A 71,483-nucleotide genomic window follows, 5' to 3' on the forward strand; every position below is an offset into this window, starting at 1 on the left:
CTGATGCATGGCTATACAGTATATCGTTCATTTAAAAGTCCAAAAATGTATGTACCAAGCGAACAATGCCATTTTAAGCAGAAAAGTTGTGGAATTTATTAGAGACACAGCACATTTTCAGAATAACAGCTAACCTCTTAACTTCGAAGGTCCATGCTCTCTGATGCTGGCTAAACATTAAATGCAGAAATGTTCAGCTCAGTTCAACTCAGGACAGGCTTTTCAGTGTATTTAGCCAGAGACAATGGTGAATGAGGGCTGTCATTTTGACTGTAGTGCCGCAATTAGAGAGCAAAGCTGCTATAGCTGTGCTGCACAATTTACATATTTTTTGGGAGAGTCCCAAGATTTCTGGGGACCTAATTTAGCCCAGCTGGGTGTTGTTTACGGGCCCTGTCAGGACATTTGATGAACACAGCAATATGCCTGCCAGTTGTGTTTCCGCTTCTGTCATGAGCTTTTCAAATCAAATGTCAGGCTTTGGTTTGCATGGGTAGCCTACATTATTACAGTAGCATTAAATGCAAGCATATTAAAGAAGTTACCTTTATTTGAACCAAATCTCTATTTTGATGTATGTGGCATGTTATAGAAGTGTCCAGACACTTTTTTTGTGATCTCACTTGTTTTTGAGAAACCCCACCAATGATATACTTCCTCACGCTCGTTCAGCAGTTATAAGGGCAGAGATGAACAAAGGCTGCAAACACCCAAATACATCCTTTTGGAAATGGCAATTATCTCAGTATAGTGATGCAGGTCTTTAGATGTTGTACACATACAATTGTGTCATTTCAAACTTTATTCACAACATTATATTCCATTTTGTGTGACTCTAGTGATGTGTCTCTGTTTAGCTCAGGATACTTTTCCGTGTGTGCAGGAGCAGGCTACACGGAGAAGCAGCGCAGCTGGGGAAACTGCTTGAATCACACAAAATGGAATATAACGTTGCGGATAGTGTTTGGAATAACACAATGTGATTGTTTCTTGTGGTACACCATCTGTTAGCTAATGAACTTCAAAACAAGATCACTGCAGGGGTGAAGCAGCACAAGTAAACTGCCGAAAGACGTCTCAAGTACGCACACTCAGTTCTACACACTCAAGTGTGTCATCGAAAGAGTTATTGATTCTCTGAATGTTTTAACAACAAAGTCTTTGATTCAACCAAAGTGGTTCTCCATTTTGGCTCCACGTTGACCCAAGTCAAGATGTGGAGCTGATGACACGCGCCAGTGAGATGAGCTGCAGTTGTTTAAGTCCCCTTTGAACTCGGCACATTCTGTATCTCGCCCAGGCACATTCTGTATCTCGCCCAGGGGCTTATGATATTAAAGTAAACAAATAAATAAATCACTGAACACATTGACCTCACCCCCACCGACTCTGGCAACACTTGATCGCAACATAATCTCCAGAATTTCACTTAGCCCCACTTTAGATGTGTGGAGCATAGTGCACTTGGCCTATCTGCATGTCAGTGAAGATGTAAACACGAGTTCGCCTGCTCTCTCTCTCTCTCTCTCTCTCTCTCTCTCTCTCTCTCTTTCTCTCTCTCTCTCTCTCTCTCTCTCTCTCTCTCTCTCTCTCTCTCTCTCTCTCTCTCTCTCTCTCTCTCTCTCTCTCTCTCTCTCTCTCTCTCTCTGTCTCTGTCTCTGTCTCTGTCTCTCTCTGTCTCTTTCTCTCTCTCTCTCTCTCTCTCTCTCTCTCTCTCTCTCTCTCTCTCTCTCTCTCTCTCTCTCTCTCTCTCTCTCTCTCTCTCTCTCTTTTTGTTTTCTTTCCAATGGAGTCCATGGAGTATTTTATCATGACTGTGGCCTGTGGTCCATCCCAACCTTCATTTTTCACGAGTAACAACTTGTCTGGAGCCCCTGACCTTTTCAAAGCTAGAGCCTCCAACAATGGTGGCCGACAGTACGGAAAACATCTCACACTGTTAAGGGGTAATCATTCAGTAATCCTTCCTTTATGTGTTTCTTTATTATTATTATTATTATTATTATAAATTTTTTAGGGGATAGATCAGCTTTAATATTTCAGATAGATTGTAACTTCCATCAATGTAATTGTCTGCATCACTTCCAATCCCCCATATGTTTTTTTTTTCTCGCAAATATATATATACACTGCTCAAAAAAATAAAGGGAACACTTAAACAACACAATGTAACTCCAAGTCAATCACACTTCTGTGAAATCAAACTGTCCACTTAGGAAGCAACACTGATTGACAATACATTTCACATGCTGTTGTGCAAATGGAATAGACAACAGATGGAAATTATAGGCAATTAGCAAGACACCCCCAATAAAGGACTGGTTTTGCAGGTGGTGACCACAGACCACTTCTCAGTTCCTATGCTTCCTGGCTGATGTTTTGGTCACTTTTGAATGCTGGCGGTGCTTTCACTCTAGTGGTAGCATGAGACGGAGTCTACAACCCACACAAGTGGCTCAGGTAGTGCAGCTCATCCAGGATGGCACATCAATGCGAGCTGTGGCAAGAAGGTTTGCTGTGTCTGTCAGCGTAGTGTCCAGAGCATGGAGGCGCTACCAGGAGACAGGCCAGTACATCAGGAGACGTGGAGGAGGCCGTAGGAGGGCAACAACCCAGCAGCAGGACTGCTACCTCCGCCTTTGTGCAAGTAGGAGCAGGAGGAGCACTGCCAGAGCCCTGCAAAATGACCTCCAGCAGGTCACAAATGTGCATGTGTCTACTCAAACGGTCAGAAACAGACTCCATGAGGGTGGTATGAGGGCCCGACGTCCACAGATGGGGGTTGTGCTTACAGCCCAACACCGTGCAGGACGTTTGGCATTTGCCAGAGAACACCAAGATTGGCAAATTCGCCACTGGCGCCCTGTGCTCTTCACAGATGAAAGCAGGTTCACACTGAGCACATGTGACAGACGTGACAGAGTCTGGAGACGCCATGGAGAACGTTCTACTGCCTGCAACATCCTCCAGCATGACCGGTTTGGCGGTGGGTCAGTCATGGTGTGGGGTGGCATTTCTTTGGGGGGCCGCACAGCCCTCCATGTGCTCGTCCAGAGGTAGCCTGACTGCCATTAGGTACCGAGATGAGATCCTCAGACCCCTTGTGAGACCATATGCTGGTGCGGTTGGCCCTGGGTTCCTCCTAACGCAAGACAATTTATTCACTAACTGTAAGTCGCTCTGGATAAGAGCGTCTGCTAAATGACTAAAATGTAAAAATGTAAACAATGCTAGACCTCATGTGGCTGGAGTGTGTCAGCAGCTCCTGCAAGAGGAAGGCATTGATGCTATGGACTGGCCCGCCCGTTCCCCAGACCTGAATCCAATTGAGCACATCTGGGACATCATGTCTCGCTCCATCCACCAACGCCACATTGCACCACAGACTGTCCAGGAGTTGGCGGATGCTTTACTCCAGGTCTGGGAGGAGATCCCTCAGGAGACCATCCGCCACCTCATCAGGAGCATGCGCAGGCGTTGTAGGGAGGTCATACAAGCATGTGGAGGCCACACACACTACTGAGCCTCATTTTGACTTGTTTTAAGGACATTACATCAAAGTTGGATCAGCCTGTAGTGTGGTTTTCCACTTTAATTTTGAGGGTGACTCCAAATCCAGACCTCCATGGGTTGATACATTTGATTTCCATTGATAATTTTTGTGTGATTTTGTTGTCAGCACATTCAACTATGTAAAGAAAAAAGTATTTAATAAGATTATTTCATTCATTCAGATCTAGGATGTGTTATTTCAGTGTTCCCTTTATTTTTTTTAGCAGGGTGTATATATATATATATATATATATATATATATATATATATATATATATACACACACACACATATATATCTATATCTATACACATACACATACACATACACATATACACATACATACACACACACATATACATACATACATACATACATACATATATACATACATCCATACACACATATCCTTTTTTAAATTATATTTCCCTTCATTACTTTCCAACACCACCACCCCTTCCCCAATAGGAGTAAACTAGTGACCAACAACGCTTAGTCCTCTACTTCCAGCCCATACATACTATATACATTTTATGGACACAGTCAAATTCTACAATAATTATATTTTGTTTGTTTTTACTCCTGAACTTCCTCCGATAATTTTCATGATGTCGATCTGGTTTGCTTCTATATGCCATATTTTTCTAACTGTGCTCTTTCACAAAAGCTATCAACCTATAACCTATATACTTATTATGGACACAGTATGCTTTACATTAGTTATCTTGTTGTTATTAGTTGTTGTTATTAGTCCCATCCTTCAGCTCCATTCAACACCTCCCATCTATCTCTTAACACCATCCATATTGGATTTCTATTTGCCATATATTTTTCAACTGTACTGTGATGTTTTACAAAAGTTCTGAACCTTTCTATTCTCATTGTTTCTACAGATCGTAAATTGAAAATAAACATTTTTGCTAAGAGTATTATTATATTATTGGTCGATTGACGAATGACTTTTCAAATCACCCAGTAGTGCTCTCTGCAGGGTTAGCTCCAGGTAAATATTGCAATCCTTTAGCCATTCCTGGACCTGTGTCCAAAAACAATCTACAAATGGACAGTACCAAAACAAATTATCTAATGATTCTGTTTCTTCGCAGCAAAATCTGCAGAGCTGGGAAGATTGTATCCCCCATATAAATAACATTCTATTGGTAGCAAGAATTGTATATAATCATTTAAATTGAAAAATTCTAAGTTTTGAATACGGCGTCGTTTTGCGTATCAATTCATAAACACTATGCCATGGAATCGGTACATCAAAAATCTCTTCCCAGCTATTTTGCAATCTATATGGGACGGCTATCAATCCTTTGGTCCTTAAATGAAACTGGTATACTTTTTTATTTATCCCAATTTTCTTTAACCAATTATATATTATATCATGTGTTTCTTTTAGCCTGTGATTTCTACCACTGTGTTTTAGCTTATTGCCTTCGCTAGTCTCCTTACCCAAACAGAATGAATCAGTTTGAATCCCACGTGTCTGTGATCGAGGCATGTCTTCCAAACAAAGGAGCACCAACAGAAGCTGCATGTGTACACAGAATGCACACAGTCATTTTTCACACAGACGCCCTTTCTGGGGCTGTTTTTCATGCTCTGCTTTTGAACGGCACAGTGGTCCGACCATTGGAATTCCATTGGTTTTTGGCGGACTGGTGGGCTGCCCTGAAGGTTTAGGTCAGAGGCTAGTGTCGGTGGCTATAGTTTGACTTGATTCAGGCTGCAGAACAGGTTTTCAGTAGTGAGGCCTAGTGCAAGGACAAGTTTAGAAAATGCAGTAACACTTTACATTAAGTTGCCGCTATTACTATGTAACTACACAGTAATAACTGTAGTAGCAACATAGTAGTTACATAGGTATTACTATGTAATTAAGTGGTAATACGGTTGTAGCGCTATCAGTTAATATGAATATTTTTCAAATCCATTTAAGAAAAGTCAAACTGAAAAATGTTCTCATGTGTCCTTATTTCTCCTGGTTAGCCTATTGTCTGCAAAAGTTGTTGCATTGTAACTACAAAGTAATAAAAAATGTAACTTCACTTTACAGTAAGTTGCTTGCTCCTGGGAAAGTACATTGTAAATTCATGTATATCACTTGTAACAACATTGTAATTGCGGAGCTGATTGTTAAATTGTAAGTAAAATGTAACTAAAAGGGTTATACCAATGCTCACCTTTCTCCTAATTTATCCTGGTTAGCCTATTGTCTTTAAAGGTTGTTACATAGTGATTATAATGGTTATACCCTACTGGGTTTCACATTACATTAAGTTGATTGCTCCTGGGTAGGTACATGATAATTACAAGTATATCCTATGTAACTACATTGTTCTTACACTTGATTTGGTATAGCATTTGAGCCAGGTCATAACATAGAAATAAACAAACTGAAAATGACCGGTAGTTAATGACAGGGTGTACCTTGTTACAATTGTTCTTACCAGGTCCTAGCCTATTTATCAACCATGGTAGTGGCACCTTGTAGTTACATGTAACAAGATCAGATTTTGGTTTGAGTTATTAACATGGTAATTCACAGGTGACTTTCAAACGTGTAATTACAAAACATTAGTTACATAGTGGAAGAAGAAAATGTGTAATAACATCAGTAATTACACATATGGAATAACCTTCAGCAAGTGGATGTGTAATTGTGACTAGTTTCAGGAAACTTGGCGTATGTCGCACGTCACTACTTCACAGGAGAGGCATTTGAAGTTTTTTTGTAATAATTTTTATCAAAATGCGTTTTTTGGCAGAAATGCTTTTTGGAACATGTGAACTTTCATGTGCCTTAATAACAAATGTGTATGCCATGTGTAAATACGAATACAATTGTTAAATTACGAGCCTAGTTGGTTTACCACGGAAAAAGAGAGGAACCTTCCCGCTAGCCATGATTGGCTGAGATAATGAATGGACTGGACATGCCGAGAGATGAGTTCGGATTGGTCTGCCATGTAGCACCAATCTATAACATGAGCAGGTCAGTATGTGTAGGTAATCCTTTCTAATGCAGATTTTTTTGACAGATATCACGTAGTACAACTGCAAAAGAGAACACACGGAAGGCTGTTATATAAAACACCTGTCTCCGGATTACATCTTCAAACTAAGGGCAACCATGGCATCTGTGACAGAGAGGGAGAAGCGTCCATCCATGTATAAGGGTAAGAGAGTCTAGCTAGCAACATTTTCAGATATTATACGTTTCTAATTTTGTCAGAAAGTTGTTTTCATTTCAAATTAAAGCGTACTGTTAGCCATCTAGCTAACGTTAGCTGGCTGGCTCGCTAGCTAACGTTACGTGTATGATCTGTGTAGTAATATTATTCGTATCTTTTATATTATTCGTATCTCAGAGCCATTTGCATTGCTAGTTATAGCCAAATGTTAGCTACCTGGTTGGTTAGCTACCTGCAGATTCATGCATGGTAGTAATGTTGTGAGTTGGGATTATGGTTCATTGTTTAGCTAGCTAGCTAGCTGATTACATGTCTAAACAAAAGACTCCACTATGCAAGCAACCATTTCACTACACCTTCTGTATCCTGTGCATGTGACAAATACACTTAGATTTTATTTAATATAGTATGTGTTTACCAGAGACTGTAATGTGAAGAACATGACCTGCACCAAAGTCAAATTAGGATATAACGTTAGGCCAATGAGAAAGTGTCCAAGTTCTAAAATTCAGCGGTAGAATGCCCTGCTTTTATTTCGTCATACTCACAGCCGTAAGCTATTTTCTGTAATTCGCTTGCCATTACCTTGTAAATAATGATCTTGTTGTGAGTTTATTTTCCTGTAATAATGAAGACAAGTGAAGACGTTGTCAGTTATATGATATGGTCATTATTTGAACTGGCTAGCCAGCTAACTTAACATTAGCTAGCTAGCTAACAAGCTAGAAATGAACCAAAACATTGTTTAGAAAGTTGCTTTTAGTTGCCTGGTTTGCTAGATTTACATATACTAAATAAATGTTTTAAAGGGTGGGTTTGTTGGTGTTAAAATACACTAGTTATGCTATTTTGGACCACCAGGCTGCTGATGTCATGCAGCCTGTGGTTTTTGTGTTTATACTTTTTCATAACGACAACGACAAGTTTGATGTCGGACGACAATAGAATGTTCATGATGTCACTGCGACAACTGTCGATAGACGTAGTATAAACCAGCCTTTAGTCTTGAAATCTTTGGTTGTTTAGTACATGGCCTCACATGTGAATTCTTAAAGAGATGGGTGGGGCTAAGGCTTAAGAGGGTTTGAACGATGCTGAATGGGTGTAGACAAAGAAGAGCTCTCCAGTAGATTTACCAAAACATTCAAGGGCCATTTACCCAAAAGTGAGGTTACAAGTTGATAAACTTTCAAAGCAGAATTACTTTCCCATTGTTCCTTAACTGTAGTGTATGATATACAATTTTTCTAGCTCTGAGTCTTGTCTCAATGTAAAAAACACAATTTCAAATGTTGCTACATAAGACCAAATCGAGCCGGTTGGTCACAATTACACATTCCTTGTTCTAATAGTGTAAAAACTGATCGCGCTACACCCTTGTTCCCATGTAATTACATAGTAGCACCTATAACTACTATGTTATTACTACAGCTATTACGGTGTAGTTACATAGTAATAGGAGCAACAATGTGTTACCTAAAATACATCAAACCCGTTTTTCCTACACCTATGAGCTGAAAGGACATCTCTTCAAACTTAAATACATTCTTAGATTTGTTAATCTGTCTGTTGTGCATGGCCTTCTAAATGCATTTAATTCTGCAACGCTGGTCATATTGATTTCCAAGGTTATCTAAGTGGCTTAGCCATTGTAAAGGCCAACTTAATAAGGGCTCAATGGTTCCAAAGGACCGGAAAATATTAACCCTTTGAGGTTGTTTGCCCCATGAGAAGAGAATGAAGGGGCACACAGCCATCCACGTAGAGAAAAGGGGGAAATGAGAAGGGAAGTCTTTTCTGCAACTTGTTGTGTCCATGTGTCATCCATTGCACCGTTATGTCAAGCGCATAATGGTTTTTCTGGACAGAAATTATCCTCACACATTATGCGGTAGTACTGGGGGTAATGCTCTTTCAGCTGAACTCAAAGACGGATTTATGTGAACTTAAATAAATAATAAATAGAAAACTGAACTGGTGGCATGTCTAGATAAGTCAACCTGTGCAACAAGCACCAAAAACATCCCAATACATCAAACTTACTTCAACAGGTTTCTGTGGAGGATGGAAAAGGTCATTTCTTTGAGAGCCACTTGTCTTGTTTTGATTTACTATGAATATTTCAAAGCAAAGAAACAGTTTATGCATAGCTCGGTGACTGTGGGCTGCTACTCACCATGTCATTCTGGGTAGGGGAGATTTTATTAGTTCAACTTTTATTGAAATGGAAACAATTAGCCCACCACCGTGGCTCAACCTTGACTTTTAAACCCACATGAAGGAGGAAAATGGACAAGAGCCAGGAGAGATCTGAGTCCAATTTATTTTGTATATGCTGTGAAAGACAGTATGTATATTCTTCTTAAAGGCTCATTATCCTCTATAGGACCTGTTTTAGTATTCCACAAATGCAAACTTTGATAACGTCATAAAAGATCACAGAGCTGGCCAGCTTGGGCGATGGAAACGAGAGGGCAATACTTCATAGGAATTACCCTCTTACCAACTGAGATGGAAATATATGCAAACTATACCATATATTTGTGTCTTTTTCACATGTACGGGCGAGAAGACCTTTTGCAATTCTACAACCAGCCTTTCTATCCGTTTTTCAGTAACAAACTATGATGTGGTAGTAATAATTAAACAAATAGTTCAGAGATTCTACATATTCAAATATGGATTGCAGTCACTCCTTGACCATAGACTGCATTCAATGTAAAAAAACAAATATCTAAATATGTAAAATCGCTTAACTATGACTTTAATAGTAAGGCAGAGTAAATATAACATTTTTTTTTATTTTTTATATAATGACATTTGAACGTCGGAGAAGCAGGTGTGGTGCACTGAAGAACCGCTCCTGGCCTGTTTGTCAGACTCTTTGTTTCTCCCTGGCCATCAATGTACCATCAATGTCCCCTCCACTCAAGCTATACTGCCTTTCCAGCCCACTGCCTCAACTCCCTTTCCATCATCCAGAACCAACTACTAGAGAGACTTTTCAATCTTCATCAAATACTTTTCTATTGCCATTTTTTTGGGGGGGCACAATAAATGTCTCTGACTTTTTTGTGATATCCCTGTCATGTTTTTAAATGTATGTATGTGTATGTGTTTTTTTAACTGGCAAATAAAATCCATTAAAAAAATGACATAATCAAGTGATGTCCGAGAAGCCGTGGTTAGGGTTTCTGTATTGTCAAGGCTAGGGGGAGTTGTAAGTGTTGATGTGTTAGCCAGGACCAGAACTATCCGTTGAATAATGACAACCAAATGCATATGATAACATGTAATTGTGAAAGTTACTCGGTTAGTGTTTTTGGGTATCGAGAGTGGTCAGCACCCGTTGTCGGAAGTGCTCTCAAAATACCCATTGGCCCTGATGCTCAGTGAGACAAAATGAATGTGGGAGACTGCCTAGCACTCTCCAACAATAGACGTGGATTATGCGGCATGATGTAGTGGGTCTGTGACTGTTATTCCAGGGAAGCCAGAACACTTGAATCAGCAAATTCCAGTGACTGAATGAGGTGGATGTGTTGGAGATAGGCTGTGGTGATGAGCCTCTTTGGCTGCATCATCACTTGGGGATCTAGACTGAAAAGCAAAGCAGTTTGCGCCTCATCATGTTTATCTTTGGCATTCTAAAAAGTTTAGTTAAATAGTTCAGATAGTTCAGTGATTTTTTATGTATTTAGATATGTGTTTCCTTGTCCACAGACTGCTTTCAACGTAGGGAAACAAATATCTAAATGTGTAAAATTACCGAAGTATCCCTTTAAGATGGTGGTCATATGAGTATTTTTTATTTTATTTATTTAACCTGTATTTAACTAGGCAAGTCAGTTAAGAACAAATTCTTATTTACAACACATACATTAGTATGTGTTATTACAGTTAAAGAGCCTAGCCATCAACTTCCACACATCAACTTCCACACTTTTGGCAAATCTAAGATAGGTTGCAGGCCTACATACAGTAGCTAGCCAGCAAACACACAACTACCACACAACATTGTTTCAATGTTGATTCAAAGTTGTGGGCCTCAAGATTCCGTTACTACTTTATAATGACCATTGGACAACTTTTGAGTTGTGCTGCATGAAAATTGGTCATTGGTTGCTACTGCTCCCTACTGTATGGGGGAATCATCTGACTACTTGTCTCCACATCATTGACATTAAACACACATGACGAAAACACAAAGAACACAATAGTCACGTGTTATTTATTTGTGCAAATGAATGTATACATAGTATACAAATGCAGCTGATGAAAGAACAAGTCTTTTGCAGTACATAATGCAAAAGAAAATGAAATAGCTACAATTCCAAAGAATACAGGAACCATCTAAAAGATGGAGACAAGACTGAACCAAGACTGTCAAAATAGACAACAGAATTGTATCATGGGAGTGGATTCTCTATGTTAGGTAGGTACACTTTATTTACAGTGGGTCTCAATGTAATGTAGAGCAAAACAAAATGCCTTTTGTCACTTTCCTATGCATTGTAATAAAACAATTATTATTACATATTAATGTCATAACACAGGCTTTCTTAGAAAAGTCAGTAGAGAGGACAAAGTATCAGAAATTGCATCACTAATGATGTGACATGGTCATGTAGAGTTCCTATGATAATTTACCAGCATTGCATTGAAATAGCTGAACTGAACACACTGTCACTAATAGTATTTAATGGAAACTCAAATTCTCAAATGACCATCATGCAAAAGGGGACATGGAAGAATAGCAGTATCCACTCTACTGCTGGAGGTAAGAAAGCTATGCTATGTCAAGTTCATGTAGTGAATCTGAGATGTGTCTCTTGCAGTACTAAGGCTTTCCTCAAATTCAGCATCCTCATCTCTTTGGCGAGAACATGAATAAAATCTGAGCTTTGTGAAATTTGCACTGTTCAAGACACAACATTAAGAGGAAAATGATGCATTGCACAATACAATACATTAATTCTTGAAACTAATCATTAGTTATACAGTCCATACAGTACGTTTGATTCTCTCTGTCTGTATACAGTGAGGGAAAAAAGTATTTGATCCCCTGCTGATTTTGTACGTTTGCCAACTGACAAAGACATGATCAGTCTATAATTTTAATGGTAGGTTTATTTGAACAGTGAGAGACAGAATAACAACAAAAAAATCCAGAAAAACGCATGTCAAAAATGTTATAAATTGATTTGCATTTTAATGAGGGAAATAAGTATTTGACCCCTTTGCAAAACATGACTTAGTACTTGGTGGTAAAACCCTTGTTGGCAATCACAGAGGTCAGACGTTTCTTGTAGTTGGCCACCAGGTTTGCACACATCTCAGGAGGGGTTTTGTTCCACTCCTCTTTGCAGATCTTCTCCAAGTCATTAAGGTTTCGAGGCTGACGTTTGGCAACTCGAACCTTCAGCTCCCTCCACAGATTTTCTATGGGATTAAGGTCTGGAGACTGGCTAGGCCACTCCAGGACCTTAATGTGCTTCTTCTTGAGCCACTCCTTTGTTGCCTTGGCCGTGTGTTTTGGGTCATTGTCATGCTGGAATACCCATCCACGACCCATTTTCAATGCCCTGGCTGAGGGAAGGAGGTTCTCACCCAAGATTTGACGGTACATGGCCCCGTCCATCGTCCCTTTGATGCGGTGAAGTTGTCCTGTCCCCTTAGCAGAAAAACACCCCCAAAGCATAATGTTTCCAACTCCATGTTTGACGGTGGGGATGGTGTTCTTGGGGTCTTAGGCAGCATTCCTCCTCCTCCAAACACGGCGAGTTGAGTTGATGCCAAAGAGCTCGATTTTGGTCTCATCTGACCACAACACTTTCACCCAGTTCTCCTCTGAATCATTCAGATGTTCATTCGCAAACTTCAGACGGCCCTGTATATGTGCTTTCTTGAGCAGGGGGACCTTGCGGGCGCTGCAGGATTTCAGTCCTTCACGGCGTAGTGTGTTACCAATTGTTTTCTTGGTGACTATGGTCCCAGCTGCCTTGAGATCATTGACAAGATCCTCCCGTGTAGTTCTGGGCTGATTCCTCACCGTTCTCATGATCATTGCAACTCCACGAGGTGAGATCTTGCATGTTTCCCAGGCCGAGGGAGATTGACAGTTCTTTTGTGTTTCTTCCATTTGCGAATAATCGCATCAACTGTTGTCACCTTCTCACCAAGCTGCTTGGCGATGGTCTTGTAGCCCATTCCAGCCTTGTGTAGGTCTACAATCTTGTCCCTGACATCCTTGGAGAGCTCTTTGGTCTTGGCCACGGTGGAGAGTTTGGAATCTGATTGATTGATTGCTTCTGTGGACAGGTGTCTTTTATACAGGTAACAAACTGAGATTAGCAGCACTCCCTTTAAGAGTGTGCTCCTAATCTCAGCTCGTTACCTGTATAAAAGACACCTGGGAGCCAGAAATCTTTCTGATTGAGAGGGGGTCAAATACTTATTTCCCTCATTAAAATGCAAATCAATTTATAAAATTTTTGACATGCGTTTTTCTGGATTTTGTTGTTGTTATTCTGTCTCTCACTGTTCAAATTAACCTACCATTAAAATTATAGACTGATCATGTCTTTGTCAGTGGGCAAACGTACAAAATCAGCAGGGGATCAAATACTTTTTTCCCTCACTGTATATGGTTTCTTACTCTCAAAATATTTAATTGTTTGGCCAAATTTAAACTGCTTTATTGTATCACTGGATTGATTAAAATCCAATTAATAATTGCCAATTGCTGATAATCTTCTCAAGTGTATACGATATTTAATTAACCATTTTTCATTATCATCATATGAGAAATATGACTATCAACTGCTTAACCGATAAAGGTATATTGTAGGATTTTTAACAAGACTTTTTCAAATTGTTTAGATTACAATTGTAATTTTTGACCAAAATGTTTAAAAAAATGTATATTGAATTAATGTCAATGTATCTAATACATAAAAAATGAAAAATATTAATAAAATTCCATTGTAAATACAAAAATATAATTTGAAACTATTGCATGGATGAAACAGGTCTTATATTTTGCAGATACAGTACTGCACTTCACACTTCATTAAGATTATTACTGAAAAGATGGGGATAGTGAATCACAGATGAAAGATGTTCACTGTTTCAGATGTCAGTAAATCAAGATAACAAACATCCTGCTCCAATGATAATCCAGTGACTGATTTGAAGTTGATTGAGTCTCTTGTGTCAAATACAGTAAATAGTCTATAGACCTATGTAGACTGTACCTAGACCAGCACTGTGTGTGCATGTGTGTTTTACTCTTTGTCTCACTAGAGGTAGACTGACTGTGGCCGTGTCCAAAATCGTTGTTGCCTACTAAAATAATAAACTATGTACTACATACGATTTAGAACATACTCTTTAGTAAAAATGTCTGCAGTAACAAACAAATATCAACATACTAGGCTCATCCATACCGAGAGGGTGTCATCTAATGCGTAAGAGGGTTGTCCCCCGCCTTTCATTCATTTTGGTACAGCCCTTCCCCTTTTCTGATTTTCAGCTGTTGTCAAACACACATGTATCTAATAAACACGATAATCTTCATCAATAGTGTGCAGCGAATTGAATTCATATTAGATTAAAAGCTGAAAGAAGTATGGCATCCTCACATTAAAAACACTCATTATTTGACATTTCACATACAATAAAATGTTATATTTTCGCATACTCAAAAATATACTACTTAGGACACAAGTACGAGTATTCGGACACTGCCAGTAACTCCAACTCAACTGAAATGGTCCCACAGTTTGTACCTCTACCACTTTCTTTCCCTTAGCTGTTTCAAATACAATTTCGTCATCACAGTCCTCCACAACAATGCCGTGCACTACGGGAGTCCGTAAGAACCTTACAGGACAGGGAATGGGTTTTAATTTCAAAAGCATCACTGGAACAACACAAAGAGTCAGCAGACATAGAACTTCTCTAACATGGCTGCACTGTGCAGAAATCTAGTTCCTGTGGCTTCTTCATGCCAGCGCAGTGCTCTCTGGGTAGTTGCATGCCAGTCTGAGTGGTGCAACGCAGCGGCCGCCGTTTGAAGCCCCTCCCGCATGTCTTGGAGCACGACGACCACTGGCCTATGTCCCACATGGGACAGGGGTCCCCACATACCCTGGTGGCAGCCGGCCTCTGTAAGCTGTCACAGTCCGTGGCTGTTTTGCCCTCTGGGTCCGTACACTGAACCAGTCTACTCTGGAGCCCGTTCCCACAGGTCACGGTGCACTCTTCCCAGGCCCCCGCCGACCACATGTTCGGGGGCATGGACTTGTGCGACGGCCCCTTCAGCTCCACCTTGTTGCTGTCCATCAGGACGCTGTTCTGCGAGTGGCTCCTCTCCACTTTCTTCAGGATCTTCTCCGCCTTGTGGTGCTCCCGGGCCAGGTAGAAGGAGTAGCGGACCCGGGGCGGGGTCATCTTCCCCACCGAGAGGACCTCCACGGTCAGCACTTCCTGGAGAGGCCTGGTGGCCTGGAGGATCTCCACAGCACTAGTGGTGCCGCTGTAGCGCAGCAAGCTGCCCTTCACAATGATATCCCGCTCCACCGCTGACACCACGTAGTTCCCGTTCAGAAGGTATTTTCCGTGTCGGTTCTTCACCGCTAGGTAGTTGTCGTCGTTAACCAAGGCCCTGTAGCCACGCTGTCGGATGTCGATGTTGGACGCTCCCACAGGCAACATCACCACAAAGTTGTAGCCATGTCTGAAAAAAATATGATAACATAAAGTATGGTGACAAAGTATGATGACATAAAGTATGGTGAAATAAAGTATGGTGACATAAAGTGTTGTGACAAAGTATGGTGACATAAAGTAAAGTAGTAGATTCTTGTATGCACTGAGAACAGCATTCTGTGTGCTGGTCACTTACATGGGTTTGGTGAACAATCCAGACACTTTCTTGCAGCTTTGGTTGTCCCCTCCACACACACCACACTTGTCATACTTCTTATTGGAGCTGAGCTTGCCGTCGCAGCCCGCCTTAATACATTTCCCTTGGACACACACTGCAGAGGTGTCGGGAGAACAGGGTGTTCCATCAACAACCTGTAGGTGTGAGTAGATTTACAGAAATATATTAGTGAGAGTGAGAGGAATCAAGATAAAGAGTGCTTGTGTGTGTGTATGAGGGTGTGCGTGTGTGTGCAGGGCTTGACATGAACTTGTCCTTCGGAAAAGTAGGACTGATTTTTTACTTGTCTGAAAGCTCAAGTCAAAAAATGGTCTGTAACACAATGGACCAAAACGGTAACTGGAAATAGTGTTGTATGATGCAAGGAACCACTTCACAAAATAAAATGTATTATTATCATTATTATGCCTATTCCTATACAGAAAATCAGACAAAAATGTAGGCTACCTTCTGCCTATATTTGTCAATTCTAAGAATATATTTTAAAGTTGTTAGAATGACATGGCCAATGTTGAATAGAGGGGAATCCCAGCTTTCCAACAGTGTCAGATTTTTTTTCTCCAGCTCCCAAAACTCAGCACTGGAGAGACAGTTTTACAACCGGAGTATGTACAGTGGGGGAAAAAAGTATTTAGTCAGCCACCAATTGCGCAAGTTCTCCCACTTAAAAAGATGACAGACGCCTGTAATTTTCATCATAGGTACACGTCAACTATGACAGACAAATTGAGGAAAAAAATTCCAGAAAATCACATTGTAGGATTTTTAATGAATTTATTTGCAAATTATGGTGGAAAATAAGTATTTGGTCACCTACAAACAAGCAAGATTTCTGGCTCTCACAGACCTGTAACTTCCTCTTTAAGAGGCTCCTCTGTCCTCCACTCGTTACCTGTATTAATGGCACCTGTTTGAACTTGTTATCAGTATAAAATACACCTGTCCACAACCTCAAACAGTCACACTCCAAACTCCACTATGGCCAAGACCAACGAGCTGTCAAAGGACACCAGAAACAAAATTGTAGACCTGCACCAGGCTAGGAAGACTGAATCTGCAATAGGTAAGCAGCTTGGTTTGAAGAAATCAACTGTGGGAGCAATTATCAGGAAATGGAAGACATACAAGACCACTGATAATCTCCCTCGATCTGGGGCTCCACGCAAGATCTCACCCCGTGGGGTCAAAATGATCACAAGAACGGTGCGCAAAAATCCCAGAACCACACGGGGGGACCTAGTGAATGACCTGCAGAGAGCTGGGACCAAAGTAACAAAGCCTACCATCAGTAACACACTACGCCGCCAGGGACTCAAATCCTGCAGTGCCAGACGTGTCCCCCTGCTTAAGCCAGTACATGTCCAGGCCCGTCTGAAGTTTGCTAGAGTGCATTTGGATAATCCAGAAGAGGATTGGGAGAATGTCATATGGTCAGATGAAACCAAAATAGAACTTTTTGGTAAAAACTCAACTCGTCGTGTTTGGAGGACATAGAATGCTGAGTTGCATCCAAAGAACACCATACCTACTGTGAAGCATGGGGGTGGAAACATCATGCTTTGGGGCTGTTTTTCTGCAAAGGGACCAGGACGACTGATCCGTGTAAAGGAAAGAATGAATGGGGCCATGTATCGTGAGATTTTGAGTGAAAACCTCCTTCCATCAGCAAGGGCATTGAAGATGAAACGTGGCTGGGTCTTTCAGCATGACAATGATCCCAAACACACCGCCCGGGCAACGAAGGAGTGGCTTCGTAAGAAGCATTTCAAGGTCCTGGAGTGGCCTAGCCAGTCTCCAGATCTCAACCCCATAGAAAATCTTTGGAGGGAGTTGAAAGTCTGTGTTGCCCAGCGACAGCCCCAAAACATCACTGCTCTAGAGGAGATCTGCATGGAGGAATGGGCCAAAATACCAGCAACAGTGTGTGAAAACCTTGTGAAGACTTACAGAAAACGTTTGACCTGTGTCATTGCCAACAAAGGGTATATAACAAAGTATTGAGAAACTTTTGTTATTGACCAAATACTTATTTTCCACCATAATATGCAAATAAATTCATAAAAAATCCTACAATGTGATTTTCTGGAATTTTTTTTCTCATTTTGTCAGTCATAGTTGACGTGTACCTATGATGAAAATTACAGGCCTCTCTCATCTTTTTAAGTGGGAGAACTTGCACAATTGGTGGCTGACTAAATACTTTTTTTCCCCACTGTAGCATTGGTTTATTAAGGCACCCATTCATCAACTGCACGTTGGCCATTTGCAGTGTGCCAGTGGAACGTTTTTAGGGACATCGGACTTGACAATGACATTAATACATGCTAATAGCTAAATAGTTAACTATTGACATAACTAGCCAGGTTACACGATATGTGTTGAATTGGCTATCTAGTTAGCCATAGTCTATCATTATTTTATAGGCTAGGGCCTCTCACTGGCACACATGTAGGTGATGCGCACACTATGACTTTTCCAGGACTTCCATGACCGTACGAACTCTGTTTGCTGACCAAAAATGTGTTATAACTGTGCAAATAACTCACTAATTAGTAAGGAATATCAATATGTGCAGACGTGGCTACACTCGGCTCTGCACTTTGATCTCAAAAGCTTGCAACCGGGAATGATAGAAAGACCGCTCCTGTCAATGCAATACAATCCTACTCGATGCGCTCTGCAGAAATTGGGAGAACAGCAATACTTTGCATCCAGAAGATAATTCTGATCCAATTCTGATTGGAGTAATTGTTAGATATTGTGATTTTTGTGTGATATTTTTTTACTTACTCAAATCTACATTACTGTTGACCAACTATTTTTTTTACTTGTCCCGGAAAAGCGTTAATGTCGAGCCTTGGTGTGTGTGCGTGCATGTGTGCATGTGTGAGAGAGAGAGATAGAGTGTAGAGAGAGAGAGGAAACAGAGAGAGATTCCATTCTAAAAGACCACAAATGGATCCAAACTTTTCAATCCAGCAACTATCTGGACCATCTAAGGACAGCACAGCAAACAAGCAAGACTAAATATCAGAGTGCTCAAAGGGAAAGAGAGGTCTGGTATGTATTGATATAAAAGCTTGTTTCAGTGCTTGGTTGGTTGGTTGGTTGGTTGTGTAAATACTTGCCGACATACAACAGCTGTAAACGACACAGTCTCTGCCTGCCTGCCCTCTCTCTCTCTCTCTCTCTCTCTCTCTCTCTCTCTCTCTCTCTCTCTCTCTCTCTCTCTCTCTCTCTCTCTCTCTCTCTCTCTCTCTCTCTCTCTCTGCCGTGACTGGTACCTCTGTTCTCTCTCACTCTATACCTCCCTATATCAGAGATAGATACTGTAATCAAGCTTCTGACTGGCATTCCTCTTCACACTCTTCAGAGAAAACATGACTTATGCCTTAGTTTGGTTACGATGGTTGTAGCCTACAACATTGCGCTTAACTCTTCATTGACAGTGCCACCTGTCATTAGATCACCAAATGTGAGACAGACAGAGTTTGTTGGGTAACACTTTACTTGACACCCACCCAGCGTCATAACACGTTATGACACAGTCATAACAATGTCATAATATGTCGTAACAGCTGATATAACTTGTCATAACCTGTTATAATATGGTCATAACACTGTCATGACACATACAGTATCTCACAAAAGTGAGTACACCCCTCACATTTTTGTAAATATTTGAGTATATATTTTCATGTGACAACACTGAAGAAATGACACTTTGCTACAATGTAAAGTACTGAGTGTACAGCTTGTATAACATTGTACATGTGCTGTCCCCTCAAAATAACACAACACACAGCCATTAATGTCTAAACCGCTGGCAACAAAAGTAAGTACACCCCTAAGTGAAAATGTCCAAATTGGGCCCAAAGTGTCAATATTTTGTGTGGCCACCATCCTTTTCCAGCACTGCCTTAACCCTCTTGGGCATGGAGTTCACCAGAGCTTCACAGGTTGCCACTGGAGTCCTCTTCCACTCCTCCATGACGACATCACGGAGCTGGTGGATGTTAGAGACCTTGCACTCCTCCACCTTCCGTTTGAAGATGCGCCACAGATGCTCAATAGGGTTTAGGTCTGGAGACATGCTTGGCCAGTCCATCACCTTTACCCTCAGCTTCTTTAGCAAGGCAGTGGTCGTCTTGGAGGTGTGTTTGGGGTCGTTATCATGTTGGAATACTGCCCTGCGGCCCAGTCTCCGAAGGGAGGGAATCATGCTCTGCTTCAGTATGTCACAGTATATGTTGGCATTCATGGTTCCCTCAATGAACTGTAGCTCCCCAGTGCCGGCAGCACTCATGCAGCCCCAGACCATGACACTCCCACCACCATGCTTGACTGTAGGCAAGACACACTTGTCTTTGTACTCCTCACCTGGTTGCCGCCACACACGCTTGACACCATCTGAACCAAATAAGTTTATCTTGGTCTCATCAGACCACAGGACATGGTTCCAGTAATCCATGTCCTTAGTCTGCTTGTCTTCAGCAAACTGTTTGCGGGACTTCTTGTGCATCATCTTTAGAAGAGGCTTCCTTCTGGGACGACAGCCATGCAGACCAATTTGATACAGTGTGCGGCGTATGGTCTGAGCACTGACAGGCTGACCCCCAACCCCTTCAACCTCGGCAGCAATGCTGGCAGCACTCATACGTTTATTTCCCAAAGACAACCTCTGGATATGACGCTGAGCACGTGCGCTCAACTTCTTTGGTCAACCATGGTGAGGCCTGTTCTGAGTGGAACCTGTCCTGTTAAACCGCTGTATGGTCTTGGCCACTGTGCTGCAGCTCAGTTTCAGGGTCTTGGCAATCTTCTTATAGCCCAGGCCATCTTTATGTAGAGCAACAATTCTTTTTTTCAGATCCTTAGAGAGTTCTTTGCCATGAGGTGCAATGTTGAACTTCCAGTGACCAGTATGAGGGAGTGTGAGAGCGATGACACCACATTTAACACACCTGCTCCCCATTCACACCTGAGACCTTGTAACACTAACGAGTCACATGACTCCGGGGAGGGAAAATGGCTAATTGGGCCCAATTTGGACATTTTCACTTAGGGGTGTACTCACTTTTGTTGCCAGAGGTTTAGACATGAATGGCTATGTGTTGAGTTATTTTGAGGGGACAGCAAATTTACACTGTTATACAAGCTGTACACTCAGTACTTTACATTGTAGCAAAGTGTCATTTCTTCAGTGTTGTCACATGAAAAGATATACTCAAATATTTACAAAAATGTGAGGGGTGTACTCACTTTTGTGAGATACTGTATATTTAGACCTGTTGTGACATATACAGTGTTATTTTATGGCTAGTTATGACACCTACATAAGAGTGTCAAAACCCACAAAACCTACCATTACATTACACCATAGCCTATGTGTCAACAGTATGTTTATGTTTATATAATATATTTAAAAAATTGACCATGTTACAATATCATTGTAATTGCGCACACATTGATGTCAGACATGCACCGACCCCAATGCTCTGTTGCTGATGACTGTGATGAATGCAGGAGCAGATTTCAGGAGCAGGACAAGACACCCTCTTTGTGACTGATGACTGATGTAAGGGCATGTACGTGATATGCCTATCTGGCTTATATGATTATGATGGTCATAATACTTCTTGACAGTGTCATAAAGTGTATTTTCTTAGTCCAAGTAAAGTGACACAGGATGGTCATAATGCTTCATGACAGTGTCATAAAGTGTATTTTCTTAGTCCAAGTAAAGTGACACAGGATGGTCATAATACTTCTTGACAGTGTCATAAAGTGTATTTTCTTAGTCCAAGTAAAGTGACACAGGATGGTCATAATGCTTCATGACAGTGTCATAAAGTGTATTTTCTTAGTCCAAGTAAAGTGACACAGGATGGTCATAATACTTCTTGACAGTGTCATAAAGTGTATTTTCTTAGTCCAAGTAAAGTGACACAGGATGGTCATAATGCTTCATGACAGTGTCATAAAGTGTATTTTCTACAAGTTCTATAAAATATGATGAAAAAACATGACTGTAAAGAATTCATTACAACAAAGGATTTAACAAACAAACTTTCAACGAAAGGAAACTTCTTGGCAGGGAAACAAACACATTTGAATAAATGTGGGTTTTGACACTCTTATGTAGGTGTCATAACCAGCCATGAAATAACGAAATATATGTCACAACAGGTGTAAATGGCCACTGTCATGACAGTGTTATGGCCATATTATGACAGGTAATGACAAGTTATGTCAGCTGTTATGACATTTTATGACATGGTTATGACCGTGTCATAACATGTTATGACACTGGGTGTCAAGTAAAGTGTTACCGTTTGTTGTTTGTTGGTGCAATCTGTTATTACAGGTCAAGAGAAGTGTATTCTTAACAGCCTTTCTCAACATTATTCAACAGGTTGCCACTGCAGTCTGCAGGTACTCACCTTTGGAGAAAGGACATAGAAGTAGCCTGTTCCGTTGGCCCTGCAGATGAGCTTGCACTTGTCCTTGGGTGACACTCCAGAGTATTTGGGGACCCACACCACAGACGCTGAGAGCCTGTTGGTGTTGAGGCTGAATCCGTTGAACACCTCACACTGCTCCTCACGGAAGCTTTTGCCTATGGATTGTATGCTTATTAGTAACGTGGATCCATACGAGTACACATCTATAAAAAAAAATGTGGGTCATCCTTTAATGAAGCAACTTCTAAAGGCTTTATAGGACATTCATAAAGTATTCATGAGCACTACATACCTGCTTGACATAAAAGTAAAAGAATAGGATGTTTTATTGTCGGATAGGTGCAGTGAAATGTGTTGATTACATCTGGTGCTTTGCCAAATGTGACATTACCTTTTGCCACTATTCATATAAGATGACATTTGCTTATTAATTATTTCTGAAGCTTCTATATAAGCTTTATCAAGGACTTGTGGCTTTCTTTAACACTTTAAAGTGGGACCTTTGTTTCACACTCAGGTTTCATTTAGCATATTTTTACATATTAGCATGTCAGCAAATCTTATTTATTGTGGTAAAGAAGCAAAATGCTTCCAGTTTTCAAAATAATGTAATTAAGGATTATGTAAAACTTCACAATGAGTTTTACCTGATTCTGGGCAGGCGTCCAAATTGCAGGAGCGATACTTCACACGGAGTCCTTGGCAGTATTTCCCCCCATATTCTGGAACAGGGTTGTTACAGTCTCTTTTGGCAAGCTGAATTCCTCCTCCACAGGTTCTGGAACACGACCCATACACACCCCACCCCCCCCATCCACCGTCCACCTTTAGGAGAACCACACACATTTAGAACCTGTACTCTAAATTACATGTAGAACCTATAGTTACATTCTAGTACACATTTAGAAATATAATTTCCAGTACATATTATTATTAAGATATAGATGTTTTATTGTTATTAGATTGTGAAATCATTGTATTCATTGTGAGATCAGTCTCTATCAACATCTATATCAACAGTTCTAACTAAGCAGATCAGAACACTGACAGTGGGTGTGCTCACCTTGGTCTTAGTGGTGTTGTTCTTGTCGGTGCACACCCCTCGGAAGCAGAGCTTACTGTTGCCACAGCTGGTGCCATCGGCCCAGGGGAAATGACGTGTCTGGCAGACCAGCTGGCCTCTGGCCTTGCCCGTGCACCACAGCTTGGAGCAGTGCTGCATGTAGGGACAGGGCTTGGAGCCCGTACCGAAGGCCAGCTCACACTGGCGGTGGAGGCTGTAGTTGGTGCCTGGGAGGCTCTCAGGCAGAGCCAGCAGCTTTTGAGGCTGATCCAGAAGACAGTCCCCTTTTGACGAAAAACAACCACAGAGTCAAGATATCAGCTGTGCAAAGCCAGCCAAGCTGAAGACATTTTTATGGTTTATATCTGCTCAAGAGTGACAGGTGTTGTCGTATGAAGCAATATCTCTGCACTATTATTCAACATTCCTTTGCAGTTGAACAAAGCAGTCTTCACTCCTCTTAATCCATTTTTTCAAGATTAGTAAACCATTACATAATCATATTTTCCAGGCCAAATAAGTGCAAATACCTGTGCAAAAAACAAGTCTTTTTTTAAACTTTAAACAAGCGTTGGAGCTCTATATTCGTCTCACTCAGCTAATGCAGACGTTGAGCAGGGACAGTATTTGGCATGAGAGGCCCATGAACTCCAGTGCTATTACTGCTAATTGCATGGCCCCGTTCAAGAACTCCAATAGTTCGAACTGTTTAGATTTGCTGCAAGGGTGAGAACCAAGTCTGATCCTTTTCAGCTATAATTTACACAGGCAGAATTCACACGCACACGCAAATGCATGCACATTGTGACAGCTGCCAATGACAGCAGCCATTGACAGAGACCGAGCTGAGTGGCTGACTGACCGTGGCCTCTGTCCAGGAAGTCTGTAATGATGGCTGCGCTGCACACAGACCAGGGGTTGGCACGGTCGATCTGGATCAGCGTGGGGGACATCATATGGTTGTCCTTGAGCTTCCCAAACACCTCCTTGCAGGCGTTCACATTGTCATGGGGCATGTTGAAGACATGGCCTGAAGGACAGAAAAAATAGCACAGGAAGGAAATATGACCAGGACGACAAGAAAATCGGAAAAAATAAAATATTGGTTTTAATCGATGTCAATCATCATCAACAAATTCCAATAATGTTCTAATTCACGTGTCACGTTCACTCCACGGAGGGCCGAGTGTCTGCAGGTTTTTGCTCCTCCCTTGTACTTGATTGATGAAATAAGGTCACTAATTAGAAAGGAACTCCCCTCACCTGGTTGTCTATGTGTTAATTGAAAGGAAAAAAGAAAAACCTGCAGACACTAGGCCCTCCATGGAATGAGTTTGACACCCATGTACTAATTAGATTATGATTTAAAAAAGTGGAAAAATCCCATCTCTGCTCAACAAGCCATTGAGACCTTGCTACTGTCGAGCGGTGGCTTGTTTGCATATATTTCCCCCTTTTATTAAGTTTGCAATGTCCATTTGTTTTGCTCAGCCTGCAGTAGCTCACGGCGCTAGCCTGGCCTGGTTCCAGCTGCTTATGTTTGTAATGAAGACCACTGATACTGGAACATAATCACAGATTCATTGGGACGAGGATAAGGAGACTCAAGGTGGTTCACTAGTCTTCTAGTGTTAGCATTGAGGCAGTGTGCCCTATTAGGAAGTCCACTGTGTGCAGCTCACCCTGCACTAACATAAATAACATGACAATATCTACTTCTGCTAAGCTTCCCAGTAAAGCAATGGAAACAAGCAAGCATCCCTAGAAAAGTGCTCAAAATAGCCCACGTTAACATACAGTGCATTTGGAAAGTATTCAGACCCGTTGACTTTTTCCACATTTTATTACGTTACAGCCATATTCTAAAATTGATGAAATTGTTTTTTATCCTCATCAATCTACAAATAATACCCCATAATGACAAAGCAAAAACAGGTTTTTATATTTTTTTGTTAAGAAAAAAAGAAAACAAAATCACATTTACATAAGTATTCAGACCCTTTACTCAGTACTTTGTTGAAGCACCTTTGGCAGCGATTACAGACTCGATTCTTCTTGGGTATGACGCTGCAAGCTTGGCACACCTGTGTTTGCTTAGGGTCGTTGTCCTGTTGGAAGGTGAACCTTCGCCCCAGTCTGAGGTCTTGAGCGCTCTGGAGCAGGTTTTCATCAAGGATCTCTCTGTACTTTGCTCCATTCATCTTTCCTTCGATCCTGACTAGTTTCCCAGTTCCTGCCGCCGAAAAACATCCCCACAGCATGATGCTGCCACCACCATGCTTCACCGTAGGGATGGTGCCAGGTTTCCTCCAGACGTGATGCTTGGCATTCAGGCCAAAGAGTTCAATCTTGGTTTCATCAGACCAGAGAATCTTGTTTCTCATGTTCTGAGTTCTTTAGGCGCCTTTTGGCAAACTCCAAGTGGGCTATCATGTGCCTTTTACTGAGGAGTGGCTTCCTTCTGGCCACTCTACCATAAAGGCTTGATTGGTGGAGTGCAGCAGAGATGGTTGTCTTTCTGGAAGGTTCTCCCATCTCCACAGAGGAACTCTGGAGCTCTGTCAGAGTGACAATCGGGTTCTTGGTCACCTCCCTGACCAAGGCCTTTCTTCCACGATTGCTCAGTGTGGCTGGCCGGCAAGCTCTAGGAAGAGTCTTGGTGGTTCCAAACTTCTTCCATTTAAGAATGATTGAGGCCACTGTGTTCTTGGGCACCTTCAATGCTGCAGACATTTTTTGGTACCCTTCCCCAGATCTCTGCCTCGATACAATCCTGTCTCGGAGCTCTACGGTAAAATACTTCGACCTCATGGCTTGGTTTTTGCTCTTTCATGCACTGTCAACTGTGGGACCTTATATAGACAGGTGTGTGCCTTTCCAAATCATGTCCAATCAATTGGATTTAACACAGGTGGACTCCAATCAAGTTGTAGAAACATCTCAAGGATGGTCAATGGAAACAGGATGCACCTGAGCTCAATTTCGAGTCTCATAGCAAAGTGTCTGAATACTTATGTAAATAAGGTATTTCTGTTTCTTATTTTCAATACGTTTGCAAAAATTTCTAAAAACCTGTTTTCACTGTGTCATTATGGGATATTGTGTGTAGATTGATGAGGAAAAAATAGAATTTAATCCATTTTAGAATAATGCAGTTACGTCACAAAATGTGGAAAAAGGGAAGGGGTCTGAATACTTTCTGAATGCACTGTATTTAGCTTAAGAAACAAGGTTCATGAAATGAATATCTAATAACAGATGACATTCATATTCTGACTATCTCTGAAACTGACTTAGATAATACCTTTGATGATACAGTGGTAGCAATACAAGGTTATAACATTTACAGAAAATACAGAAATGCCATATTTATATTTTTTATTTAACCTTTATTTAACTAGGCAAGTCAGTTAAGAACAAATTCTTATTTACAATGACGGCCTACACCGGCCAAACCCGGACGACGCTGGGCCAATTGTGCGCCGCCCTATGGGACTCCCAATCACGGCCGGTTGTGATACAGCCTGGAATCGAATCAGGGAGTCTGTAGTATCTGTATAACGTGTGAAATGCTTGATAATGTATGTGATATCAACAGAAAGGTATATTTTCTGAGTGATTTAAATATTGACTGGCTATCATCAAGGAGCCCACTCAAGAAAAAGCTTCAAACTATAACCAGTGCCTGTAACCTGGTTCAGGTTTTCAGTAAACCTACCAGGGTAGTTAAAAACAGCACAGGAATGAGATTATCAGCATATATTGATCACATCTTTACTAATGCTGCAGAAATGTGCTTGAAAGCAGTATCCAGATCCATCGGATGAAGTGATCACAATATAGTAGCCATATCTAGGAAAACCAATGTTCCAAAGGCTGGGCCTAATATAGTGCATAAGAGGTCATACAATAAGTTTTGTAGTGATTCCTATGTTGTTGAATATTTGTTGGTCCATGGTGTGTAATGAGGAGCAAACAGACGCTGCACTTGACACATTTATGAAATTGCTTATCCCAGTTACTAATAAGCATGCATCCATTAACAAAATGACTGTAAAAACTGTTAAATCCCAGTGAGGCAAAAGGAATGGCAAATAAGTCTGGCTGCACAACCGATTGGCAAACGTACTGCAAATTGAGAAATCATGTGAATAAACTGAATAAAAAGAAGAAGAAACTACACTATGAAACAAAAATAAATGACAAAGAATGACAGTAAAAAGCTTTGGAGCACCTTCAATGAAATTTTGGGAAAAAAGCCAAACTCAGCTCCATCATTCATTGAATCAGATGGCTCATTCATCACAAAACCGACTGATATTGCCAACTACTTTAATGAATTTTTCATTGGCAAGATTAACAAAGTTAGGCATGACATGCCAGCAACAAACGCTGACACTACACATCCAAGTATATCTGACCAAATTATGAAAGACAAGCATTGTCATTTTTAATTCCTTAAAGTGAGTGTGGAAGAGGTGAAAAAAATATTATTGTGTATCAACAATGACAAGCCAATGGGGTCTGACAACTTGGATGGAAAATTACTGAGGATAATAGAGGACGATATTGTCGCTCCTATTTGCCATATCTTCAATTTAAGCCTACTAGACAGTGTGTGCCATCAGGCCTGGAAGGAAGCAAAAGTCATTCCACTACCTAAGAATAGTAAAGCCGCCTTTACTGGCTCAAATAGCCGACCAATCAGCCTGTTACCAACCCTTAGTAAAGTTTTGGGAAAAAAGTTGTTTGACCAGATACAATCCTATTTTACAGTAAATAAATTGACAACAGCCTTTCAGCACGCTTATAGGGAAGGACATTCAACAAGCACAGCACTTACACAAATGACTGATGATTGGCAGAGAGAAAATGATGATAAAAAGATTGTGGGGGTGTTTTGTTAGATTTCAGTGCGGCTTTTGACATTATCGATCATAGTCTGCTGCTGGAAAAACGTATGTGTTATGGCTTTACATCCCCTGATATATTGTGGATAAAGAGTTACCTGTCTAACAGAACACAGAGGGTGTTCCTTAATTGAAGAATCTCCAACATAATCCAGGTAGAATCAGGAATTCCCCAGGGCAGTTGTCTAGGCCCCTTACATTTTTCAATCTTTACTAACGACATGCCACTGGCTTTGAGTAAAGCCAGTGTGTCTATGTATGTGGATGACTAAACACTATACACAGAGCTGCAGTTAGTTTCAGAGTGGGTGGCAAGGAATAAGTTAGCCCTAAATATTTCAGAAACTAAAAGCATTGTATTTGGGACAAATAATTCACTTAACCCTAAACCTCAACTAAATTGTGTAATAAATAATGTGGATATTTAGCAGGTTGAGGTGACTAAACTGCTTGGAGTAACCCTGGATTGTAAACTGTCATGGTCAAATCATGTCGATACAACAGTAGCTAAGATGGGGAGAAGTCTGTCCATAAAAAAGTGCTGCTCTACCTTCTTAACAGCACTATCAACAAGGCAGGTCCTACAGGCTCTAGTTTTGTCGCACCTGGACTACTGTTCAGTCATGTGGTCAGGTGCCACAAAGAGGGACTTGGGAAAATTGCAATTGGCTCAGAACAGGGCAGTATGGCTGGCCCTTGGATGTACACAGAGAGCAAACATTAATAATATACATCTCTCCTGGCTCAAAGTGGAGGAGAGATTGACTTAATCGCTACTTGTATTTGTGAGAGGTATTGACATGTTGAAAGCATGTCTGTATCAATGACTAGCACACAGCTCAGACACCCAAGCATATCCCACAAGACATGCCACCAGAGGTCTCTTCACAAGTCCAGAACAGACTATGGGAGGCGCACAGTACTACATAGAGCCATGACTACATGGAACTCTATTCCACATCAGGTAACTGATGCAAGCAGTAGAATCAGATTTAAAAAACAGATAAAAATACACCTTATGGACTGTGAAGCAACACAACCATAGGCACAGACACATGTATACACACACGATAACATACGCACTTTACACACACGTACACATGGATCTTGTGTTGTAGATATGTGGTAGTGGAGTAGGGGCCTGAGGGCACACACTTAGTGTGTTGTGAAATCTGTTATGAATGTATTGTCATGTTTTTAAGATTGTATAACTGCCTTCATTTTGCCAGACCCCAGGAAGAGTAGCTGCTGCCTTGGCTAATGGGGATCCATAATAAATATAAATTCTTCACTGCAACTGTTCATGGCAGGACACTTGTGACTAAAGTTTGATCACGATAACTTTTCTCTTCAAAATCATATAGCCTAGTATGTATGTTATACACTATGTTGTGAAATGTAATTTATTCACTTGAACTCCATCCATTCCACTCCAAATATCAAACCAACCACTTTTCACAATGCTGTCATAGATTATGATGTATAATATTCAAAGACAGTAGAAGTAAAATAGAAAAACGATTTGATGGAAAAAATAAAATAGTAAGATGGTACTGTGGACTTTGTTTCCAACAACAAGTGAAGTAATCTCATCCTACACGTAACAAATGGATGTAAAATATGAGAGAGTCCTTTTCGAAAGGAAATTGTATAATTAGTTCATAGAAGTGTGCACCGTAAACCAGTGCCTCTCAATGGGGCCTCACATCTGCTAGTACTTCCCCATCTGTTTTCAGGCTTTACTCCCTTTTCACAGCCCCACGTGGATGATTAGAAACACTTCAACGCAACTGTCGCTTGTTGTCTCATTAATAATACCAGCCTAGACAAAAATGGCTTTAGTGGTAACAAGACCGTCGGCCAGAATGACACCCATTTAATTGGATCAAAGGAAGAAGGCAAGAAAAGTTTAAGAGTTTTCAACAGGCCCTAGTCCTTTTCCCCCATCCATGTCTGACAGATTAGAATTGGTAATCAAATTATGCACGTTTACGTGGGGAGTCAAGGACCCCCAGGGCAGTTCACACATGGAGAGATTATGTATGCACTTTGGTCTGACTTACAACATCTAATTTCTACAGAGATTGATCAACTGTACAGTACATCCACAACAACAGACTACGACTGAATTAGTTAACCTTTTCACATGTGAGTTCCAAATATCTCTAATGGTCGCCCCAGCGTGAGTTGTTTTACGCACGTGACGTCAGAATGCACTCACTGTTCCAAAATGTGATTGTTACGCAACAGGACAGTTAACACGCGCTGCCTGCTAATTATCAATAGGCTATGTTCCAACTTGTCAATTTCAAATGATTGTCTAACAAATTGTATTTTCAAACAACAGTTTGAATTGAGGTGTGTTCTGCCCCTCCTCATTAATTCTCATAGAAGTAGCCCATTTCAGTGTTGTGGACAATTTATGTTGGAGGCTTTACTGAGCCAGACAAACTTCTCTCTTCGAGGAGAGCACAAGCACGTCTTCACCAATGTTTCAGCAGATCAAGTATGCAGACATTTGCGCAGTCCTGCATGAATTGGAACATTTTCTGTCTGGCGCTCGCATTGCCTTCCTTATTGTTTTCCTCACAAATAATAACTTTGGACATGTGTGTGTTCCTATCAAAGTAAGTGCCTTATTTTCTGTATATCGTATTGTCATTTCTACTGTAGCATACAGCTTGTATGTATGTTTTGTATGTATGGAGCATAATGTATTTACAGTACTGTTTTCAAGTACTGGTGACAAATAATGCATTCCGATTATTGCATAGATTGTAATGGACACCTATGATGTGTGTAAAATACTTTTTTGAAGGTTCTACTGATTATAATGATCTAATGCCAAGCTATTTGCCAGCTATGTGTGGCGCCATGTTTGTTGACATTATACAATGCATTCTGGGTGTCATGTAAACGTCTGTCAGACCAAATATGTTATAATGAGGTGAAGGGCAAACTTCCGGAAGTGAATGATCTTAGACGACACACCCCCTTCAACATGCATACTGCAAACAGACCAAACTAATCTGGTCTCCTCTTATTATCTTTGGTTGAGGCGAAAAAACTAACATGGCGGCGTGCACAAACTACCCATCGTCGTATTACTTTCGATTTCTAGAAAGTGTTTTACTCAATTATTTTGACCGCTTGTGTTACGTCAATCTTTCCTCAGTTAGCGCTAGGACTAATCTAGCCTACATTTTCCGATTTGGATGATTGTGTCGATACTTCTGTGAATGTCTGAACATTGCATCCAAAAAATAAACTGGTCACATTCAGGACATAACTTTGTAAGGACTGTGTTTGTGCAAAATGTTTCTGTGAAAAAACAGTGTGGCTAGCTCAAATGCTGACTGTTGTGTCAATCAAAATTGGACGTTCTAAATAAGCGTTCTAATCACACCAGATTGAGCGTACGCTGCAGGGACCACTGTAGAATGATCACACCCATTTGTTGGTACGTGTCAAAAGGTTAACACCACATGACATCATCAACACCTATCATCTTTTGTGCAAGACATGCATAATACCTACAAGTTCACTCTCGCATTAACATAATAACATACAAGTCTACTTGGGCACTGACATATTATTTATTAGCTGTGAACATCTAAGACGATGAGGTGCCCGATGAAGAGCTCCGTGGCCTGTTTGTCAGATGTCTCTACCTCCCTGCCTGGCTGTTCCATCTATACTCCATCCTCTCAAGATATTACTTTATGAACTACCTAAAGCTGTGGAAGACTATCACCCAAGAACTGCCAGATCCCTAAATTGGTTTAGTAAATGTTTTTGTTTGTTTTGTTTTTAAAGCGACTTTGATTCTACTTGTATTGTAAAGCGCTATATAAAATAAATATTTTATTATTATTATTATTATTATTACTTAGTCTTCACACGCTATCTAGAACCTATAAGTGTTCTTCGGCTGTCCCCATAGATCAAATAACCACGATGTTACAATAGCAAACAATTGTAATTCTGGTTTGCTATTGCCGAGTTCTGTGCATGGTTGGTTCTCTGCATGGCTCTGCTCTCTATTTATAAATCCGTATTGTATAATGTAGTTGACAGTATGGTAGGGGGCCAGTAGAATTGTCGCTATTTTCACAAATGTTCAAATGATTAGATCTTAATACTCTTTAGTATTAAATTGCCTAGACCAATATATATATATAAAAAATAAGGGGGCAGGTAGCCTAGCGCTTAGAGTGTTGGGCCAATAACCAAAAAGTAAGAATCCCCAAGTCAACAAGGTGAAAAATCTGTCGATCTGCCCTTCAGCAAGGCACTTAAGCGCGGTCAAAAATGGCTGATCCCTGACTATGACCCCACTCTCCGAAGGTGTCTCAGGGGGAGTTGGAAAGTACAAAAAACACACTTGTACAAGTTACCCTCTTGTACATGCAGTGAAACAGGACAAATATAAGCAACCTATTTCAGTATATGCAGTATTATAAGCAAAGACACTGTAGAGTGAGTCATTTTACAGTGTTTTCCCTCTTTCTCAAATTTTAAACATGTTCTAATCTTAATAATTGTTGGTATATAGATGGTCTGGACCTTATATAAAAACAATATAAAAGAAATCCACACACTGTCTCTCACACACACACTCCTAGAGTATATTATACAGTATAAGCAAATCCAATGTAAGTCAATGGAGAGTGAGGCCTGCAACAGCATTCTCCCTCTTTCTCTCCCTCTCTCACAAGCACACGTGTACACACATACCGCAGACACACACACACACACGGGTGTGCATGGATGTCTCATGGTAGGGTGGGGTATGCGAAATAGCATCTACCATGGGCAGACATGTATGGAAGGTGTCATTCAAATGACACAAATCAAAGAAACCAGTTAGGACATCAGACTTAATAAGATTAGCTTCAAAAACCTGTATTTGTAAATGAATTCAGAATGGTTGGGCTTTCCCACCCGGTGTTGTTTGTTGGTGTGTGTGTATGTGTGTGTGTGTGTGTGTGCGCGCACATGGGTGTGCAAGCGTGTTTGTATGTCACATGTGCTTGTGAGAGAGGGAGGGAAAGGAAAGAGGGAGAATGCTGTAGCAGGCCTCACTCTCCATTGACTTACATTGGATTTGGTTATACTGTATAATATACTCTAGGAGTGTGTGTGGATTTCTTATTTACTTAAGTATTCAGACCCTTTGTTATGAGACTCGAAATTGAACTCAGGTTTATCCTGTTTCCATTGATCATCCTTGAGATGTTTCTACAACTTGATTGGAGTCCACCTGTGGTAAATTAAAATAAATGGACATGATTTGGAAAGGCACACACCTGTCTATATAAGGTCCCACAGTTGACAGTGCATGTTAGAGCAAAAACCAAGCCATGAGGTCGAATGAATTCTCCGTAGAACTCCGAGACAGGATTGTGTCGAGGCACAGAAGGGCCTTGGTTAGGGAGGTGACCAAGAACCCGATGGTCACTCTGACAGAGCTCCAGAGTTCCTCTGTGGAGATGGGAGAAGCTTCCAGAAGGACAACCATCTCTGCAGCACTCCACCAATCAGGCCTTTGTGGTAGAGTGGCCAGAAGGAAGCCACTCCTCAGTAAAATACTTGGAGTTTGCCAAAAGGCACCTAAAGGACTCTGACCATGAGAAACAAGATTCTCTGGTCTGATGAAACCAAGATTGAACAGTTTGGCCTGAATGCCAAGCGTCACGTCTGGAGAAATCTGGCACCATCCCTACGGTGAAGCATGGTGGTGGCAGCATCTTGCTGTGGGGATGTTTTTCAGCAGCATGGACTGGGAGACTACTAAGGATCGAAGGAAAGATGAACGGAGCAAAGTACAGAGAGATCCTTGATGAAAAACTGCTCCAGAGCGCTCGGGACCTCAGACTGGGGCAAAGGTTCACCTTCCAACAACACAACGACCCTAAGCACACAGCCAAGACAACACAGGAGTGGCTTTGGGACAAGTCTCTGAATGTGCTTGAGTGGCCCAGCCAGAGCCCGGACTTGAACCCAATCGAACATCTCTGGAGAGACCTGAAAATAGCTGTACAGCAACGCTCCCCATCCAACCTGACAGAGCTTGAGAAGATCAGCAGAGAAAAATGGGAGAAACTCCGCAAATACAGGTGTGCCAAGCTAGTAGTATCATACCCAAGAAGACTCAAGGCTGTAATCGCTGCCAAAGGTGCTTCAACAAAGTACTGAGTAAAGGGTATGAATACTTATATAAATGTGATAATTCCATTTTTAAATGTTAATACATTTGCAAAAATTTCTAAAGACCTGTTTTTGCTTTGTCATTATGGGGTATTGTGTGTAGATTGATGAGGGAAAACATCTATTTAATCAATTTTAGAATAAGGCTGTGACGTAACAGAATGTGGAAAACGTCAAGGGCTCTGAATACTTTCTGAATGCACTGTATATATACACCTTCCTAATATTGAGTTGCACCCCCTTTTGCTCTCAAAACAGCCTCAATTCGTCGGGGCATGGACTTCACAAGGTGTCAAAAACGTTCAGGGATGCTGGCCCATGTTGACTCCAATGCTTCCCACAGTTGTGTCAAGTTGGCTGGATGTATTTTGGGTGGTGGACCATTCTTGATACAAACAGGAAACTGTTGAGCGTGAGAAACCCAGCAGCGTTGCAGTTCTTAACTCAAACCGGTACGCCTGGCACCTACTACCATACCCCGTTCAACGGCACTTACATATTTTGTCTTGCCCATTCACCCTCTGAATGACACACATACACAATCCATGTCTCAATAGTCTCAAGGCTTAAAGATCCTTCTTTAACCTGTCTCCTCCCTTTCATCTACACTGATTGAAGTGGATTCAACAAGTGACATCAATAAGGGATCTTAGCTTTCACCTGGATTCACCTGGTCAGTCTATATTACGGAAAGAGCAGGTGTTTCCGTTTTTTTTACACTTAGATATTGTAGACAAACGCTTTGGCCGATTTTAGATTTGTCCATCAGTAAGCTCAGAGGGCAAGTGTACCAAATTAAATGTTACATTTCCGTTATGGACATGAATGGGTTAATAACAAGAGAGTTGTGTTGATGATTTTAGAAACATTTTAGAAAATGGAGTATATTAATTATTCATTAGATAATCTAGCTAGTCCGCAATGGTCTGCATATTGTTTCCTATGCGTTCTTCAGTCGAGCTTTCCAACGCTCACAACCTGGAACTAACAGAATTGCTTTGTTTATAAACATTCTGATTTGGTCTATAGGAGAACCCTTTGAAGAACCATTTTTAGTTCTAGGTAAAACCCTTTTGGTTCCAGGTAGAACACTTTTGGGATCAATGTAGAACCCTTTCCACAGAGGGCTCTACATGGAATCCAAAAGGGTTCTACCTGGAACCCAAAAGGGCTCTCCTATGGGGACAGCTGAAGAACCCTTTTGGAACCCTTTTTTCTAAGAGTGTTCTGGTAGATCTGATCTGAATGATACCGATAATACACAAGTAAGATTGATCTTCACTCACCCAGTTCATGAGCAGTGGTGAAGGCCGAAGGGAGACCGTCATCCTCGATGACAGAGCAGCTTCTCTTGGGATCACACATAGTGCCCACGTCTGCCATGCCTAAGGTGTCACAGGTAGTGGCTCCACACAAGTCCTGTTTCAGGAAACAAATTACGTGATCATCTGGACAATGTGATGAGATGGGGAGGTGTGTAGGTGTGTAGGTGTGTAATATAATTTGTCTTATGTGTATGTGTGTTGTTATTTCATTGCATATCCACCATCTTTTGGTCGATTTTAAAGCAGAAAACACTAACAATCCAGTCCAATGTTCTGGTTAGGCCCATTAAAAAAATATATATATCTCTCTCCCTCTCTCTCTGATGTGCAAACAATGTGGCCCAGTGAACTAACCCTTTAATCCACAAGATGCTTAGGGAATGTTACAGCTGTCAGAGAAGAACAATTGCACTGCCACGTGCCAAGAGGTCTGTCTGACAATGGAACTGATAAAAATGTATTGTACTTGACCATTGTACAATGCTTTCAAATACATGCTTATTTGATTTGAGTCTGATAATTCTTATCTGATATAACCACATTGTCCATGCAAGCACATTAACACCATGCCTCTAGCCTACAATATTCAATTCAATATCCCCCTCCCCCAATAAAGTCAATAAACACACTCTATCTCCACATGGTAACTGTATAGGTCAAGGCATCTTCACCAAGTGGGATCATTTTACACCACTTTGATCACAGTTGGACAGATTCAGTCTCAGAATGAAATGTTATGCACTCGAAGAGAACCAATGCATCAGATTGCTCCCAGCCAAGCTAGGCTTAATGGAAAACAGATAGACTGGCTGAATTCAGGCTGAGAGGCAGGACTAAAGGCTCACAGCTGGAAGTGAGAGGATCATCACAGAGAAATGGATACTTCCCATTCCACCATCGGAGTGTGTCAAATCCTAGCTCTGGCCAGGCGTTAGTGCTAATGCTGAGCTTTCCATTAGCAAGCTGCGCTGAAGCCCTTGACCAGAGCTAGTGAAACCTCTGTCTGGCCTGTTCTACCTGTGGCATTTCTAAACTCGTTGACATGGTGCTAACGTGGGTTGGGATCATAGAGAACGATAGAGGCCTCTAGTGGCCAAAAGGCAGTTTTAGCATGGGCAGCGCAATTGAGGGCTTCCACCATGCTTCCGCCCAGTGGCGACTCGTCATTTGTTTCGAGCCTCAGCTGTTTAGCCCCACCTGTTTTGCATGTTATTTTGGAAGTAATATGTGTCACATATCAGTTTGCAAACAATGTTAAAAAAAAAAGCTAAACAAATTCTTAATTGAGTTATTAAAGCCGCATACAAATATGGTCTCTTTTTTTGCTTTCTTGAGTAAGGCAGCTCCAAAATGCAGCTGTTTCAGCCTAGCTCAGTGCTTTCTGTGGTGATGGGGCAGCCAGCTGAAAATAAGGAGCGTAAGGGTTGGTAATGTTGGCTCAGTGTTCTGTCACTCATGGGGACACTACGTCACCACAAAGTCAAAGGGTAGAGCTGGAAAATTCAAGCCCCTTGGGTGCTGCCATAGAATTACATTAGAAGTGCCCATCCAATAAGGCTCAAGATCATTGGCCACAGATAAAATGACGTCAAATCACGTTATATCTACAGTAGCTTTGATTGGACTGATCATGTCAACATCATACTTTCAAAATCTTAGCTAGCAAGCTAGCAGTCATCATCATGAATCAAGTTGACAATCTACTGGCAAATCCTTTTCAATCCTTGTCATATGAAGAGAAATAATGAAGATAAATTATAGATAAAACGTATCGGTGCTCTTCGGCCATTGGACATGGACATTACACAACAAGTTGGAAATTGCAAATTCAACAATGAGGGGTTTGGAAGGAATCAGTGGCTAACTGCAAGCATTGCAAAGCAATCACTAGCCTGCTATTCGGTGGAGTGGGTGTGTGGTCCCAAGTCTGGGTTTAAGGGTCTCTTTTCCAAGCTTAAAAGGATAAACATTCAACATTGGCCATGCTGTCAATCCAGCATGACTTCTGCCACGCTCAAAACAACTGGAAACTCGGAACTGGGAAATCTGACTTCAGTGCGTTCAAGACAACTGGAAACTCTAAGAAAAAAACTAGCTCGTTTTGAACGGTCATCCAACTCGGAATTGCAAGCCGGGAACTCGGGCCTCTTTCTAGAGCACCCAAAACCTACCTTGTCTCAGCATTATCAGGCTGTATGTAACACACAGGGATGTGTCTATAAAAGAGCACTTAGTATTGTATTTGGAGATAATGTATTGGGTGACATAATGAGATAATAATTCAAAATGGAAATAATTGATGATTGCATGGAAGCTAATCTGCAAGCAAACATCAAAAAGAGTTGACACCTGGCTGCAACTCACCACTCCTTACCTGTTTGGTGAATAGGATTGCAGTGTCCCAGTATTCAGAGTGCTTGTCATTGTATTTGTTAAAATTTTTCTGCCAAGAACAGAAACTGCGCAGAGTAAGGGCAGCATTTGTGGAAACCTTGGGTCCTTTCTCTGCTTCGTTGATTACCATGAAGCCCACTACCACTATGTTTATGGAATTCATTATGCTGGGGTGCTTGTACAGCCTCGCAGCAACAGACATCAGGGTCAACAGGTAATGTTTCAAGTCATCCCCGTGGAATTTGGCCATAGACTCATCAGCCACGACAAGAACCTCCACAAACCTAGGGATGGAGGCAAACCGTTTGGATCTACCCAGGCTCTTCAAAACAGTTTCAGTCAGGCTGTCCATCTCCAGTCCTTTCATGTGTTTATATTTCTCAAAAGACCCTGAAATGTTTTGGGTCAAACCAGGTTCTACTCCACACCTGTTCGTGGTGGAATTGCCGCTGGAGTCCCTGTTGCGTCCCCGGCGGCGTATGACATGGGTTCTTCTCTCAGTATTCACTGTATATACTCCTCCGGCCCTTTCGTTCCCAAGCGGATTAATGAAATATTCCATGCCCTTGTAAGAAAAGGCACCTTGTAAGCATTTGCAGAGGCTCAGCGCAGCATACGATTCCTGGTCTGCATTGACATCACCAGAATAAAAGCAGTGGCTCAGGTCTGTGGTTGCAGAGGAATTTGATTCTAAGGAGCCGCTGTGAGGAGGGATGTTGGGCGCAATAAATGTAGAATCCGGTAAAAGGTTTAGATACAATTCTTGCCTGAAAGCAGTTATTTTAAAAACAACTAGCTGGTCATTCATTCTCCCCTCCGTCTGTCGAATAATATGTCTTTCTAAATGTTGGTGATCTAATCGAACAGGTACGCAAAAATCTATTTCCATGCAATAGTTCAATTTAGCATATAGTAGGACATCCATAAAAATAAACAGAGAGCTAATAAACATAGACATCTTTGTAATACAAAAACTATTATTTATCGATAAATCTGCCACTGTCCTTGGTGGTACCACGTCTGCATGTGAGGTTGATAATCCAGTGCGCTGTGTCACAGAGCCGCAGTTGAGCGTTCTCAAAGGATGAAAGACCAAAAGATGTGATCCATTCTCATCTTGAACTAGACTATTGAGGCCAGCCTACTCTTTGGACTTGGTGAGTTTGACTCTCTGGAGTCATGTTCATAAACATTGAGAACTGTCAACGGAAATTTGGGGAGGTGCTGGAAAAAGCTCATTGGACATAGTCTACCCCCTTGGTTTATGCTTTAAACCGAAGCCACTTGTAGCGCTCTAAACATTGTTTTCACATGTGGCAAGAGCTGAACTGTCTCCTCCCACTATCGGAAACAAAAGTGCGTCTCTGACGCAATAGGTTGAACACTCACCACCTACCACAAAGTAGCCTACTAAAGTACACTTTTTTTTTTTTTTTAATCTGCCCAATTGTACAGTGTGAGTTATAGATTCAGGTGAAACTAATATGACTTAATCCGGCACAACTAATCGATTGATTAAACTATAATCTTATACAAACTAATTATCGTACAGGGTAACTAGGCTTAATGACTTAACAGTACAAACGCCATGCGTAATGCAAGTACACCCAAGATTGATTGAGAAATAGCCTAATAATATTTCCAACAAATGTCCAACAATAATCACTTATGTTGCTCTAACCTGTTCCAGTGTGCAGTACATGGGCTATAGTTTAAGAAAGAGCGACACCTGTTGCGCCTGCAGTGGAGTGCGCATCTCTGGTCATTCCCTCGCGTAAAAGGCATCTCATTATTTTGTAATCCAATACTACCACCTTGTGGTTGAAATGCTTCTTCAGAACATTACCTAAAATAACCTACTTTTTATTTAGCGCTAACATGTGTCCCTTTGCCAATGCTACATCGAAGCTTATGAGCCCCACGTAATATCAGCGTTCATTGTTTACATTATATGACATTTTTGACTCTCTTAGCTCTTAAACAGAATTCTCTAATGTATTCCATGACATCCCTTTATCATTGATTTATTCGACTGATGAGGATGATGGTCGTGGTGGGTATGCTATAGCCTATTTATGGGAGTCACTTGGGGGTCACTGCACTGGCAGTCACTCAAAGTTTAGAAATAACTGACCGAGCCCTTAAATTATAGTATGGGTGTCCAGCTTGCAGCGTCCTGTGCTGTAGGCCTTTGCCGAGTTAATATTAGTTGCAGGGTTGTCAAACTGCAGCTATTTCAGAAGGGGGGGGGAGTGTCGGTCTATTCTCATTGGATCCGTTTTATCCAAGAGTTTCTCATGAGGTACGAGTGGGAGGAGAATTTGAGGCAACGAGTAATATAAAAAACAATCCGCTTCTGTCCAGGAAAGACAAGTATAAATACCTCCGCTACTCCTAGTATTCAGTGGCGCTGCCGAGTGGTAGAACAGTATTTTAGCTCCGCTATAATAGCAATGAAGATCACACAATTCAACTAAAAATATCAGACATTCTCGACACAGACTGACTATACAGCAGTGGATTTTTGTTACATTATATTGCTGAAAAATTATTTCAGTTAAGAGGTCGCTAAGACTAAAAATAGCAAATTGACTCAATATTTTCTACAGACTACAGACACTATCAATTGACGAGCCCAGCGGCGTTTGGGCTTGGTCCGGAATTTTGGTTGAAAGCTTGTCTTTGTTTTAATAACTTTTTGAGTGCAATTTCCATTGCAGAAGATGTGTTCAAAACGGTGTTTCGTTTTACTAGTCCTGTGCGTAATCGACAAATCACTTTCGAAATTGTTTGAATCCGAGGAAATTGTACCTGTCAGGATAAATGGAAGAAGCAGCCGTCGTTTTTCGAAGCGAAGTGAAGAACAGCCGAGGTTTAGACTCAGTGCCTTTGGCCGAGATTTCACTTTGAATTTAAGCCCGGATAACAGTTTCTTATCTCCTACACTGACAATTCAACGCATCAAAGCAAAAGATATCCACACTTTACGCAGCGCCTCAGGTGCCCAAGGGAGATACACTTCATCTGATGCTGAAACTGAAACTGACTTTCACAACTTGATAAACAAGACTGAGGAAATGGAAAGAGATTTGAGAAGCTGTTTTTACTCGGGGACTGTGGACTCCAACCAAGATTCTGTTGTTGCGGTCAGTATCTGTTATGGCATCCTTGGATCGTTTGTTACAGACGGGGATGAGTATTTAATTGAGCCCAAAGTGCTCGGCTCAGGGAGAAGGGAGAGGTCCACTGAACAGTTACATTTTATCAAAAGAAGGTCAGCCACAGAAGCACCAAATAACACTCAAACTGTCTTTGATCAACTGAGTGAGGAGAGTCGTGTAAAAGCAGACAAGGAAAGTTTTATGCATGAGGAAAAAGATCCTGAGAGACAATTACGAGGGAAACGCTTTGTATCAGCACCACGATTTATTGAAACGCTGGTGGTTGCAGACATGTCGATGACACATTTCTATGGAGATGAGATAAAGGTAGGATATATTCGATTATTCGATTAATATAGCCCATGCTGATTCATTTATTTGATTGCATTTAACAAAAATGAAAGTGCCATACTGTCACCAAATTCTGTATTGATAATTTACAACACTGGAATTGTAATGACACTTGTGTTGTGCACAAAAACTGGTTGAATCAAAGTTGTTTCCACATAATGTAAACCAAAAAAATCAATGTGATGACTTTGAATCAACGTGGAAAACTGATTAGATTAGCAAAAAGTCGATGTAAGGGCATTTCCTTTTTTTCCCCCACCCAACTTTTAACCTACAGTGCCAGTCAAAAGTTTGGACAAACTACTCATTCAAGGGTTTTCTTTATTTTTACTATTTTCTACATTGTAGAATAATAGTGAAGACTTCAAAACTATGAAATAACACAGATGGAATCATGTAGTAACCAAAAAAGTGTTAAACAAATCAAAATATTTTAGATTTTAGATTCTTCAAAGTAACCACCCTTTGCCTTGATGACAGCTTTGCACACTCTTGGCATTCTCTCATCCAGCTTCACCTGTTGGCTGCTTTTCCTTCACTCTGCGGTCAACTCATCCCAAACCATCTCAATTGGGTTGAGGTCGGGTGATTGTGGAGGCCAGGTCATCTGATGCAGCACTCCATCACTCTCCTTCTTGGTCAAATAGCCCTTACACAGCCTGGAGGTGTGTTGGGTCATTGTCCTTTTGAAAAACAAATGATAGTCCCACTAAGCGCAAACCAGATGGGAATGCTGTGGTAGCCATGCTGGTTAAGTGTGCCTTGAATTCTAAATAAATCACAGACAGTGTCACCAGCAAAGCACCCCCACAACATCACACACCCTCCTCCATGCTTCACGGTGGGAACCACACATGTGGAGATCATCCGTTCACCTATTATGCGTCTCACAAAGACACAGCAGTTGGAAACAAAAATCTCAAATTTGGACTCATCAGACAGATTAAAGGACAGATTTCCACCAATCTAATGTCCATTGCTCGTGTTTATTGGCCCAAGCAAGTCTCTTATTCTTATTGGTGTCCTTTAGTGGTTTCTTTGCAGCAATTCGACCATGAAGGCCTGATTCACGCAGTCTCCTCTGAACAGTTGATGTTGAGATGTGTCTGTTACTTGAACTCTGTGAAGCATTTATTTGGGCTGTAATTTCTGAGCCTGGTAACTCGAATGAATTTATCCTCTGCAGCAGAGGTAACTCTGGGTCTTCCTTTCTTGTGGCGGTCCTCATGAGAGCCAGTTTCATCATAGCACTTGATGATTTTTGCGACTGCACTTGAAGAAACTTTCACAGTTCTTGAAATTTGCCGGATTGACTGACCTTCATGTCTTAAAGTAATGATGGACTGCCGTTTCTCTTTGCTTATTTGAGCTGTTCTTGCCGTAATATGGACTTGCTCTTTTACCAAATAGGTCTAGCTTCTGTATACCCCCCTACCTTGTCACAACACAACTGATTGGTTCAAATGCATTAAGAAGGAAATACATTTCACAAATTAACTTTTAACAAGGCACACCTGTTAATTGAAATGCATTCCATGTGACTACCTTATGAAGCTGGTTGAGAGAATGCCAAGAGTGTGCAAAGCTGTCATCAAGGCAAAGGGTGGCTACTTTGAGGAATCTCAAATATAAAATATATTTTGATTTGTTTAACACTTTTTTTGGTTACTACATGATTCCATATGTGTTATTTCATAGTTTTGATGTCTTCACTATTATTGTACAATGTAGAAAATAGTAAAAATAAAGAAAAACCCTGGAATGAGTAGGTGTCCAAACCTTTGACTGGTACTGTAAATCCAATGACATGGTGACATTTGTTGTTGATTTCACATTGAATTCACTGTTGGTTGACAACTCAACCAAATGTAAATCAAAACTAGACGTTGAACAGACATCGGTGCCCAGTGGGACGTCTTCTAAACAGGCTAGTTCAAGGTTGAAATTCAATCCAACAACCAATGCGGAAACACCCACAGCCAAAATGCTTTAAAGAAAAACGAATTTCTGTTTCAATTGAAAATAATTATAGCCTATATTTTGGGTGCAGGAACAATGTTTCTGCTCTGCTCTGTTATGCAAGACTAGGCTCTCCACACTTGCTGTTTATCTGATATGCATGGCGTAAACTAAGTTGGAGTAATGAGATCATTTAAAAAGTAAGAGGTCATAGTGAGTAATGATGGGATTGGGAAACCTCTGATAAGGTCAGGCAGGAGAATTATGCTTTGGCAGTAATTTCGTTCCACATTCCTTATGACTTGCTACTAGCATCATCACCATTAAACAATGTTGGGGTCATCCAAATGATAAAGAGCATGTGAGAATTAGACATTTTTAAAGATACTTCCTTATATATATATATATATATGTATATGTATATGTATATGTATATGTATATGTGTGTGTGTGTTTAATTCCAGTCTGGCTGTTATTTCACTCACTTAGTTTTAGGATTTTAGCCCAAATCATCACCACCAGTGTTGCCTTGTAAGCCTCCCTAATATCTAACTGCCTGTTGTCCTCCCTTGCTCCAGCACTATATCCTTACCTTGGTCTCTGTGGCTGCCCAGCTTTACAAACATCCCAGTATCAAGAACTCTGTCCACATGGTGGTGGTGAAAATGGTGGTGGTGGAAGACGAGGAGGTTGGACCGTCACTCTCCAATAACGGAGGAGTCGCTCTGCGGAATTTCTGTGCCTGGCAACAGCAGTTCAACCCGGCCAGCCAGAGGCATCCTGAGCACTATGACACTGCTCTACTTTTCACCCGAGAGGTGAGCACTGTCTGCCCCATATGTATACTGTTACAATGTCACAGGATCTCCCCAACCCCTTATTCCATAACCATATTACCGTATGGTTTGGAGAGTTAATGAAATAATGTAAGCAAACAGTGATATATTTGATTATGTATCCTCTAATGAAATACAATTGCCTGTGTCAATGAATCAGATCGGATGAGCTTTGAAACCTATAGGGCTAAAGGGCTCTCCTATGAGCTATTTTTAGAATGGTTACAAATCAGCCTTGAGTGACGATGACATCCCTTAAAATGGCCAGGGTATGGGTGTAATGTTGCTGCCCTGAATTTGACCTGCCAAAGAATGTGTGCCACATGCCTCGCCATAAGATAAACCAAAAACTTGAAACTTAAATTGGAAGTAGTTTGCACATGCGGTCTCCAGTGAGTGATGCTTCTGCAAAACAAGGTGTACACATGCTGAGTTGAATTCAGCATGTCGCTCTAAGTCCAGATGTCCTTTGAATCATGTACAGTTATGTCTTGTGGTTTGGGTCATAGGCCCCAGGAAACATTTATCTCAGTCACAGAGAGCCAGCCTGACATGTGAAGGGAAAATGTTGAGGCATGTTGTTGAAATATATCTCTGATACCACACCATTAATTTCCCCACATCATAGATCTGCTTCTGTCTGCCAGGAATATTTATTTGCTTCATTTTATGATGGAAACATTGACAAACAAGTTTTTTTGGCATAAGCTCTCTAATGAAAATAGAAAAAAAAACAACCAGGGACAAATAGAAACGCTGCCTAAAGATTCACTGTTTGAAACCGCTGCTGTCTGTCTTCCAGGATATTTGTGGACATCAGAGTTGTGACACCCTAGGGGTTGCTGATGTGGGAACCATGTGTGATCCAAAAAGGAGTTGCTCTGTCATTGAGGACAATGGACTTCAAGCAGCCTTCACTGCTGCCCATGAACTTGGTATGACTTGTGCATGAAAAAAAATCAACTTTCTCAAACTTCTATATTGACCATGTATAAAGATACTATAGGTCTACATACATTTTGCCTCTTGTCAAAAATGGTCCGCTAAATGCACAGAAATATTGTCCACAAATAACTTCATTTGGACAGAAAGGGGCACACCCATGAGCCGAAAGCTTATGCAAAAGTTTGTTAGCCAACAACTAATAATTGTGTGGTTTAATGAGATAAGAACTTGATATGAACCATACAGTCAACCCCCAAGCCTAATGTAGATGTAAACTATTAGTAACTTTACTTCCATAGCGTACCTTAAATAGCTTTAATTTAATTTGAAGGGGTTTTCAGGATCCCTCTTTCGTCCCATGATCGGTACTGAATACTGATACAGTATTGTTCTCCTTTAGGCCATGTGCTGAGTATGCCACACGACGACTCCAAGAATTGCGAGAGGATGTTTGGGAATCTAGGCGGCCATCACATGATGGCCCCTCTGTTCGTTCACCTCAACAAGACTTTCCCCTGGTCCCCTTGCAGTGCTCTCTACATCACAGAGTTCTTTGACAATGGACACGGTATGTCATGCTGATAAACAACACTGACAACTCTGATATAGGCAAATAAAACTTATTTGGTAACACTTTCTATGAGGAAAGTGTTAGAAAGTGTTTATCTTTATTGAAAGTTTTTAATTGATTTGATATTACAATAACTTTTTTTTTTACAACTATTGTACTTGTTTTATTCTACTGCAATATCTGAATACTGTATGTTGAGGTCAGAAGGCTGGACGTGAATGAAAAATTAAACTCAGCAGTTGCTGGTAGCGCCATTTTTACTAGAGCCTTTTAGGTCTTTTTTTACTAGAGCATTCTAGGTCTGTGTTTACTAGAGCCTTCTAGGTCTGTGTTTACTAGAGCCTTCTAGGTCTGTGTTTACTAGAGCCTTCTAGGTCTGTGTTTACTAGAGCATTCTAGGTCTGTGTTTACTAGAGCCTTCTAGGTCTGTGTTTACTAGAGCCTTCTAGGTCTGTGTTTACTAGAGCATTCTAGGTCTGTGTTTACTAGAGCCTTCTAGGTCTGTGTTTACTAGAGCCTTCTAGTTCTGTTTTTACTAGAGCCTTCTAGTTCTGTTTTTACTAGTGCCTTCTAGGTCTGTTTTTGCTAGAGCCTTCTAGGTTAAATCACTCTGTTATGAGGGCCCAGTTTTCAATTCTGTATTTTCTTTTACAATGTCTACCCGCTTAAACAAATTATGGCCTCTGAAAATGACAATAAATACGCCAGGAGAAGTTACTTATTGTAAGACATTATAAAGGCTCATAATGCTTATAACATGTTATAAAGCATTATACATGCAGGCTTCACAAGTGTTCACAATGTTACCTCCACCTGTAGTTTCTCACCTCAGGTTTGCTTATATGCAAAAGACTCTCTGCAGTTGCATTCGGAAAGTATTCAGACCCCTTCCCTTTTTCCATATTTTGTTACGTTACAGCCTTATTCTAAAATGGTTTTAAATTTTTTAAATCCTCATCAATCTACACACAATACCCCATAATGGCAAAGTGAAAACAGGTTTTTAGAAATGTTTGCAAATGTATGAAAAATAAAAAACAGATACCTTATTTACATAATTATTCAGACCCTTTGCTATGAGACTTGAAATTGAGCTCAGGTGCATCCTGTTTCCATTTATCATCCTTGACGTTTCTACAACTTGATTGGAGTCCACCTGTGGTAAATTCAATTGATTGGACATGATTTGGAAAGGCACAAACCTGTCTATATAAGATCCCACAGTTGACCGTGCATGTCAGAGCAAAAACCAAGCCATGAGGTCGAAGGAATTGCACGTAGAGCTCCGAGACAGGATTTTGTCGAGGCACAGATCTGGGGAAGGGTACCAAAACATTTCTGCAGCATTGAAGGTCCCCAAGAACACAGTGGCCTCCATCATTCTTAAATGGAAGAAGTTTGGAACCACCAAGACTCTTCCTAGAGCTGGCCGCCCGGCCAAACTGAGCAATCGGGGGAGAAGGGCCTTGGTCAGGGAGGTGACCAAGAACCCAATGGTCACTCTGACAGAGCTCCAGAGTTCCTCTGTGGAGATTGGAGAACCTTCCAGAAGGACAACCATCTCTGCAGCACTCCACCAATCAGGCCTTTATGGTAGTGGCCAGACGGAAGTCACTCCTCAGTAAAAGTCACATGACAGCCCGCTTGGAGTTTGCCAAAAGGCACCTAAAGACTCTCAGACCATGAGAAACAAGATTCTCTGGTCTGATGAAACCAAGATTGAACTCTTTGGCCTGAATGCCAAGAGTCACTTCTGGAGGAAACTTTGCACCATCACGCTGTGGGGATGTTTTTCAGCGGGAAAGATGAACGGAGCAAAGTACAGAGAGATCCTTGATGAAAACCTGCTCAGGACCTCAGACTGGGGTGAAGGTTCACCTTCCAACAGGACAACGACCCTAAGCACACAGCCAAGACAACGCAAGAGTGGCTTTGGGACAAGTCTCTGAATGTCGTTGAGTGCCCAGCCAGAGCCCGTACTTGAACCCGATCTAACATCTCTGGAGAGATCTGAAAATAGCTGTGCAGCGACGCTCCCCATCCAACCTGACAGAGCTTGAGAGGATCTGCAGAGAAGAATGGAAGAAACTCCCCAAATACAGGTGTGCCAAGCTTGTAGCGTCATACCCAAGAAGACCCGAGGCTGTAATCGCTGCCAAAGGTGCTTCAACAAAGTACTGAGTAAAGGGTCTGAATACTTATATAAATGTGATATTTCAGTTTATTTAAATTTTTAATACATTTGCAGAAATGTCTAAAAACCAGTTTTTGCTTTGTCATTATGGGGTATTGTGTAATAGATTGATGAGAAAACCCCCCACATTTTAATCAATTTTAGAATAAAGCTGTAACGTAACGAAATGTGGAAAAGGTCAAGGGGTCTGAATACTTTCCGAATGCACTGTACATTGGAGACATCCTAGGGAAATTAGAGATTGGCTGCCAGATTTTGTGCTATACTACTTATAGCTGAAATTGGGCGTGAATGGCAATGTGTTTGTTATTTGAAGAGATTAATATTATTTTGTAACATTTAATCAAGACCTTCCTTTCCTCTGAGTCACACATACAGAGATGGTTTCAGTTCTCACGAGCATAAAGTAACAGCTGTTACAAGCAAATGTTCTTTATCAGTTAGTCAGTGATTCCAAAGAGAACGTATGTGGCTAAGAATGTGGTCTGATCACTGGGTCAAGAACAACATCACACTAAAGCTCATTGAACATTTCTCCAAATAGGAGATCATGGGTTTGCGAAGCTTCACAAGCTGTCCATAATGTGATTGTGTGAAGACTCCAACAAAGTCAGCTTCTGTCACAGTCACTGTCAAATCTCCACATTATACAACCTTTAGATTTAAAAAAACAGAACTCTTGTGTGTTGAATCACAGGGGACTGCCTCTTGGATCCACCGGAGAGCATCTTACCGTTACCCAGTGAACTCCCAGGCACCACATACAGCCTCGACCACCAGTGCCAGCAGATGTTTGGGGAGGAGTTTGTGCACTGCCCCAACACCTCTGACAGTGACGTCTGCAGCCAGCTGTGGTGCAGGGAGGAAGGAAAGCCCCACTGCACTACCAAAAACGGCAGCCTCCACTGGGCGGATGGCACCACATGCGCCACCAAAAGGAGCTGTCTGCACGGTGCATGCATGGCAGACCACGAGGTCATGCAGCCAAAGGTAAGCCCAAGTTTTTCTCAGAAAAGGGGAGGAAAGAATTATCCCATATTTGGTCTTGTAATATTGCATTTTGACACAAACTCTGTCTCAGAATGCCTTGTTAGTTACTATACTGTATGTGTATTCATTTATCTGTGATAGAGTATTTCCTTCCTGCGTTGTAAGGAAGACCGTCCTTTTGAGAGTACAAGCTCTTTAGCATGTGTCAATAAACTCTATTTATAAATTGACATGCTGGCAGTTAATATAATTTTTGCTCACCCACTAATAAAAGCATTGTGAATGCACACATGCGCACAAACACACAGTTCACTTTAGTCTTGCCAAGTGCACCATGGGTTCTGCAAGTGGTGAAATGTAGGGCAGGAATGTGGGAGACAGCAGACGCGTGCCACACTGACAGACACATGGCATGCCAAGAGACGCTGAAGCCTCAGCCTAGACTGTGGTTGAGTTTGACGGCTCATGTTATCATGGCACTCAGTACTCACTCTGTTTCGTTTTGGCATTACTACAGGTGGTTGAGGATGGCGGCTGGGGCGCGTGGGGACCATGGCAACAGTGCTCCAGGACATGTGGAGGGGGTGTGGAGTTCTCCTACAGGGAGTGCACAGATCCCGTGCCCCAGAACGGCGGCAAGTATTGCGAGGGCCAGAGAGTCCAGTACCAGTCCTGCAACACCCAGGCGTGTGAGGATAATGATGGTAAGCCATATTTTGTCTAGGTACTTGCACTACAGAATTTCATTATTTTTTATGTAATGGTGAGCTATAGTGATGTTTTTAACCTAGATTTTTTTATTTTATATCTCTGCTTTGATATTAGTTTGATGGATAATTTGCTTTGTCATTTTCTCCAACCTTAGGGAAGAGTTTTAGAGAGGAGCAGTGTGAGAAGTACAACAGCTTCAACTATCTGGATATTCTTGGGAACATGAAGCAATGGATTCCAAAGTACACTGGTGTGTCGCCCCGGGACAGGTGTAAACTCTTCTGCCGGGCTAAAGGCAGCAGTGAATTCAAAGTCTTTGAAGCCAAGGTACGTTCACTAAAAATCATCTGTAGAATGTTGGCCACTGTAAATAAATATTTTACAGCTTGCCTTCACTGTTTTGGTGAATCACAGTGTTAAGTAAATTGAGACCTCAGGTTTGCATTTGTGCTCCATAGGTTGTCGACGGCACCACATGTGGTCCCGACACTACGTCTGTCTGTGTACAAGGCCAATGTGTCAAGGCGGGCTGTGACCAAGAGATCGGCTCCAACAAGAGGCTTGACAAGTGTGGCTTGTGTGGTGGCAATGGCCTCAGTTGCAGGAAGATCACTGGTTCATACAACAAAGCCATGTGAGTATACCTAAATATTCCAACTACAATTATGCTAATAAGCATGTATGACCCTAATATAATGTCTTAGCTATTATCATCTTATTATGATCCAGACTAAATAACAGTCATATTTAGACAGTATTATTGGTTGATTGTCTTTTGTGCTGCCGATGTGATTACAGCTGTAATGAGACATTTGCTTTTTTCTTTCAGTTACGGATATAGCGACATTGTGACCATTCCTATCGGGGCTACCAATATTGACATCAAACAGCGCAGCCATAGAAACATCAAACACGATGGAAACTACCTGGCGATCAAGCAAGAGAGCGGTGGCTACATACTGAATGGTAACTTCTCTGTGTCCACAGTGGAGCAGGATATCCCTGTTCTTGGGGCTGTGCTGAAGTACAGTGGCTCGTCCACCACCTTGGAGAGAATCCAGAGCTTCAGACAACTGAGGGAGGCTGTCACCATCCAGTTGCTGGCCACTGCTGGGGAGGAATCTCCACCCAAGGTCAAATATACATTCTTTATCCCCAAAGATGTGTCTTTCACTAAATCCAAAGAGAGAAAGGCTTCGTTGCATATGATCCAGGCTTTCGGTGTGCCCCAGTGGCGTTTGGGCGAATGGTCAGAGTGCTCCAAGAGTTGCGGCTCTGGGTGGTCCCGAAGGAACGTCGAATGCAGAGACAATGCTGGTTTCCATTCCAATACCTGCGATAAGGACCTGAAACCGACCGATATCAGACCCTGTGCTGATCTGCCGTGCCCCATCTGGCAAATGGGGCCTTGGTCGTCCTGTTCACGAACTTGTGGCCAGGGGGAACGCCGACGCAGTGTTGTCTGTATAGACTACACCGGCAAGACTGTCGAGTCGGAGATGTGTGACGCCAACAAGCAACCTGCGCCAGTGTCGGGAGAGTGTGTTTACCAAGAGTGCTAGCGAGGAGACATGAAGATAGAGAAAACTTTGGTAGGGGTAGTGTAGTAGACCCTTAACCACTCTGACCCGACCGTGCTTTAGAGAAAAGAAGGGAAACCCTAGTTTGGAAATGAAGAGTACACTAACTAACCCGGACAAGTCACAGGGCACTGGCCTGTGACTTGATGTTTTAACAACCACTAGAGAAGTTTGAACCAATAGAGATCTACCTCAGGATGTACATGTGTTGTTTTGTTAAAATAGACAAAGGTACTGTGTGCGAATTATTATTCTCTCCTAAAAGCTATTACTTTGCATAAAACCTACTGACAAACACCATTGCGGTTAAATATACCTCAATTTTCCAGCATATAACCCATAACTATACAGTCAGAGACTCGGAGCCAATAAATGAACTGGGCTAATAAAGTTAGTCTAAAGGCATACTATTCCTACCATAACATGTGACATTATTATTGCAAGACAACGACTTACAGTGCTCATTATTTTGAGTAAAAGGGGTTTGTGTAAAACATTTGTTTAGGTACACAAGATGGAACATTTTGTAAAATACCTTGCTTGTGGATACCTTGCTTGTGGTTTGCTATTTTGTTTCATTTTCTTGGAAAAAAACATATTTTCTAAATGTGAGATTGTGTTTACTGCCTGTAAAAAACTTATGTTGAAAAATCTATCTGCTATCTTATTGATTCATGATTTGTGGTACTGATACGCTTACAGATGAAAATGTAAATTCACCCATAATCATTCAAATGATACAGGTGATTAGGTCTGCCATTGACTAATCTCTCATGGACAGACTACGTAATATAATCTGACGCAATTACGCAAGATTTTAGTTCTGTGCTTCCGAGATTAGACATTGACAGACACTAAATAGAAGAATATACTTTGTAACAAAAAAAACAACCAGCATAGTTAGTAGTAAGAATGAACCAGACATTTTAGTGTTCATAAAAAAAAATTACATTAGAGTTTGAGTTTACACTTTCTTTGTGTAAAATTTAGTTTAGCAAAGACAATGGTCAGGAATCTGATCGGAGGCAAATCAGTGTAACGGGACTTTTTCTCTGTTCTGTACATATTTGTAGTATTTTAAAGGAATTCTATGGCTACAGAGAATTGGAAGTACAACCAAATTCATGATAAACACATGATGTGTGAAATGGTATCTTATGGTGCATCAAAAATATTATCTATTTGTATAATTTGCATAAAGAACAACTCCTTTGTTTGTAATAATTTCATAGTTGTGTTTAAAATGTTATTATTCATAATGCGAAGAATGCTCTGTTTGTCAGATGTCTGTATGTATAAGTTTGATTTCTCATTCTAGTTTTGTATGTCATAAAACAAAAAAGGCAAAATATGATATACCTTCAGTGAAGGACCATACTATATTATTATTATCATTATTATTATTATTATTATTATTATTATTATTATTGTAGCTTCCTTTTTAAAGCTATTTATTTTTGTAATGTTTTTACCTTGGGCATGAAATTATAAGATTTTCAGATGCTGCTGTCTTTGAGATTTATGTCTACAATAAAATGATAAAATACATCACATTTTACTAAATGCTGTAAGCATTGAGTTGTCTCTTTATTTTTTACCCGTTTGGAAAGTTAAAGACCCACTTTAGCTATGTTTGGCCTACAACAGGCCTGCTTCTCCTTCCACTGCAGTCTGCTGGTTAAACACAGAGAATCAAAATACAAACTACAGACATTGAACAATCTTCCCAGTAGATGGACATACACATCAGACAATGAAAGTACGTTTTAAATTATCCTTGGTCCATATTTTCTGTTCTTCTGGCTAGCATTTATGGGCTTATTGTATTACATGAAAACATCTTGATCAGTTAGCTTTCAGAGGTACCGTAGCCAATATGAAAGGAGCTTTTTGACAGCATGATCCTCATCCAAACAGAAGAATTCAGAGGCTAACGGACTATCCCCAGTATCATCCAATAGAATGGTCCAGAACTGTGTCTGCAGACTCTTGACCACAGTATAACAATAACATATTCAGAGAGGAACCTGCAGCGATGCCTGCAGAAATTATAGCTAATTGCTTTGGATACATGACAAATCAAATTCAAAAAGATTTTCCATTGTCATTTCCACACAACATTTTTTGGGCAGAGCTCATGGATTCTGCTCATGGATTCTTAGGGCAATTCAATGCGATGCTAATAGGCTTCCCACTGGGCACACACTGGTTGAATCAACATTGTTTCTACGTAATTTCAATGAAATTACATTGAACCAATGTGAAATAGACGTTGAATTGATGTTTGTGCCCAGTGGGTTGGCTACATTGTCAGGGCGTGCTGTAGGTGCAATGGTGGAATCAAACGCAGGACTCAGAACGATATTCCAAAGGCTTGTATTACTGCCCAAACTAAGGCAAAAGGACAACTTTGCCCGAAGGCGAAAAATACGCACGAAGGCGAAAAGTAACAGCGCACAAACAGGTGCGACAATAGTAACTGCGCACAAACAGGTGCGAAAATACTCCAGCGTAGTGGAGAGAAGCTCAACCGAGCAATACACACAACTGACGGAAAATAATTACACACAACACTAGACAAACACAACGAGAAACTTATAGGACACTAATTACGCCAAAACAGAAACAGGTGTGGAAACAAACAGACAAAAGCAAACGAACATGAAACATACAGCGGTGGCAGCTAGAATTCCGGAGACGACGAACGCCGAAACCTGCCCGAACAAGGGAGAGAGGCAGCCTCGGCCGAAACCGTGACATACATAATATGATAGGGTAAGAAAGGTAGTGTTACTAGTGGCCTAATAGGCTACAAAGCAACCTTGTCAACGGGTTTGGACCTCTTGGTGTTATGGTTAAGGTGTTCAAGTCCCAGTTGGGCTACTGGTTAAGGGCCTTACACGCAGGGAGCTGCAAACCCTGTTGAAGCCACCTACAGTTTATGAAAAATCTTGAAAACTGTAACAGGCCAATGTGGAGAGTGAGGGTGAGCTGTAACAGGGGCTCGATCCATGGATCCTGCAATGCAAAGGTGCAAACACTACTCCCTGCGCCACAAAAGCCTGGGCCTCCCCTCATGAAAAAGTACTACTGAATTACTCCACAAAACCTATTTGTGCAGTAGTGACTATGTAGAGACTTGTAGGAATTGTGTAGTGAATGTGTAATTTATGCACTACGCAAGATACACAAGTACAGTTATGGAGTGTTCAGTAGGAAAACAGTAGTGTTTCCAGTAGTAACCAGGTAGAGGTTTTTACTACTTGATGTTGGTAGTAAATAAGTAGTTAAACACTACAGCTTCACTACACAGGCTTTTAAATAGTAATCAGGTAGAGTTTTTACTACTTGTTTGTATAGTGAATAAGTAGTCACAACACTACAGCCAGACTACACCAGCTTTTCAGTAGTGATCAGTAGAGTTTTGCAGCTCGTGGATTCCTGTGCACATGACCACAGAAGAAGACAAAACCAGAAGTAGTTGGTTGGTGTTAGCTAGATAATGTTTGACAATCCCGAATGTAATCATCTTCCATCCTTTGTCATCCAGTCTTTCATAGCCCTTATGCTGGCACCATTTGTAAGTTTAACTTTCCTTTATGTTTTATGAATACTTTGATGTCGTTGTTTAGCCGTTTAAATAACTTTTCATATCAAATCAAATCACATTTTATTGGTCACATACACATATTTAGCAGATGTTATTGCGGGTGTAGCGAAATGCTTGTGTTCCTAGCTCCAACAGTGCAGTAGTGTCTAACAATTCACAACAATACATACAAATCTACAAGTAAAATAATGGAATTAAGAAATATATAAATATTAGGATGAGCAATGTCGGAGTGGCATTGACTAAAATACAGTAGAATAGAATACAGTATATACATATGAGATGAGTAAAGCTGTATGTAAACATTATTAAAGTGACTAGTGTTCCATTATTAAAGTGGCCAGTGTCTATGTATATAGGGCAGCAGCCTCTAAGGTGCAGGGTTAAAACCGTGTGGTAGCCGGCTAGTGATGGCTAATTAACAGTCTGATGGCCTTGAGATAGAAGCAGTTTTTCAGTCTCTCGGTCCCAGCTTTGATGCACCTGTACTGACCACACCTTCTGGATGATAGCAGGGTGAACAGGCCTTGGCTCGGGTGGTTGATGTCCTTGATGATCTTTTTGGCCTTCCTGTGACATCGGGTGCTGTAGGTGTCCTGGAGGGCAGGCAGTGTGCCCCCGGTGATGTGTTGGGCAGACCGTACCACCCTTTGGAGAGCCCTGCGGTTGCGGGAGGTGCAGTTGCCGTACCAGGCAGTGATACAGCCCGAAAGGATGCTCTCAGTTGTGCATCTATAAAAAGTTAGGGGCCAAGAAGAATTTCTTCAACCTCCTGAGGTTGAAGAGGCACTGTTACGCTTTCTTCACCACACTGTCTGTGTGGGTGGACCATTTCAGATTATCAGTGATGTGTACGCCGAGGAACTTGAAGCTTTCCACCTTCTCCACTGCGGTCCAGTCGATGTGGAAAGGGGCGTGCTCCCTCTGCTGTTTCCTGAAGTCCACGATCAGCTCCTTCGTTTTGTTGAAGTTGAGGGACAAGTTATTTTCCTGGCACCACTTCGCCAGGACCCTCACATCCTCCCTGTAGGCTGTCTCATCATTGTTGGTAATCAGGCCTACTACTGTTGTGTTGTCTGCAAACTTGATGATTGAGTTGGAGGCGTGCGTGGCCACACAGTCATGGGTGAACAGGTAGTACAGGATGGGGCTGAGCACGCACCCTTGTGGGGCCCCTGTGTTGAGGATCAGCGAAGTGGAGGTGTTGTTTCCTACCTTCACCACCTGGGGGCGGCCGGTCAGGAAGACCAGGACCCAGTTGCACAGGGTGGGGTTCAGACTCAGTGCCCCGAGCTTAATGATGAGCTTGGAGGGTACTATGGTGTTGAAGGCTGAGCTATAGTCAATGAACAGCATTCTGACGTAGGTATTCCTCTTGTCCAGATGGGATAGGGCAGTGTGCAGTGCGATGGCGATTGCATCATCTGTGAATCTATTCAGGCGGTAAGCAAATTGAAGTGGGTCTAGGGTGTCAGTTAAGGTAGAGGTGATTTGATCCTTGACTAGTCTCTCAATGCACTTCATGATGACAGAAGTGAGTGCTATGGGGCGATAGTCATTTAGTTCAGTTACCTTTGCTTTCTTGGGTACAGGAACAATGGTGGACATATTGAAGCAAGTGGGGACAGCAGACTGGGATAGGGAGAGATTGAATATGTCTGTAAACACTGGTCTGTGCATGCTCTGAGGACACGGCTAGGGATGCCGGCTGGGCCGGCAGCCTTGCGAGGGTTAACACGCTTAAATGTCTTACTCACGTCGGCCACGGAGAACGAGAGCCCACAGTCCTTGGGAGCGGGCCGCGTCGGTGGCACTGTGTTATCGTCAAAGCGGGCAAAGAAGGTGTTTAGCTTGTCTGTGAACAAGACGTCGGTGTCTGCGACGTGGCTGGTTTTCCCTTTGTAATCTGTGATTGTCTGTAGACCCTGCCACATAGGTCTCGTGTCTGAGCCGTTGAACTGCGACTTCACTTTTGTCTCTTTACTGACGTTTTGCCTGTTTGATTGCCTTAAGGAGGGAATAGCCATATTCCCAGTCACCTTGCCATGGTTAAATGCGGTGGTTCGCGCTTTCAGTTTTGCGCAAATGCTGCCATCTATCCATGGTTTCTGGTTTGGGTAGGTTTTAATAGTCACAGTGGGAACAACATCCCCTATACACTTCCAATGAACTCAATCACCGTGTAAACGTCAATGTTATTCTCAGAGGCTACCCGGAACATATCCCAGTCCCCGTGATCAAAACAATCTTGAAGCATGGATTCCGATTGGTCAGACCAGAGTTGAATAGACCTTAGCACGGGTACTTCCTGTTTGAGTTTCTGCCTATAGGAAGGGAGGAGCAAAATGGAGTCGTGATCTGACTTGCCAAAGGGAGGACGGGGGAGGGCCTTGTAGGCATCTCGAAAAGGCGAGTAGCAGTGATCTAGTGTTTTTCCTAAGCTAGTACTACAGTCAATGTGTTGATAGAACATCGGTAGTGTTTTCCTCAAATTTGCTTTGTTAAAATCCCCAGCTACAATAAATGCGGCCTCAGGATATGTGGTTTCCAGTTTGCATAAAGTCCAGTGTAGTTCCTTGAGGGCCGTTGTGGTATCGGCTTCGCGGGGCATATACACGGTTGTGACTATAACCAAAGATAAGTGTCTTGGGAGGTAATACGGTCGGCATTTGATTGTGAGGTATTCTAGGTCAGGTGAACAAAAGGACTTGAGTTTCTTTATGTTATCACAATCACACCGTGAGTAGTTAATCATGAAACATTCACCCACGGCTTTCTTCTTCCCAGAGAGTTATTTATTTCTGTCTATGCGATGAACTGAGAACCCAGCTGGCTGTATGGACGGGGACAGTATATCCCGAGAGAGCCATGATTCCATGAAACAGAGTATGTTACAGTCCCTGATGTCTCTCTGGAAGGAGATCCTCGCCCTGAGCTCATCTACTTTGTCCAGAGACTGAACATTAGCATGTAATATACTCGGAAGCGGTGGATGGTGTGCCCGCCTCCTGAGTCAGCCTAGAAGTCCACTCCGAATACCTCTTCTCTGCCGTCGGCGACTTGGAACAGCCTCTGGGATAAGTTCAATTGCCCTGGAGGGTACGAACAAAGGATCCAATTTTTACATTTTACTACATCAGAAAGTTTGCTAGCCAAAACAATCTTATCCATTAGCTGTTGTCATAGAGATGTATTGTGTTTAGTCTAGCTGTTTGCTAGCCCCATTGAAATGTAGCTATATTGCCTGTTTTCGTCATGCTAGCTAATAAGTATGTGTGTTTGTATGCAAATGTACAATATGTTCAGATTAGTATACTTACCCATTCTACATACTTCTTTTGACCTGTTGCCAAGGAGGCCCTCGACGTAAGAAGACTGGAGGCCATTGTTGGTAAGATTAACATTGTTTATCAAATGTTTTTCTGTTTTGTTTTATGTGACCTTTGTTAGCAGATTATTAATAATGGCTTATAATTGGTTGTCTCTTGTGCTTGTCTTTATTTTCTAAACGTTTACGTGGTGGAGAAACAAAAAAGAGGATCTGAAGATACAGTGCAAGTATTCAGACCCTTTTGTTACTTTACAGCCTTATTCTAAAATTGATTCAATTGTTTTTTTTCCATTCATCAATCTACACACAATACCCCATTATGACAAAGCAAAAACAGGTTTTTAGAAATAAAAAACTGAAATGTCACGTTTACATATGTATTCAGACCCTTTACTCAGTACTTTGTTGAAGCACCTTTGGCAGTGATTACAGCCTCGAGTCTTCTTGGGTATGATGCTACAAGCTTGGCACACCTGTATTTGGGGAGTTTCTCCCATTCTTCTCTGCAGATCCTCTCAAGCTCTGTCAGGTTGGATGGGGAGCATCGCTGCACAGCTATTTTCAGGTCTCTCCAGAGATGTACGATCAGGTTCAAGTACGAGCTCTGGCTGAGCCACTCAAGAACATTCAGAGACTTGTCCTGAAGCCACTCCTGCGTTGTCTTGGCTGTGTGCTTAGGGTCGTTGTCCTGTTGGAAGGTGAACCTTCGCCCCCAGTCTGAGGTCCTGAGCGCTCTGGAGCAGGTTTTCATCAAGAATATCTCTGTACTTTGCTCCGTTCATCTTTCCCTCATTCCTGACTAGTCTCCCAGTCCCTGCCGCTGAAAAACATCACCACAGCATGATTCTGCCACTACCATGCTTCACCGTAGGGATGGTGCCAGGTTTCCTCCAGACGTGACACTTGGCATTCAGGCCAAAGAGTTAAATCTTGGTTTCATCAGAGCAGAAAATCTTGTTTCTCATGGTCAGAGTCCTTTAGGTGCCTTTTGGCAAACTCCAAGCGGGCTGTCATGTGCCTTTTACTGAAGAGTGGCTTCCATCTTGCCACTCTACCATAAAGGCCTGATTGGTGGAGTGCTGCAGAGATGGTTGTCCTTCTGGAAGGTTCTCCCATCTCCACAGAGGAACTCTGGAGCTCTGTCAGTGTGACCATCGGGTTCATGGTCACCTCCCTGACCAAGGCCCTTCTCCCCCGATTTCTCAGTTTGGCCGGGCGGCCAGCTCTAGGAAGAGTCTTGTTGGTTCTAAACTTATTCCATTTAAGAATGATGGAGGCCACTTTGTTCTTGGGGAACTTCAATGCTGCAAAAATGTTATGGTACCCTTCCCCAGATCTGTGCCTCGGCACAATTCTGTCTCGGAGCTCTATGGACAATTCCTTCGACCTCATGGCTTGGTTTTTGCTCTGACATGCACTGTCAACTGTGGGACCTTATATAGACAGGTGTGTGCCTTTCCAAATCATGTCCAATCAATTGCATTTACCACAGGTGGTCGCCAATCAAGTTGTAGAAACATCTCAAGGATGATGAATGGAAACAGGATGCACCTGAGCTCAATTTCGAGTCTCATAGCAAAGGGTCTGAATATGTTCGTAAATCAGGTATTTCTGTTTTTATTTTTAATCAATTTGCAAAAACATTCTAAAAACCTGTTTTCACTTTGACATTATGGGGTATTAGACTAAGGCTGTAACGTAACAAAATGTGGAAAACGTCAAGGGGTCTGAATACTTTCCGAATGCACTGTAGTTAAGTCAAAGCTGAATGAAGACAAGGTGTCAAAGGGATTAATAAAAAAGTATAAATATGCAATTTTATATGTACTTAATTTGATAAAATATAAAAAATGCAATTAAGTTCTTCTTTTTTGTTTGATTATAGAACTATAGTTACAAACTTGAGGAAATAACATGTGCACTAGTCTTGTAGTGACACAGTAGTGAAATAAGACGTCAATAGTGAATTTTGAATAGGCAAACAGTAGTAAAAGTGTCAGTTTTCAATAGTAATTCAAAAGGGTTTATGTAGGAAATGAAAAAGGATCAGAAGCAATTCAGTAGTGATCAGCAGTGACACATCACTACACACATTGATAGCAGTAGTAATTAAAATCGGGATTGAGTAGGCATTCCGCAGTAACGTGTAGCATTGTGTAGTAATTCAATAGAGAATGTGTAGGAATGTGGGTTTTAAGTAGTAGATCCCCAAAAGCTCAGTGGTTACACAGTAGTCATTAATGAAGAATTATGTAGTAATTTGAGTAGGAAATATGTAGTGTCCACCAGTAGTGAAACGTCCCAATTTATCATGCATTACTACTTAAATTACTACATAAATCCCGACTGGTTTACTACACATCTCAATAGCAATCAAGTAGTAAAACCATTAGGTTTTGTGTAGCTATTGTGTAGTAGTGATGAGTAGAAATTCAGTAGTACTTTTTCACAAGGGTCGGGCGTAGGCAGCAGTAGTAGCCTCACATACACCATTGCCCTCACTCTGAGTGTTCTCGCATTCACACCAAACTCCAAATGCCAACAGCCAAGCTCCTACAAGGCCATCCCACCACAGCCACCAATGTAAAAAGTCAGATAGAGAGGTGTAGGCCTAATATGGGAATGATCCATGTAGTGCAGAAGTGAGAGCACTAATCCTGCGCCAGCGCCACAAAAGCCCAGGCATTTGGTGAAGGTGGTTAAAACAAACCAATGAGAACACTGTTTGTAGAGTGCATGGCTACTGAGGTTTGCGAGATGAACTGTTAAAGGAAATGGACACCTGCCTCCTAGGCTGCATCACCTCCTGTATCCACTTTTTGGTTCTCATCTTTTTGGTTTGTTTAATGTTTTACTTGTATTGGTTTCAAATGTGTTCCTAAGCCATAGAATGGCCACTGTAACTGAAATGAGAACTAAATGGAACCTTGCCTTATGTTGGAAAATTGCTTGTTTGGTCTGTACTTCACACTGCCTGCTCAACCCAGCTCGAACAGAACCTGCCACCTTTCCACCCCGTGATTACAACAACCATATTTAGCTAAATTAATTGCTTTAGAGATCGTTCAGACATGCTCTTTACCAAATCAGATGTTGCCTACTGTAATTTGAGTTGCGCGTTGCATTATGGGACACATAAGTGCAAAAAGGATTAGCAAAGGGAGGCTAGCTAAAGAACCTTAACGAAACGGTACAAAAATTAACGTTTTGTAAACCTTTTAAAAACAACTTGAGCTATCGACAGCTCCAAGTATTGATGAAAATCTCAAATTTATCTGTGTTTGGCCAACGAATGCTTCCCAAACACAAGGAATTCAAAAGAACGGGCTAAATCGGCACCGATAACAACCAGACTGCTTGCAAGCTAGGCTGCTTTGTGCTGCTGCACGCACAGCTGTGGTGTGTTTACATCGGCCTCATTTGACTCCACAACCCGAGGCCGATCAACAGACCGAATCACACACTGTTCTATCTACTGAAGGTATATTTTGTTGCATAGTCAGTAACTAGATCTCTGAAAACTGGTAGCTAGCTAGAAGGTGCTAGAAGATTGGTGTATTTTTTGTAGTTTGCTAGCCAGTCAAGTGAAACGTTTTTGCATCAACGTTACGTTAGCATGCTGCGTCAGCTGGTGGCTTGTCCAAACCTTTATAAATGTTCATAGCCAGCTAACTAACTATTCGTTTTGACTTTTACATAGCTTTATTTGTTAGCTAACTAGCTTGTTAGCTAGCTAACTCGCAACGTGTTATTTGCAGCATGCAAAGCACTGTTCATGTTTACAAGTGAAAATACTGGGTTCAGTTGAACCCCCGCCCCTTTGACTGTAAACATAATGCCTGTCCCAATTTTGGACGAGCTCTATTAGCTAGTTATTTGTGTTGCACTTGCACCTGATTTGATTTGTAAGCACTAATAAGTTCGTTGCAGCTGCTAACAACGTAGTTAGCTATTTTTGTCAGTACGATGATGAAAACTCAAGAAAGTTAGTGGAGTCAGTTGAGACAGTTCAAGTAGGGATAACGTTCTAGGGATGTTTTATTTCATAATGCAGGCTACTAGGCCTAGGTACTCGTCAATGGTTTTTTAGCTTCAGTTTTTGTTCTGTTTCTACAGTGCATTATGTAGGCATATTTATGGACCCTTCACCTGGAAAAACGTTAGGCTAGTTGTTGAAAGTTGAAGTCTGTCAATGTTCGAGTTGGGTTTTGGATTAGGTTAGCCCAAATTTAGAATCAAGAGAATATGATTTTGAAAGGTAGACAACAACCCACACTCCTCTCCTCCACTGCAGCTAAAATCAGTGGTGTAAGGCTAATTTGCGTTGCCTTTATTGGGCCAACAGCCTGAGAGTATTTCCTACTTCTTTTTTTCTTAGTGAGGGCAGCAAGCTCTCCCAAAGAGAGCCCCTTCAGGAGAGAGTTTTGTTTGATGGAAAATATCATGCCTCAGAGCAGCCACATGTCTGAGAGAGAGAGAGAGAGAGAGAGAGCGAGGGAGGGAGACAGGCAGCTGCACTGCATCCTGTAGTGGACTCCACATGAATTTGGCTTTCACCATGATGCATCTGCTTTTATTGTTGTTACATAACTTGCCATTTTATCCTCCATGCTGTCTACCGCTCTCTACCGCCATCCACCCTCTCACCACCTCCCTCGCTGCCCGCTCTCTTTCGTAGTAACTCCTTGGAAGAAACCAAACTGGACCTTTAGGTTAAAATTATATGCTTTTACACAATTACATTATTTGTAGGTTTTTGTTGGAATGTAGGATAATGTAAGCAGCACTTCAGTTGTCCTCAACCATCAACAATTAAGAATGCAGATTGTTAGGTTGTTTGTTTTGAGATTTGTTTATATTCTCTCTAAAACATTGCAAGAGCTGTAAATACATTGTCTCTGGCTTTGAATATCCACATAAATTTATGCTAGTAGCACATTTGTACATTCAATTTTTTGGGATGCAGCTTGAGGTTGACAGACCGGCATTTCTTCCGCCGCTCTGTTAAGTCCATGTCGTGAGGCCAAATGAAAGTCATCCCAGACAATACTGACTGTTGTCTGTTAACACTTCATTTGTTAAGTTGTCTGTCTGTGTGGTTACTCAGGCTAAACTGAGCTCCTCTAATCCAATCATCTGACAGAGTAGGTTTACTACAGTATGTGGCAGTTTTTTTCAATACCATGACTGGGTTTATATTCAGGTAGTTTTTTTATTTTAGTATAGCCACCATTTAACATCCATAAGGATAATGAAATACAAACATTACGTTGACTTTATAGCAAAGGCCCAATGTAGGCCAACATTTGTAGGCTAATTTTCCATTCTTCCTGTAGGTGAACGCCCTCCAGAGCAAGTACGCTAAGACAAAGATGGGGGTCAAAACCTTTACCCACAGTTCCCCCGCGCACAGTCAAGAGATGCTGGAAAAGCTAAACGCCCTGCGCAACGAGGGCCACCTCTGCGACGTCACCATCCGGGTCCAGGACAAGTTGTTTCTGGCGCACAAGGTGGTGCTGGCCTGCTGCAGCGAGTTCTTCCGCTCCAAACTAGTGGGCAGGCCTGAGGAGGAGGACAAGTTTGTGTTGGACTTGCACCACGTCACGGTGAGCGGCTTCACCCCCCTGCTGGAGTACGCCTACACCTCCACCCTCTCCATCAACACAGAGAACATCATCGACGTTTTAGCCGCCGCCAGTTACATGCAGATGTTTGCCGTGGCGAGCACGTGCTCGGAATTCATGAAGTCCAGCATCCTCTGGAGCGCCGGGAACATGGGGCAGGAGAAACCGCAGGAGTCGGCTCTTGGCGAGAGCACTTCCTCCCACTGCGCTTTGACCCCGTTGGACAGCAGCCTGTCGCCTGTATCGTCTGACTGCAGCGTGATGGAGAGGAACATCCCTGTGTGTCGCGAGTCACGCCGCAAACGTAAGAGCTTTATCATGATGTCCCCAGAGAGCCCACTCAAATGCACCTCACAGATCACCTCGCCGCAGATGCCCAACCCATCGCCCTCTTCCTTCTCGGAGAGCGCCACCCAGCCCGTGGACTCTTCCCTGGCTTTCCCGTGGACCTTTCCCTTCGGTATCGACCGTAGGTTCCACCAGGATAAGCAGCCCAAGCTTCCCGAGAGCCCACGTCGTCTGGAACAGGCAGGGCCCTCGGACGTGAGCCGCCGGCTGAGTGATTTCCTCACCTGTGAAAGCTCCATTAAGGCACCGTTGTCGCTGGCCGGCACCGAGGAGAACGTGCGTGTGAAGGTGGAGAGGCTAAGTGACGAGGAGGTCCAGGACACGTCGTCGCAGCCCGTCAGTGCATCCCAGAGTTCCCTGAGCGACCAGCAGACAGTGCCCTGCAGCGAACAGGTCCAGGAGGACCTCCTCATCAGCCCGCAGTCCTCCTCCATAGGTATGAGTATCACATGAACGGACATAACACTCCAAAGTCAGTCTGTCAGATGTTTTCAGACCTCAACAGTAGTCTTATGTCAAGCTGAGTCCGCAACACACGCCAACGGTTGTGTAGATATAGCTATATGCCTCGACCCCAGATGAATGGAAGGGCTAGGCCTAAGCACATCATCTGGTGTGCATATCTTTTCCGTTAATTTTGGATTGAGGCATGTAGCTGGGTCTACATAATGGATGACCTAGGATGTGGACTTATCTCAATACAAGACCACCAACTTCTTTTTCTCTTTACACTTTTTTGGAGTGTAATTTCCCTCTAAACTTAAAGGGCTAATCTGCAGTTGTTACATACTTTTTTTGCTTATAAATTAATTATATTTAGGCCAACCCATTGATTCTTGAAGAATATAACTTATAATTGCCTCATGAACTTTGTTCAACTGTCATACCCCATCAGAATGCAAAATATATTATTGTTTTACTCAAAGTAACAAAGTATGTGTAAATACAAACAAACACTGTATAGCCTCAAAACATTTTAAAAACTATAATTTTGATATCATGGATGGTCAATCCTTGGATCGATAGCTCTGTCTATGAATTTGAGTGGCTACATTTCTCCGGCCCCATTCCTCAGCTGTTTTCCCAAACAGTGGCAGGGAGGATGCTTTATTGTTTCAACTGCAGATTGCCACTTTAAAGCTATTCAGTCTTTGCATTCGATCTGTGTATGGGTTCTATCCCGAACCATGTCTTATGGAAATCAGACTGAGAAAGAGCTAGTAACTGGTGGAAATTATATTTCTTCTTTGTTTTGGCATAGGTTCGTTAGATGAGGGAGTCACAGAAGGGTTGCCTTCAATGCAAAGTACATCCAATGCTGGAGGTCATGCTGAGGATGATGAAAGGTAACAATAATTGGTTGAAAACTTAGTAGCACAGATGGTACGGAAAAAGTGGAAATATATATATATTTTTTAATGTAAGTGGAAATATCATGATCAACTTCCCTGGTTTTCAACTCCACTTGTTTGGAAGGTTTGATAACCTTGAGATGTTCTTTTGTTCAAGCTAATCTTGCATTTATGTAAGATGTTCCATTTTGCCTTCCAACTGGTATGGAAACCTTGAGGTCTTGATGTTATTATGATGAAGCTAAAGGAAGGTTTTGATCTGACGCCACAAGCCTTACCACATTTGTGTGTACCTCACTGAAGCATCACATCCTCTTTCTTGTTTCTCAGATTAGAAAGCCTCCAGTACCCTTACCACTTATACATAAGCCCTTCAACCCGCCCTGGCACTAACGGGCCTGACAGACCTTTCCAGTGCCCCACGTGTGGCGTCCGATTCACCCGCATACAGAACTTAAAGCAACATATGCTCATCCACTCTGGTAGGTATTTCCACACATCCACTATGCAGTTGAACAGGGCTGTGTAGTCTAACTACTGCGCTGCGGGTATCTGTTATGTCGTAGGTACCCATCTGGAAAGTGGCTCATGTGACTTGTACTGTATTTACATTGTCCTCTACAGTAGTTCCATGCGTCCTCTATCCACCTGATGATAGGAGCCGGAGATTAATGGTATGAATGGCTCTTTAATGGTTTGACTCATGGCACACTGTGGAGAAGGATGAAGGGCATTCCAGGGAACATTGATTTAGGAAACACTTGAGGCTTAGTGTCTCCCGCCTCGGCTGACATCGGAAAAACACACTCATCAAGTACACACGTGCACACATACCCAAACTCTTGCTTGACGACAGTGGAACATTATAACAGGAAATGATGTCAACCAAATATCGACACATCTCAACTTGACTCTTAACCTTCATAAACAAGCAGTGTTAAGTTCAATGAGATCGAGTGTTGTTGTTTCAACGTTTCCAGCCCTTGATACAACAAGTTTGATTTTGGAGTGTAATGTCCCATTAATGTCTCCTATAAGCTTGAAGCATGAAGTTCTCAATTGTAGAGAATGCCTACTTTTAAGTTGTCTATATAGCCAGTTAGTAGTTGTCCAAAATCAGGCTTGCATGTGGACAGTCCCATTTGTGCAGCCATGTACGGTTACAGCATGTGGAAAGTAACTAACTATAGGCTGCAGGCAATGACTCCACATTGTGTCCCAACATATTATGGGATAATGGTCTCTGGTACTCCAAACTTCAGACACACTGCTCACATGAATCAAAAAGACCACCAAGGTATTCATTGGGGTTCCATCCCCTTGCCAAGACACATATCCACTGCCTTGCAGCTGTGTCCAGAGGTTTTTCACTACTGTAGCTCCTGTGTGGTATTATTATTCTAAACTGGCCAGTCAGATATACTGTAGAGTAGGGCTGACTATCTGGTTGGAAAGACTTCATGGTGCTCAAGTCTTCAGGGTCATTTAAGCTCGACCCATAGTGTTGTATTGTATGCAGTTAAAAGTAATGCAGTTCACGTCTGCTTAAATGAACCTGCTCTGCGCAATGGGCTTCATTGGAAATTCTCGTGAACAAATGCGTCAAAGAGCCGTCAAGGTATTTTTATATTTCTCATTGAAAAAAGTTGGGCTTATGTTAAAGTCGTGGCATGTTTTACGAGGGCCATAAATAACTGAGTCTACGGAAGCCCTTTTTGTTGTATTCCATGGCCACTGAGTTCTATGGAAATAATGTTGTGTGCCAACTCAATCTCCCTTCATATTGTTCCCCTGGTCCGTTCGGCTCAGAAATGCTTGTTGCGACTTATGCATGTCAATGAACCATGTGACATTGGAGACTGGATGCCTCGGTCATAGTTTCTTTGGTGTGCATGCACACTATGTTGTAGGTCCGTTTCTTTAGCTATTACGCTGACACATTTTACACATCTATTTTTAACACTCACAAGTACAATTTTTGTGATACATTTTTAACATCGACATCTTTTTTTGTTTTGTGGAAGTTTTAACATTGACAATTCTAAAAATCAATGTCGTAATGCAGAATTAATAGTCAATCTATTGTAGTGATTCTAATGTGCAACACAAGTAATCTTTCTCTTCCTCCTCTTCTCAACAGGCATTAAGCCCTTCCAGTGTGATCGCTGTGGGAAAAAGTTCACACGGGCCTACTCCCTAAAGATGCACCGGCTGAAGCACGAAGGTAAACGCTGTTTCCGGTGCCAGATTTGTAGTGCCACATTCACGTCCTTCGGCGAATATAAGCACCACATGAGGGTCTCCCGCCACATAATCCGCAAGCCCCGGATTTACGAGTGCAAAACGTGCGGCGCCATGTTTACCAACTCTGGCAATTTAATTGTACACCTGCGGAGTCTGAACCATGAGGCATCTGAACTAGCAAACTACTTCCAGAGCAGGTGAGGAGTCCCGGGGTGTCGTCCCTTCATTTACTCAGCTTAACGTAACACGGGAAATAACCAAAAAATACAAATAAATCTCCCAAAGTGGCCATGTTCAGGGAGAAATGCTATTTCAAGCTTTTCAGAATTGGTTCATTAAACAGGCCCAACTAACTGTTGCACACTGAGCATACTGTAAAACTTACAGTACAACACATCTCAGTCATGCTGAATATGTGGTTCAAAGCAGTCTTTGGCCACTTTCCTCATAATCCCTATGTAGTTGGCTATATATATATATATATATATATATATATATATATATATATATATATATATATATATATATATATATATATATATATATATATATATATATATATATATATATATATATATATATATGAATTAGCTCAAGGGTAATGTAATCTATTACATTAGTTACTATTGTGTATTTAGTTGTCCAATTTCTTAATTGAACCATTCCATGCTGTTATCTGAGTTGCTAGCCTTTGGGAAACATACAGTATCAAATTATACGTGCTACGGGCTTTTAATCCTTGCGTCTCGCAACAATTTTGATAAATTACATAACCTATTTCTGTCAGAATGCATTTTGCTTTTCCATATAGGAATTTCACTCAGTTTAATGGCTTTTATTCAAATGTAGAGTTCATAGTACCTAACGTACTACATAAAGCAGACATGTGCTTATATATTCTAGACTTTTCCACTTCTTAATCAACTCAAGCCCTTACAGGTTGGTAGGGCTCAAATGGGCCATTTACTTTTTAAAATGTTATAGTATAATGTCTACGCCTGAGATCATAACACTGTATGGAAAATTATTTGGCAATCCAGTTTGATTCTCAAAAAACAGATCACCGGCCTCACACAGTCCTCACATAAAAGATCTGTCACCGTGTAAATGTGCCGATTTCATCCGTTTTTCATATTGCCTTTGACTTCCACCATATTTACTGTGTAGTCTACTTCATATAGGAGGTTTAGAGACACTGTTATCAACAGCCTTCTATCGTCTGTTATGTCTCCACATGGTCCCAGTGATTTCCTCATGCCCGACTACCTGAGCCAAGTGCAGGAGGAGGAGACTCTCGGGCAGTACGAGCTGGTGGAGCACGGCTTCGAAGGCAACAACTCGTCTGTCCAGATGCCGGTCATCTCCCAGGTCTCCTCCACCCAGAATTGCGAAAGCAGCACCTTCCCCCTGGACCCTTTATCCCTGAAGGACGAAAACATGTCAGAGGAGCCAAAGACAAACGGCAGTAGCAGCTCCCCGGACGGCTCGGAGGAGGAGAACGCCCACATCAAAGAACTGGCTTCTATTACGATTGAGTGACCGTCACCTCCTAATTGTTCCCCCTTCCAATCCAAAGCCCTGACTTTGGAAAGTGCCTGAGATTGCCCTTCTTTAACGAGCATCACTAGAATTAGAGGTCTTAACTTTGCTAACAGTGACAAGTAGTTTCTTTCCTTACTTATTGGATTATTGTTTTTGCATAATGATAGTTCATATGATAGACGCTGTGTTACTTCTTGAGTGCCGTCGCTTCGGGCAAACTGTTAGTGTTACAAAATATTATTTGATAATCAAATACTACGTTGGATTTTGTCGTGGTTTATGTGAGAGGTGTGTATTTATTCCTTTGTGAATAGGAACACAGTACATTTTAAACCTTTTTTTCCTTTTTTTTTTTTAAAACTTGAAATTGCATTGCAGAGCTCTCATTGTCTCTCACTTTCGTTATGCGCAATATGAATGAACTGTAGCTTCTACACTTCACTTGTATTGGGTGTTGTTCATAATTTAGGTATCTACTGGTGGCTTAGACTCTCAAAGGCCGGGTCACAAAGGCATGGCAGCATTTTATTTCATATGTGAAGTCAGTCGTTAAATCATCAAGAGAGACGCACTGCAGCGGCTGCGCTTTCCGATATCTGGAACAGCTAGGCTAAGTTCAAATGTGTAGTTAATTTGTCAGACCTATTTCATTAGAAATACTTGTCCCTAACAGTTTGTGTATGATGGAAGTCTCTATACAGACGTATTTGTAATATGTCAGCTGTGTGACAAAAAAAGAGTGTTACTATAACTACAATGGTTAAATGGTTGTTGTTTTTTATGTCACCACAGTGACGTAGAAGTAATATGTCACCGTAAGTGACATATAACTACTATGCTTCAATGTCACTATTTTGACATATTATAATGAGACCATGTTGCATTTGGTGGATTATGTGTTGGTAGGAATATTCCTACCTAAATTTACACAGACTGTTTACTTTGGACATGACATTTCAGAAGCTAGTGTCTTGAATGTGGGTGACATTCTTTGGACTAACGGTCTACTAATCAAGTGGTCAGCACATTAGAATTTGTAGCTGGGTGCCTTGCTTTTACTGTGAGTTGAGTTTTGTAATTAAGTGTATATGGAGCCAGGAGAGGTCTTCAATGACATGGCCAACATGACATTGCTTTGTATCATTAAGTGTGATCGATAGATATTTTCATCTTCATAATGTTTTAGGTTCACCTTGAGATTTTCGGGTACAGGTTAATTTTCTTTGTCATTGCTTTTCAACAGAAATCTTGCCCTAGCTTGGACACCTGTTACATTGAGCCATCACTAGTCAGTTGCACATCAACATGCCTTTATAATAAGGTGGGGATACTCCATTGATTAAATGCTACTGATATTTATTTTTTCATTAAGTGTTTCATGCCATTTAAGTGTAGTCCTTATCAATTCACTCAATCTTGGTAGTCCTGCAAAAAAACTAAAAATGACTTTTGCGTGCCAAAGAAATGCTAAATAGATTAGAAACTGCGATGGTAAAATTTGTTGGTATTGAATTCTTGACATCTCAACCAGGAATTTGAGATTGGAGTTTTAAAAATATTATCAGGAAAATATGAATTTGATTACATTTCAAATGATGAATCAGTTGTTGTTGTTTTTTTTTTACCTCTTTTTTTTCTTCATTTTAGCAGACACTCTTATCCAGAGCGACTTACAGTAGTGAGTGCATATCTTGGGTTCAGAGAAGTAACATCATAGTGTGTTTTACAATCATAGAATGGGTGCTCAGAGATTTGTTTTATGATTGTCTCGTGCCATCCAATCAACCGTTCCTAAAAGATGTGGCATTTAGCTTAACTACCCTATGTCTGGGTAACAATCAAGCTCTCCTATTGGACCAAATGTTCCCAATCCCTTTGGGGTTGGCGTATCTACCATTTTAATCTATCGTTGCTGTTGACATCATAAAGTAATGAGGTAATCATGCTTGGTTTCCCCATGCTATTGAAATATTGTGCACAGGAAATGTCATTTTCGCTCCGATAGACACTGTATCGTACTGTGCGTTGGAGAAACTATAGCCTTATATAGGACCTTGCATAGATTC

General features: G+C 41.6%; 3 protein-coding genes across 3 annotated transcripts in view; 2 read left to right on the plus strand and 1 right to left on the minus strand.

Annotated features, from left to right (window-relative positions):
- Positions 1-14,714: 14,714 nt before the first annotated feature.
- Positions 14,715-39,026, minus strand: LOC311101382 (A disintegrin and metalloproteinase with thrombospondin motifs 15-like; the record flags this gene model as incomplete). The annotated part of the gene is made up of 8 exons (XM_084142515.1): positions 14,715-15,492; positions 15,661-15,836; positions 22,146-22,369; positions 22,814-22,991; positions 23,230-23,513; positions 24,092-24,259; positions 35,636-35,768; positions 38,049-39,026. The coding sequence occupies 8 exons, from the start codon at positions 39,024-39,026 to the stop codon at positions 14,715-14,717; spliced, it is 2,919 nt and encodes a 972-aa protein (XP_083998641.1).
- A 1,750-nt stretch (positions 39,027-40,776) lies between these two features.
- LOC311101437 (A disintegrin and metalloproteinase with thrombospondin motifs 8-like) lies at positions 40,777-52,836 on the plus strand. The gene is made up of 9 exons (XM_084142582.1): positions 40,777-41,556; positions 44,118-44,357; positions 45,178-45,310; positions 45,721-45,888; positions 48,783-49,075; positions 49,593-49,779; positions 49,941-50,113; positions 50,245-50,420; positions 50,616-52,836. Exons 1-9 carry the CDS (start codon positions 40,792-40,794, stop codon positions 51,346-51,348), a joined length of 2,868 nt encoding a protein of 955 aa, XP_083998708.1. The 5' UTR covers positions 40,777-40,791; the 3' UTR covers positions 51,349-52,836.
- Positions 52,837-61,477: 8,641 nt separating this feature from the next.
- LOC311102255 (zinc finger and BTB domain-containing protein 44-like) overlaps positions 61,478-71,483 on the plus strand; it is an 11,271-nt gene continuing 1,265 nt past the window's right edge. The window contains exons 1-6 of the mRNA XM_084143530.1: positions 61,478-61,788; positions 63,644-64,715; positions 65,541-65,625; positions 65,962-66,113; positions 67,772-68,072; positions 69,120-71,483. The exon at positions 69,120-71,483 is cut by the window's right edge and continues 1,265 nt beyond it. Coding sequence (XP_083999656.1) covers positions 63,680-64,715; positions 65,541-65,625; positions 65,962-66,113; positions 67,772-68,072; positions 69,120-69,414 — 1,869 coding nt within the window. The 5' untranslated portion in view covers positions 61,478-61,788; positions 63,644-63,679 and the 3' untranslated portion in view covers positions 69,415-71,483. The remainder of the gene's footprint in view (positions 61,789-63,643; positions 64,716-65,540; positions 65,626-65,961; positions 66,114-67,771; positions 68,073-69,119) is intronic.

The sequence above is a fragment of the Coregonus lavaretus genome, assembly GCF_964263955.1.
Source record: "Coregonus lavaretus genome assembly, chromosome: 26".
Classification (NCBI taxonomy): Eukaryota; Metazoa; Chordata; class Actinopteri; order Salmoniformes; family Salmonidae; genus Coregonus; species Coregonus lavaretus.

Coding starts and splice junctions, on each gene's coding strand:
- LOC311101437 (XM_084142582.1), top strand. CDS start 40,792: ATGTGTTCAAAACGGTGTTTCGTTTTACTAGTCCTGTGCGTAATCGAC. Junction 45,889..48,782: donor GTTCTTTGACAATGGACACG/GTATGTCATGCT, acceptor GTTGAATCACAG/GGGACTGCCTCTTGGATCCA. Junction 50,114..50,244: donor TCAAAGTCTTTGAAGCCAAG/GTACGTTCACTA, acceptor TGTGCTCCATAG/GTTGTCGACGGCACCACATG.